This window comes from Antedon bifida, chromosome 3, assembly GCF_963402885.1.
Source record: "Antedon bifida chromosome 3, ecAntBifi1.1, whole genome shotgun sequence".
Taxonomy (NCBI): domain Eukaryota; kingdom Metazoa; phylum Echinodermata; class Crinoidea; order Comatulida; family Antedonidae; genus Antedon; species Antedon bifida.
The window spans coordinates 14780549-14852637 of NC_136228.1; the positions used below are offsets into that span (position 1 = coordinate 14780549).

The 72089-nt window shown below is 33.8% G+C and overlaps 2 protein-coding genes and 1 long non-coding RNA gene across 3 annotated transcripts; 1 reads left to right on the forward strand and 2 right to left on the reverse strand.

The window, feature by feature from the left end:
• Positions 1 to 2787: 2787 nt before the first annotated feature.
• On the reverse strand, positions 2788 to 3664 carry LOC144837946 (uncharacterized). Its single transcript, XR_013611578.1, has 3 exons — positions 3366 to 3664; positions 2930 to 3033; positions 2788 to 2806 (listed from the first exon to the last, which is right to left on the reverse strand). It is a non-coding gene; the product is annotated as an uncharacterized LOC144837946 (long non-coding RNA).
• Positions 3665 to 21832: 18168 nt separating this feature from the next.
• On the reverse strand, positions 21833 to 32377 carry LOC144837922 (uncharacterized). The gene is made up of 9 exons (XM_078693251.1): positions 32349 to 32377; positions 28623 to 28658; positions 28021 to 28083; positions 27500 to 27544; positions 27155 to 27217; positions 25933 to 25968; positions 25477 to 25521; positions 24038 to 24553; positions 21833 to 23236 (listed from the first exon to the last, which is right to left on the reverse strand). The coding sequence occupies exons 4-9, from the start codon at positions 27528 to 27530 to the stop codon at positions 23229 to 23231; spliced, it is 699 nt and encodes a 232-aa protein (XP_078549377.1). The 5' UTR covers positions 27531 to 27544; positions 28021 to 28083; positions 28623 to 28658; positions 32349 to 32377; the 3' UTR covers positions 21833 to 23228.
• A 22627-nt stretch (positions 32378 to 55004) lies between these two features.
• On the forward strand, positions 55005 to 57178 carry LOC144838166 (zinc finger protein 862-like). The gene is made up of 3 exons (XM_078693526.1): positions 55005 to 55019; positions 55372 to 55772; positions 55969 to 57178. The coding sequence occupies exons 1-3, from the start codon at positions 55005 to 55007 to the stop codon at positions 57176 to 57178; spliced, it is 1626 nt and encodes a 541-aa protein (XP_078549652.1).
• The last annotated feature ends 14911 nt before the right edge of the window (positions 57179 to 72089 follow it).

The following is a 72089-nucleotide window of genomic DNA, read 5'->3' on the forward strand; positions in this document are numbered from 1 at the left end:
AGACAGAAACCTTTGCATTAAATGCTACGTTACTGCATGAAGATGACCTGTATGCTAACATTACAGCATATCAAACTTTAGACTTTTAAACTGTTATTTGTTAAACAAATAAAGCCTATTGTGTACATTGTACGATTGTAAAATCTAAGTTTATCACCAAGTTGATATTAAACTGGCCATGGTCTTTAATAACTTGAAATATTAAATTACTTTGTTCATAATAATTGATCAACAACTGGAAACATTGTTTTGTGGATTCATTTTAAAAAATGGCAATGATGACTTTTCTTTAATTAATACTTAAAAAATGGCTGCCATTCAGTTCGAATGAATGAATGAATGAAATATTAATAGCATATATATATTGAATATATATTCAATAACGTTTCCTTCATTTGTCAATATACTGTAGCTGTAGTGGTAATGGTAATTAAGCCTTTGTACTCTATTTTCTTCTAAACTTGTGTCATTTGCATTGGGTCACCTTCTAATTCTCTAATTAAGTATTTTGACTATGTTAAATGTCAGTACAGTACAACATTTAATTAATTTATTTACACATTAATAATAATAATTTGCTTCCTTCCTGCTGTTAACTCTATGGTTCAATGTAGAATGGAATAATAACCCATTTGCTGCCTAAAGACTACACTGAATGTGTTTCATTACTCTTCATTATTAGTTATCCGCTTAGTAGTGGATAACTCCTTGTGATTGTATTGGATCAATATTTTTTTTTTTCCTGTATTGTTCTTATTTCTTTCTCGCTTTTTTGTGCATCGCGTTTCTCTAAAATGTGTAAACATAACATTTCATAACTTTGACAACATGTGGCCATTTACGTGAAGTTGTGCGCCTTTTTTTTTTAATGACGTCAGAGTTGCGCAACGTGACTTACGCGCGATTTTATGATTTTTAATGATTGATCATAGATTAAAAAAAAGGATTAAAAATGGCATGTTTCACAAGAAGTTACGCGTGCACGCGCATTTCAAATTTCAAAATGTGCAAAATTATGACATTTTGAGCATGTCAAAAATTCCCCCGCGCGCGAAAAATTTTACGCGCAAGGTGCGCACAGAGTATGAAAAACATATTTTTTTCTCTTGAATTATATTTTTCAAGCCTTTCCTAGTAATTTTGAAAACAATTTAGACCTTTTCCAGTTTAAATAACGCCATACGAACACGTTGAATTAGAAAAATTTGCGCGCGTTTTTTTTATGAAAAAGCTTAAAATGGATATGAAAGTATTTTAAAATTTCACGAAAATGACTTTGTATGAATCCTTTTAATGTTAATAAACAGCACACAAAAAATTAGATTCAAATACCTAGTAGAACTTGAGAAATAAACAAATTAAATTTTGGTATAAAACGTCCGCAAAATGGCCGACCAACTGGCACGCAATCTTAATTTTTATGAACGTTCTATACGCACGTACGAGATCATCAAATTTAGAGTTTGAAACACCCGGGGTTGTAGCCACGGCAGCAGTCGTTTTGTGATTGGTTAATGAATTTTAATACAGTCCAATCACCGCCTTGTCTCGTTCGCGGACTGTGTGGTGTAAACAAAATAAACAAACCCATCCTACACGAGACTCACGTGTTGCAAGCTCCCTGTTGCTGCAGTCATAGAAAATATCGATATTTCACAAATCAATAAAAAGTTATGTCTGCAAAGATTGTACGTGAAAAGAAGAAAGGGTGTATTTGTACATCTCACACTAAACCACTCACGCAGACTACAAAGTAGGCTAGGTCTAGTAGACTATAGTTTCTTCTGAATTCGCTAGTAGTAGTACTATACTAGGCTAGGCTAGTTACTCCATGGCCTACAGTACAAGAGAGTAGTAGTCGCCGGTCCACCGACGAACCTCCATGAAGTGGACAAGGCGCGGCGTAGACGTATGTAAAAGGCGACGTAAATAAAAAAGGTAAGCTTGTGTTGAACTTGTTTTTGGCTCTGACTTTTGTTATTGACTAATATAGTAATATAATAATACTAATAATTAAAGTAGAGCAGAGGTGAGGCAGAGAGGATTATTATAGTTTAGTTAGTACTGTAATTAAATAATAACCTCTTTCTGTTTGTTACCAAGTCATAAAATATAATACTATATAGGGCCTAGGTAGGATTGAATAAACATAATAGTACATTTCCATCCATTTATTGGTCTTATCTTTGCAGATTTATGGAATCAACAGTACATGAGATCGCTTTGAAGAACTGTAATAGTACTAGTAATAAAATTGTAAACATCAACAAATTATATGGCAGAAATAGTGTGTGGAATGAATTTTATTGAACAAATGTATCATAATGAGTTTGGAACAAGCAGGAATTTTCAAACGGGACATAAATTACTTTTGAGACCTGAGTGATACATTTTAATTCTATCAACACCAGCCAGCTCCATCATATTCAAGAGATGGATTCTTTCATAAATGTCCATTGTACATAGTATTTGGCTAAATAAATAAAAAAAGAAGTACAGTAGTGGTTGATTTGTTTATATACCCAGACCCATTTAGATGGTTAAAAACAAACACTATATGATGCACTGCTACTAGTGTACTGTCTGGTAGTACATTACCATAGTTACAGTATGACTGTAACCATAGCATTCACGTCTAAAGCATTCTATTATGCATATTTTACTATTCTTCATAAATGTTTAGTTCTGTAATTTTTATTGTCTGCGCTCATTCTATACTTGGTGTCTTAGTATACTGCATATGTATCGTGCAAGCATGATCCAAGTAGCATCTATTATAAAGTACGCTGAGCATCTTTCTATTCACCTGAAAAAAGGAAAATGAATAAGCACATGTTTATCTGCCCTCAAAACAAAATAATAATTTAGTATAATGTATTATGTAGGTTTGATCAACAGTTTAAAATAGCAATGCTCAGTATCCTGTTACCTTATATTATAATTTGACTCTAACATTTGCGCTTCCATTCCAATCAATAAATACATTTGCTTATCCCGTCCATCAATTATCATAGTTGCACTCCAATTATAGACCTGTAGGTAGGTAAAAATACTGTATTAATAATATATGATACAAGCTCAAATACCCCTAACTAGGCCTGGCCTGTTATACCCTTTATTACTACATTAGAGAAAATCCACCTCTATTCATTTTATTGGGAATCCTAATATTTAGTATTCAGTGTTGCCTAGCCTAGGGGGATTCGCCTAGGGCGGCATGTAATAACAAAAAAATATTTTAATATTATTATTAATGCCTTAGTCAGAAACGGACACTACAGCACACAAGTCACAACAATATTAATAAACGTACTTATAAATAATGTGTATATACATAATACAGTAACACAATTGTGCCTAACCACCATTAACACCCTCAACGATACATCAAGGAGCATACGCTCTCAGCTCACCTCTGGCCGGGCGACTAAACACCGTATCCAGCAGTCATCACTACTAAAAAGGCCTAGCTAGCTCCAGGCCATGGCATTGTCAAACACCATTTACTCGTCCAACGGTTTCTTCAAAACAATTTTAACACCCGTGTTAACAAGACGATGTGGACGAATTTCCATCAATTTCAGTTAATTACAACGAAATAATAATAAAATGAATGTTTCAATAATACGTGTATACTAAATAGCGAAATAAACATCGCTCGCGAGAGAGGCCAAGGTGATCGAATCTGTGATTCTCACGCATGCGCAAAATAACTCTGTGTACCCAGCAAGATAGGCATTTGGCTATGAATTTCGTGAAAGGTGGCCTTGAAAAACGAAATTAAAATCCGTTTAAAAAAAAACATGGTTGATAATATGAATTAATTTTATTCGATTAAGCTAACATACTTATCCAAGAACAAAAATATAAAAGCGATAAGTAATTACTACCATGCTTTTGCATCAATCAATGATTTACTCCTAAATTCCTATCTCTGTAATACAAAAATAACTTTTAGTGACGTCACAAAAAGTTTTTCACAGGTTTCCCAGGGGCGTTTTGAGGGCGTTGTCGTCCTCCAAAACATTAAGTATGACTATGGCAAGCTTAAAACTGATTGATCTACACGTTGAGCCAATAAAATGATATTGCTAGGAACTCTTTCATATCCATTTTAAAAAGTCGTCAAAATAATGTCTTTTTTTAAACAGTCATAGTTTCTAAAGTAAACCGTGAACCATTTATTTTTATTACAAAATCTAGAAGTTGATGAGTTGTAGATATCGGACCATGCATCAATAAGGCTAAAAAAACATTGTGACGTCATCGTATGGCCACACGAATGTAAAATATAGGATTTTTGTCTCTTTCGTTATTGCTCATCATATTCAATGAAGCGCATTACGCTTATCTGTATTCCTTTTTCTCCGAATATTGTCTAGGTCAATCAACTATCTTTCGCATGAGATAAAAATATTTTAATATTTATGACGTCATCATGCCTAAAAATTTAAATTACGTGGGTCATTAATTTCATCTTTACAGTAAATTTTAATCTGTAATAGCTCGTAAGAATAAAATGTGATAATCACGATTAAAACATTTTCTGGAAGCTATTGGATTGTAGATACGAATTCATGTGAACATATTGCCAATCGGATGTTGTGACGTCATCATAAGGCCACTTGACTTAAAAAAGTCGTATTTTCATCTTTTGCGTCATAGTTCATTACATTTAAAAGAGCATGCATCAATATTTCACGTTTTCAAATTTTTTCTACACGTTAATATTTTGTTGCTGAGATAAATTTCCTTCTGAAATTGCTACCTTCGCGTTTCATTTCGAAACCGTCAACATGTTAAAAATTGGAATAAATAGCGAGTCCCGTAATTTCACCTATTCTACACTGTATGTAATATGTATACAGATTATACTGTGTATACTATATGACACAAAATAACAGGATTCAGCACTAACAACATATTATATTCTTCAGTTCTTGTCATAATGCCATAATCTTTTTTCTGTGTGCAATATTCCAACGTATGACGTGCATGTGGCGTTTCTCGTGCGGATAACTAAAGTCAAAGTGACGAGTTTCATGTCTAGTTCATATTTACTTCTAATTTAAACCTGTGGTGTGTTTTTGTTTTCCTTCAATTGTATTATTGGGAGAGAGGAGAGGGGGAATTCATAATAATAACAATTCATAAATCTTTCATCCACTCCTGGTGTATTTCTACCAAAATGTGTGAGTGTGAAATATTATGCAGGTATTAGACAAACTCTGATTCAACAATTTTTCTGTAATGTGAAACACAAAAGCAAACTACAGAACTAAATATTAAAACCAAAAAATAGATGAAAATATCTGCTTGTTGTCTTTGTTCCACTACCGTACAATACCCCACACAAATACCCTGTCTAACAGCCCTGGGGAAGCAGTGCATTTTAGTCTATTAATAAATAGATCATAAAGTAAGGTAGTACAATACCCCCACACAAATACCCTGTCTAACAGCCCTGGGGAAGCAGTGCATTTTAGTCTATTAATAAATGGATCATAAAGTAAGGTAGTACAATACCCCACACAAGTACCCCACACAAATACCCTGTCTAACAGCCCTGGGGAAGCAGTGCATTTTAGTCTATTAATAAATGGATCATAAAGTAAGGTAGTACAACACCCCACACAAGTACCCCACACAAATACCCTGTCTAAATAACAGCCCTGGGGAAGCAGTGCATTTTAGTCTATTAATAAATGGATCATAAAGTAAGGTAGTACAATACCCCACATAAATACCCTGTCTAACAGCCCTGGGGAAGCAGTGCATTTTAGTCTATTAATAAATGGATCATAAAGTAAGGTAGTACAATACCCCACACAAGTACCCCACACAAATACCCTGACTAACAGCCCTGGGGAAGCAGTGCATTTTAGTCTATTAATAAATGGATCATAAAGTAAGGTAGTACAATACCCCACACAAGTACCCCACACAAATACCCTGACTAACAGCCCTGGGGAAGCAGTGCATTTAAGTCTATTAATAAATGGATCATAAAGTAAGGTAGTACAATACCCCACACAAATACCCTGACTAACAGCCCTGGGGAAGCAGTGCATTTTAGTCTATTAATAAATGGATCATAAAGTAAGGTAGTACAATACCCCACACATGATTTTTTAAAAGATAGGGAACAATTCGTCTGTTTTAATGATAATATTTCAGAAAAACTTATGTGCAATACTGGTGCACCACAAGGCTGTGTTTTATCTCCTATTTTATTTTCTTTATATACTAATGATTTTAAATGTTCAGATGATCTAGTTTTAACCAAATGCTATACTGTGAAATACGCTGATGACACCGGTCTAGTTGGCCTGATAAAACATGATGACCCTAAGTCATATTTTGATAATGTCAGTTATTTTTCTACTTGGTGTTCTAATAACTATCTAAAATTAAATGTTGACAAGACTAAAGAAATGATCATTGATTTTAGAAAAGGTAACAAAACACATGATAAGCTATGTATATTAAACGATGAAGTGGAAGTTGTTAGTCACTTTAAGTATCTAGGCACAGTAATCGATGATAAACTTAATTGGAAGGAAAACACTAAGTTAGTTACCACAAATTGTTATAAACGACTGTACTTTTTGAGAAGATTGAAGAAATTTCATGTGTGCAATAGGATCTTGACTTTATTTTATGAATCTGTTATTTTATCTGTTTTAACTTTTAATGCAATAGTTTGGTTCAACAATTTAAATCAGCAATGCATGAAAAAAGTACAAAGAATAAGTAAATCTGCCAAAAAGATAATAGGAAACGATATTAAGAAATCAGATGAAGTTGTTAACAACGCACTTACAAATAAACTTAAAGTTATTATGTCAGATGTTAGCCACCCCCTTAACCAGTACATTACGTTAAGCCGGTCTGGGCGCATTACATATCCTCGCTGGAACACTGAACGCCTACGTAGATCCTTTCTCCCATCTGCTATGAGGCATTTTAATTTAAGGTGGAAACGATAACTGCAACAAGTATTTTAAATCTGTATTTTTTAAACCTGCCATGAGGCATTTTATTTTAAGGTGGAAACGATAACTGCAATAAGTATTTTAAATCTGTATTTTTTAAATCTGTATTTTTAACTCAATTTGTACTTTTTGTGTCCTCTTTTAACTTTTTTATAACATCTTGTTCTCTGTTTATGTGATTTTATTCTTTTTTACTGTTTGTGCGACAATGTTTTTAGACAATTTTAATGTGTGTACTTTCAGCCAAAGTTTCAAGCCATTTATGAGTTTGACAATAAAGTTTAAAGTTTATTGAATTGAAAGTACCCCACACAAATACCCTGACTAACAGCCCTGGGGAAGCAGTGCATTTTAGTCTATTAATAAATGGATCATAAAGTAAGGTAGTACAATACCCCACACAAGTACCCCACACAAATACCCTGTCTAACAGCCCTGGGGAAGCAGTGCATTTTAGTCTATTAATAAATGGATCATAAAGTAAGGTAGTACAATATCCCCACACAAATACCCTGTCTAACAGCCCTGGGGAAGCAGTGCATTTTAGTCTATTAATAAATGGATCATAAAGTAAGGTAGTACAATACCCCACACAAGTACCCCACACAAATACCCTGTCTAACAGCCCTGGGGAAGCAGTGCATTTTAGTCTATTAATAAATGGATCATAAAGTAAGGTAGTACAATACCCCACACAAGTACCCCACACAAATACCCTGACTAACAGCCCTGGGGAAGCAGTGCATTTTAGTCTATTAATAAATGGATCATAAAGTAAGGTAGTACAATACCCCACACAAATACCCTGACTAACAGCCCTGGGGAAGCAGTGCATTTTAGTCTATTAATAAATGGATCATAAAGTAAGGTAGTACAATATCCCACACAAGTACCCCACACAAATACCCTGACTAACAGCCCTGGGGAAGCAGTGCATTTTAGTCTATTAATAAATGGATCATAAAGTAAGGTAGTACAATACCCCACACAAGTACCCCACACAAATACCCTGACTAACAGCCCTGGGGAAGCAGTGCATTTTAGTCTATTAATAAATGGATCATAAAGTAAGGTAGTACAATACCCCACACAAGTACCCCACACAAATACCTTGACTAACAGCCCTGGGGAAGCAGTGCATTTTAGTCTATTAATAAATGGATCATAAAGTAAGGTAGTACAATACCCCACACAAATACCCTGTCTAACAGCCCTGGGGAAGCAGTGCATTTTAGTCTATTAATAAATGGATCATAAAGTAATAACCAAACATTTCTATAACCTTTATACATGTTTCAAACAATCAGATGATTTTTACTTTATCTTTGTTTAAATACAAAGTTAATATTAAACTAATGATAATGATTTTGATAGGATTTGTTTGCCTGTATCTAGGGGAAACATGCAAACACAAAGCCAGTCATTAACAATAATCAGGCCCCTTGTTTTTCTCAATGTAAGCTTGTTGACAATCTGCATAACATTTTTCTACAAAAGTACAAAAACAACCCTGGCTAAAAAGATTCTGAAACACAATTCCTGATCAACTCCTACTGAACAATTAATTTCTTTCATAAGAAAAAATCTCTGACAAAAAACTGTTTTAATTTAGCTACGAAATTGTCAAAAATTGAGTATGTTTAATCTACAGCAAAATTAGTAAACACATAATTTATCCTCTTTTAGTTCTCTAGTTTCATATTTTTCTATTTCTTACTCAAAATGGGTTTGTTTCTACAATGAAGAAATTAAATTTATTTAAAGAAAATGTCATGAGGGTGTTTTTCGATGTAGCCATAGTGGCAAAGCCTTTGCACTTTAAAACTAAACCTCTGAAGTTTGCATTGGTTCACCTTCTAATTCCCCAAAAGTATTTAGGCTATAAAGATTTCCCATAACAATTTGGTTTTCTTAGTGTCCAAACATAATACCACACACTGTATTCTAAAAGAGACCTAATCTTTTACTTTGCTGTTGACTTAGCTAGATTTCTAAGGGCCTGTTTCTGCTGAGCAGAAATAATCGATTATTAACCGTTTATTTTTTTAATCGATTATTTTTAGGCAGCAGAAACGGCGCAAAATAAAATAACCGATTAAAAATAACCGATTAAAAACACTCAATTCATTGCGTGTTTTAATCGATTATTTCTTGTTTTAACCGATTATTGCGGAGCAGTTTTGAGCTGCAACACAAATAGCGATTATTGACCCCACTTTGACCTCTAGAGTATGGCAAACTCATTCACGTCACAAAGCATGCTGTTTATTTGCGCGATATCGACGACGATCAGCAAAACAACGATCGCGATGTAGACCGAATAACAATCAAATGTTAAACATTTGATTTTTATTATTTTGTGGGGGAGAATTATACCGAGAGACTCCAGGATTTTGTGTTACAAGTACACCCTTACATCCCACCAGTCCAGGCTAACGATGTTTTACATGTCCTTTTGTAGGCCTGTTGTCTGTTTCGGTAGAAATATATAGCCTATAGTAGGCCTAGCAGGCCGAAGGTAGAACCAACGAACGGCGAAACGAACTTTTCTCGCCGACGTGTCTTTATTAATATAACATCATTATTCTGTTGTATGTGGTACGGTAGTAGGCCTAGATGTTTTACAAATAATATAGCTTTACGTAAGAGTAATTTTTAATCCTACATGTGAGAGTTTAACGCAGCGATAGGATGTAAACAAACCAACTCTCATCGGCCTTTCATAACTTGAATGCGCTGTGGGGGGAATGATGACGTGATTTTAAAAACCGATTACCTGAATAACCGATTAAAGTCGTAGCAATTTTCAATTGCAACGCGATTATTTTTGTGGTTTGCGGTGACTGGAAAAAATCGATTATTTTGATTTTTTCAGCAGAAACAGACCCTAATTTATAAACAATTATATTTGTTAGCCAAATAACTCTGTAACTTTTATTTTTTCAAATTAATTTGTTTAAGTAGGTTTCCAGTCATATCATTAACTAATTGGTTTGAATGACATTTTATGCATTTGCTGCAATAAAAATAATCGATTTTTCCTAAATACCACAACCCACAGAATTGACCGTGTTGCAACTGAAAATGTTCTCCGACGTTAATCGGTTATCTGGTAATCGCTTTTTAAAAATCACGTCATCCATACCCACAACGCAGTTCAGGTTATGGAAGGCCGATGAGAGTTGGTTTGTTTACATCCTATCGCTGCCTAAAACTCTCTCATGTAGGATTAAAAATTGAAAATTGAATGTAAAGCTATATTATTTGTAAAATAAACATCTAGGCCTACTGTACTACTGTACCACATACAACAGAATAATGATGTATTAATAAGGGCACGTCGGCGAGAAAGTTTGTTTCGTCGTTGGTATTACTCTAGAGTAGGGCCTAGCTTGGCTATAATTTCTACCGAAAACAACAGGCCTAAAAAAGGACATGCAAAACATTGTGAGCCTGGACTGGGAGGGATGTAACGGTGTACTTGAAACGCAGAATCCTGGAGTCTCTCGGTACAATTCTCCCCCACAAAATAATAACAATCAAAATGTTATCTCATCGGTCCACATCATTGTTTTGCTGATCGTCGTCGATCGTGCAAATAAACAGCATGCTTTGTGAGTGAGGGTTCAGGGACGATTCGGCCCTGAGACGATTCGGCCCAGGACTATTCGGCCCACTTTTGGTGGGACGATTCGGCCCACTTTCGGGCCGAAACATCCCACTTTGTGGGCCCAAACGTCTCACCTCAGACCAAATTCATATTCATTTTTGTGGGTATTTATCAAGTTTTTAAAGGTGTTTAACAATCCGTATTTTATTGATATTGACATTTTGATATAATATATATAATAAATTACTAAAAAAAACGTAATTTTATAATGAATTTATTACTTCGAAAACCTTGTTGCAGAGGGCGTAACTTGTTTACATCGTTCGCGTGACTAAAAATTGATCATTTTCGACAATGTTTTCAAAATGTTTGCTTTATTGCATCTTTATCCCTAGTAGTACTACCCCATAGTCTCTCTGGAAATAAAGTTTGGGGAAAAAGCTTATTTTTGCTTATAAAATGCATATCAAAGCCGATAAATGTAAGTGTGCCGAATCGTCTCAGGGCCGAATCGTCCCGGGCCGAACAGTCCCGGGCCGAATCGTCCCAGGGCCGAATCGTCCCGGGCCGCATCGTCTCAGGGCCGAATCGTCCCGTTACCGTGAGTGAGGGTTGCCATAGGTCAAAGTGTGGTCAATAATCGCTATTTGTGTTGCAGCTCAAAACTGCTCCGCAATAATCGGTTAACAAGAAATAATCGGTAATTTCATTTTGCGCCGTTTCTGCTGCCCAAAAATAATCGATTAAAAAAATAATCGGTTAATAATCGATTATTTCTGCTCAAAGAAACAGGCCCTACATTTGTCAAAATTGGTCTTATTTGAAATTTTATTTTTGGTTAATCTTCTTTTGGGCTACAGGGACCTCTGATAAGTAATTTGTTATCTCACATTTGATCTGGTCTGGTTCAGGGGGCTATACACAGTCATAAGACTTCAGCAAACATTTATTATCTTTATAATCTAAATATATTTTTTATTTTTTGTAAATATTGCTCTGGACAGACAGTTTATATGATTTTTTATATTTTTTAATATTTGTATTATTTATACAGAAAACCAGGGTATAAATTGTTATTAATGATTTGTTTGTTTATTGAGTTCCTGTTATACAACTTGTTATAGATAATCTTTACCATAGATTTAATATTAAAGTGGAGCTCCACCCAGAAAATTGCTATTTTTCATACATTTCAACTATTCTTTAAAAATATCATCCCTCATACTTCATATTTTTTTGAAAATTTTTTCAATGAGTATGATTTTCTTGAAAATCACGCCTTTTTGCGTTTTGGGGGGATACCTTGTAATTTCCTATTCTTTTACATGCAAAAGGGGGGTATATTTGAATATTCCTAAAAAATTAATTTCTTCACTAAAAAAAAAATGTAAAATGTTTTTATATGTAATTTTTCCAGATCTTTTTATTTCTGGTATTGTTATTGCGTATACATTGCGCAATTTCGCGTAAATAGACACTTTTCCCCGTTGGGTCCAATTGGGTTTTTTACTTTGCTAGGGAGTATGATCACGTGACATTTCTCACGACATTTTTCACACTGCAGCTGGCGATCTGTTATTGTCGCGATGTTATTTTTGACGGGCGAAAAGTATATTAAAACATTCTGGATGTGACCCTATCATGTTTCACAGTGTAATAAGTGATTATGAGATTATTACTAAAATGTCAAATTTAACGAGATTTGAGAAAGACGTGGCTATATATTCAATAAAGCTAGGCCTAGGCCTACTAGAGTCTAGGTATGTAACGATGCTGCTTGGCCTCTAGCTGGCTGCCCGATAGCCTTACAGCAGTGAAGTTTGTTCTGGCACCCAATCTCGGCCTACCCATGGGCCATGATAGGGTGCCTGAATAGTTGCTTTTCAGTCAGACATAAGCTTCCACATCCGTTACTATTCTTTACTATTCTTAGCAATACCAGTCTTGTTTTGTAGAGAATTTTGTGTTTCACAATTCTTAATGTGCGAGAAAACCCAGGAACGATAAATGGGACGAAACGACCAAGCATTTTCGAACCCATGACTACAGTCCTACCTAGACATGAATTCAAGCCTAGCTAGCTAGGCTGAGTAGACGATTTAGCTAGGCCTAGCTTAAAATTAATAAGTAATTTGATTAAGATTATTATGCTGTTGTTGTTGTACAGTGCAAATCATGATGTTACATGTAAATTATGCTGACATTTTTATATTACTTGGGCCTAAACAAATCGTATTAATTGTGTGTATAAACAGGGAGTTGTAAAAATTATTTTACAACTCCCTGGTATAAAATTGATTCGCCATTTTCCAACACATAATTTACCAAAGGGGAGACATTTCACCAACGCGTTCACCGGCGACTAAAACGCGTCAGTCGCTAAGTGTAACGCGTTTTGCGACGTATTGTAAACTAATAACCCCTAAGTTACTGGAAAAGTGTAATGTAGTAAAAAAAAACCGATTTTTTAGAAATTAGTTTTTGGAAAATGTTGCCATATCTTCCCTGTTTTTTATATGTAATCACTTTCAATTAAACATACTTAAACATAATATAAGCTGAGAAAGTCTGAGTGTAGCTCCACTTTAACATTGTATTCTAATATTAAACAAAGATAATAAATAGAACACACAGCAGTTTATAACTCTCTGTACTATTACCATTTTGGTTATATTTACACAGAGTGATAATAAAATGAAATATGTCAATACTCTGTCATTGTACACTACTATTACCAAAGTGATAATGAATAGGATGAACTATAGTGAGTGGGATAACCATGGCACTGCCTAACCCTAGTTCAAAATGATCAAAAGCATGGCATAGCAGATAGATTGTAGCGCGCCATACAAATACCAAAATAAAAGGTGACTGATATCCTCTTAAACCAATATTTAGGCCTGATGATAGTGATTGTCATCAACTACCTGGTCCTGGATCTACCTTTAGAGACTTAAAGCATTAATGCTTATGTGGCCCAGTTGGTGAAACAGTTGTTACCAGCCGAACGTATAAAACAAAAATAAAAAGCGTTTTCAGGAGATTTGAGGACACCATGTTAATTAAAAAGTCATAATTCCTGAACGGAAGCTCCTATGAGAAAAAAAATACTGTAATAAAATGTTTTTAAAAAATTGGCCTATAACTGTATGATTAAAAAAATGTGGAACATTTTTTTCACCGCCTGACAGGCAACCATCCCATGCTACTACTAGGGTTATCAGACGATCGGGACCACGGACGATCGGGACCACGGACGATCGGGCCCAGAAACTTGTCTCATGCGTTGGCCCGATCGTCTCATGTGTTAGGAACCATTTTGGTCCTGATCGTCTCATTTGCTGGGCCCGATCGTCTTAGCGCAGGGCCCGATAGTCTTGTGTTTGATATTGTAAAATCGATCGCGTTTTATTTTGGTTCCGATAAAAATCAACATCTGGTATTCGGTATGGAGCGTCGGTGATACGCTTTTGCAGTTGTAATTGGTTCTGGTCAATATTTGTTACGTATAAGGGATGAATGTTTATTTAGGCCTAATGTATATAATGTTTGTTTTCAATTTATTTTACAGGTTGCAAGATGTTTGTGAATGTGTGCTAAAAATCATTGTACTGTAAAAAATGTTGTTTAAAAAAAAAATCAGAAATATTAGGTAAAATAGTTTATAATCAGTAATAGAGTACCGTATTTATTACCAATGGGGCGTTCTTTCTATGCCTACAATACAAGTGGAATACCAGAGTACATTTTTTTAACCCAATATTATAAAATAATACTGTTGATTGAGGAAAGACGAATCTACCGTAGCATATTGACACTATGGATATGAGAATACGATTTACCCACAAAAGTGTACATGCAGAAATTAACCAGATGTTAATTACAAACCATTATGTATACGGTAAGTTACAAGACACAGATTTTTTTATTTGCTTTTTATTTTACTGAACTTATAATGACAGAGAACCTTATTGAAAATATTATAAATTCAAACTGTTTCCACTTTTGGCAGGCAACTGTTAATGCTTTAAAGTTTATTCCGTAACACATACGCTACATTTTATTTTAAGGGGAATCTCCAGATTGTATCACTATCACTAGATACATTTTTAATGAAAACGCTAATTATGTTTTTAGTTAATTTTGAATATAGAATTTCTAATAATACTATTGACATTTTTTTAACCTCGATCGTTATTATTTTGTAAGTACAGTAAATATAAATATTTATCTCATTATTTTTAAATAATAATTTGTGTTTTCATTTTATCTTACAGGTGTCAATGAATTGTAACTTGTTCGTTTAGAAAATCGTTTTAAAAATGTTTTATTGAAAATGAATATTGTTTAAGTTTTTGAAAAGAGTGGCATGCCACTGTTTAAAGTTTTGAAAATGTTGAAATAATTTATAATAGTTAAACAAGTAGACGTGCCTATTGCATATTTTAAAATTACAGTTAATTACGAAACTCGTTCTATAACTGCAAATGGATACCAGCTCAATGAGGTTTATGCAATAAAGGAAGATGATGCATGACGATGATTTTTACGGCATATGGATGTGAGACACTGAGTTGTTCTTAATTATTTACATTAAATTGTTATTATAAATGAAGAAATAAAAGATATTCAAATTAAAAACTATAGTATCGCCGACGTATATACGTAAATTATATACATCGTTTCACAAAAACACCTATGCCTATAGATGTTTCAAACGTATGGTAATTAATAATACGTCATCTTTACCTGGCCATGGACAACGATCGTACGTGTTTTGTTCATGATTGTGATGATAGTGCATGTTTTTTTAAAAAGGGGAATCCCCGTTACTAAAATAACGTACTGTTAGAGGAAACGGCTGCACGATCATAGAAGGCGTATCTCCGATATGGCTTATTTGGGGGTTTATTTCAGTAACTCGCCTTTTAACGATCCGCTGTATAATAATCATTTTTACTAAAAACTATTTTAAACATTAGAAATAAAAATATACATGTGATCTGCCTCAACAATAATCATTATACACTTAATATTATCCTACATAACGGACATAAATAAAATAGAAATAAAAATAAGGTGATCGAATAGTAAGTTGTTAACGAGATGGATATGATATATCTGCCACAGTATGTATTAAAGTATAACAATTAAACAATGGATACGTTGGCTTTACGGGCTATACATTGTAACAATTAATTATTGTTTTTAAATAAATTGTTCTCTTTTAATTAATTGTTTGCATAATAAGACACAGACGTATATTCTCTCGTATCTGGATATTCACCCCCTGGACATTTACCCCCCGGAAAACTACCCCCCGGACAACCACCACCTGGACAACTACCCTCTTAGGACAACTACCCCTTTAGGACAACTACCCCCCGGACAAATACCCCCCGGACAACTACCCCCTTAGGACAACAACCCCCTTAGGACAACAACCCCCTTAGGACAACTACCCCCGGACAATTACCCCCTAGGAACAATTACCCCCGGACAATTACCCCCAACCAAGCCCCCCCCCCCCCCCCCACCGGGTAATTACCCCGCGGACAACTACCTCTGACACAATACTCCCCGTAGTACAACTACCTCCTGAACCTGGACAATACTCCGAGGGCAAATAATCTTTTAGGACAACTACCTCCGTAGGACAACTAACCCCTGGACAACTACCCCCCGGACACTGACAATTGTCCAGGGGGTAGTTGTCCGGGTGGTAAACATCCGGGGGGTAACTGTCTAGGGGGTAGGTGTCCTAGAACCATATTCTCTATATATAATATACTAATTACAGTACATATTATAAATAGAGGTAAATTATTATATGCCTAATATAATATTTAAACATGTTTAGAAATTGCCATTTTTAAAAGACACAGTCCTTCTCCGAGACCTGTTAAATAAAAAAAAATTAATGATTGATAATAAATATTTATTAACCAAATATAAAATACCCACATAAATATTCTAGTTCCTAAAAAATATCAATTAAATCTATTCTATATAAACAAAGAAAATGTATATCCTGCTAGCATGCATCTCGCGCCATACAAAAAATAGCGCGACTGATTTCAAACGCGACCGATATCATCAAATGTATAGCTCTAGTGGTGCGCGCCATACAAAATACCGGAAGTTGATTTTATCGCGACCGATTTCAAACACGACCGATTGAGGACGCGACCGATTTCATCGTAAACCGTTCTAACCTAGGCCTAGACTAGAGTAGTAGTAGTACAAGATACGCCGTGGTTAGGATTCTGGCACCGGAACTCAACTGCCCAGCGTTAGGGAATCCGACACGCTATTGCGCATGCCCAGAGCGAGTTAATCGGCAACTCTAAAAACTCGACTCTACACAGACTATACTAACAGCGATGGATCAATTAATAGCTGCGCCACGGCGAACTAGCCTAGCCCATTCGTATATAAACTTCATATAATTATGAATTATAATTACATGACTAGTTTTATGATTTTTCAAGTACAGAATAAAAGATTTAATATAACGCATTAAATAAAATTTCTTTTTGAACAACCAAAAAATATATAAGCGAACTTACAGAACGTTTCGAAACCTATCAGGTTTCATTCTCAACTGGCGTTTCATCGTCTAGCATTAATTCCATGACAACGATGAGTTGGTATAGCGCCACCAATAGGTCCAAAAGGACGTGCCCCCTTCTCCTTCTTCAATAGTTGATCATAAATGTGTGATAATTCGTGGGCTCCTTCATCTCTGTTCATGATTTTTCCATGTTTTCTGATGTTGATCGACTCTTTTATTTGCCTTTTTTGAGTGTTGCATTCTTTCTCAAGGATAGCAGCGTTCCAATCAATGAGGTGATTGTGTTGTAGTGCATGATCTGTTATTGCAGATTTATGTATGATTGAAGATGTAGACGATCTTTGAGCCCTAGTTAAAATCCCTTCCGTGTTGTTTTCTGTGTCTGTGCGATGTTCTTTTATGCGTGTTTTTAAAGCCCTCCCTGTTTCCCCTATGTAAGCTTGTGGACAGTTCAAACATTGTAGTTTGTAGATGCAACCGCATACTTGGTCTTTTTCGATGCGGTCTTTCGGATGAACGAGGTTTTGCCTGATCTTATTAGATGGGATGAAAAAGGTGTCAATTTGATGTTGGTTGAATACTCTTTTTATGCGTTCAGACAGACCTTTTGTGTATGGGATCCCGATGTTGCAACGTGATTTTTCTTTAGTAGATGTTGTCCCTTTGCTGCGATTTTGATCAAGCTGTCGTTGCTGTTTTTGGAGTCGTTGTTTTTCTACCTTCTTGAATGTCCAATCTGGGTAGTCGCATTTCTTCAAAGCCTGTCTGATGTGGTCCATTTCCTGTTTCTGTCCTTCAGGTGTTGAAACTATGTTTTCACATCTATCCACAAGCGTATTAATGACACTGAGTTTGTGTTGTAAAGGGTGATTTGACTTGAAATTTAAATACTGATCTGTGTGTGTCGGTTTTCTGTAGACTGAAGTAGTTAATGATCCGTTGCTTTGTAGTGTTATGAGAATGTCCAAAAAAGGAATGGTGTTGTTGGACATGCATTCGGTGGTGAATTTGATATTTTGGGTAGTGTCAATGTTGTTTAAGTGAGTATTAAGATCCGTAGCTGCATGCAAGGGAATGCTGGCAAGAATGTCATCGACATAGCGATACCATATGGTGGGTTTAAATTCCATTGGTGCTGTAGCAATCGCCTCCGTCTCTAACCATTCCATAAACAAATTTGCTATGATGGGGCTGATGGGACTACCCATCGCTAAACCTTCCTTTTGTTTGTATATTTTGCCTTGGAAACTGAAATAAGTGGCGTTGAGAGTCAGTGATAGCAACTCAATGATGTCAACCACTTCTAATTTTGTTCTTGTGTTGAGTTGCTTGTCCTGTTTTAGGCAATGTTCTACGGTCTTTATTGCTTCTTTTACTGGTGTTTTTGTGTACAAAGAAACAACATCAAATGATATTAGTGTTTCATTAGGAGGGATGTTTAAGTTCCTCATTTCCTTCGCTAGCTGTTTGGAGTTCTCAACATGATGTTTTGAGTTGCCTACTAGGGGTTTGAGGATTTCCTTAATGTAGCGTGACACTCCGTAGAAAATGGTGTTAATACTGTCAACAATTGGTCGGATGGGCCAATTTGGTTTGTGTACTTTGGGTAAGCAATAGAGGCGTGGTACATTTTCAGCTGTGGGAAACATGTCATTCTTTTCTTTTCTTGATATTTTCTTATCATTGAAATGCCTGTTCAAGATGTTGACAAGTTTTCTTTTGTGGTTTGCCGTTGGATCTTTCTTCAGCTGTTCATAGGTGTTACTATCGCTAAGCATGTCATTAACTTTGCTTACATAATCAATTGTGTCTAGAATAACAGTAGCTCGACCTTTGTCGGCTGGCAAGATTGTTATGTCGCTGTTTTTCTTTAAATTGAGTAAAGCTTTTCTTTCTTCGGATGATATGTTGGAGGGTGGGATTTTAGCAGTGTTGATGGTGTTAAAGATTTTGGCACGAATGATGTCTTTTTCAGTCCTTTTGGACCTATTGGTGGCGCTATACCAACTCATCGTTGTCATGGAATTAATGCTAGACGATGAAACGCCAGTTGAGAATGAAACCTGATAGGTTTCGAAACGTACTGTAAGTTCGCTTATATATTTTTTGGTTGTTCAAAAAGAAATTTTATTTAATACTTATTCCACAACCAGATGAAATTTTTCCAACATTTAATATAACGCATTATAATGTAATAACATGCACTCGTATACAGTTGATTTGTTGACGGCAGCCGCCGTGCGGGTGAAAAAAAACAAAACTGTTCGGGGAAGTCGGGGTCGCAACGCTACGCTATATTCACTTTCGTACATTTCTTGAAATACGCAAGAGTTACGACACTGGGCAGGCCTGTGTTTTTCTCCCGTTCCGAACTTCATACTTCCTCTGTCTAATAACATTTATTTCATTATTACGATTCTTAGATAGATACTGATTCTTATCAATATCATAATTATTATTTTAACGCGTACTTGGCGTAGTCGTATTTTAATTATTTAATTAGGCCAAGTTTCATCCATTGCTCTCTCCCCCAACGACTAGTAAATCCCTATAACAACGTCCGACTCTCGGTGGTGTGGTGTGCGCGGTCTGTGGCACTAGTGCAAGCTATAATTACTGGTATGCACAATAGCGTGTCGGATTCCCTACCGGTGGGCAGTTGAATTCCGGTGCCGGAATCCTAACCACGGCGTACAAGATAGGCCTAGCCCTAGGCTAGGCCTAGAGCCTATAGAGGCCTAGATCTAATTACCTACTACTAGCCTAGGCCTAGATAGGTTTAACCATGCTGATCAAAGAATATAATCTGCCATTCTAAAGAATTTCGTATAATATCGTTAAGTTAATAAATAAAGTAATAATAATGAAAAATACTTACTTTTTTTTCAGCACACTCACACGTGTTGTCAAAGATTATTTTGTTATGATTAGATGTTGTTGTTGAAATTAAACTTTATTGAGGGCGCAATCAATGTTTATCTCTCAGAGCCATATATTATCTCTAAAATCATGGACCTATAGCATTTTAATAAAAATCGGAGAGCATTGGCCACATCGCGGTAACATCAAACAACCTAATCAAAGGGAAACTCCGGGTTAATAGGATTATTTCTCCATGGTAAAATCGATACAAATATTATATTGCTATAAAATTTATAGCAAAATAATATTGTTATCCATTTCACCAATTACAATTTAATGTATATTTGTGTATTTAGTAAGTTGTAATCTTCTGAATTTGTATAGTCCTGTATATCTTTTTTACTCGGGGTACTCATTTAACATTTTCTCCTCCATCTGGACACTATTGAGTAAAAAGTGCGATTTATAAAGTACTACTCCTCCCTTATTCGTTGTAGTTGAGCTGGGATTTGGCATGAATATACTACAGGGACATGTCCTCAAAGCTATAGAGCCGGATTTTTTATTTGTTAATTAATTTGTTTAATTAAGAAGCCACAATGTGTGACACACACCACAGCGTTTTGTTTTATATGCGGCCTTTTTTTTAAAACTTCATGAAAGTACTGTATACGCAATATGATATACAGTATATCTTATTTTTATTATTTTTTTAAATACTTATTTTATGTAATCGGTAATTATCAATTTTACACATGTTTATTTTGCTTTGTGCTTATTACCATATTTATTTGTAATTTAAATGGATTAAAAAACTTTGTGTAACCCACATTTTTGGTGTAAGAGGTTTCGTAGTTTAGTGGTTATCAAGTCTGCTTAACACGCAGGAGGTCCCCGGTTCGAGCCCTGGCGAAACCTATTTTCTTAAACTTTATGGTGAAATATACTGTATACGTAATATATAGAGTATATCTCGTTTACTACTCGGGGTACCTGAGTCTAGGACTCTCTCATCTGTTCCTCTTCTTCTTCCATCTGGACACTATTGAGTAAAAAGTGCGATTTATAAAGTACTATTCCTCCCTTATTCGTTGTAGTATTGAGCTAGGATTTTGCATGAATATACTACAGGGACATGTCCTCAAAGCTGTAGATTTTTTAATTTCAAACCGGATGCATCTATATCACGTCTCGAAGATGGTACCGTATAGCCGTATTTGGTAGCGAGGTTATTGATGTGTATGTAACGTTACATCCGGTCTTATGACGTCATTACAGCTTCTTTTGCTGTACCCCGAGTATCGCACATTCGTGCTTGTTATATTTATACTTAAAATTTTGTATTGATTTGTTTTATATTTGTATTATGGGTAGATGAAACAAAAAGCAGCTTTAAGGCTGAACACTTTTAATTGCAAAATAAGAGAAAAAGACATTTTTATTCTAGACAAAACTGGTAACGTAACACCTATTATTAATTAAAGTAAGCCTCATTAAGAAGCCAGACACACTTGATCCAAGCTAAAAAGTATGATTTCTTAAAAGCATTTTATAAAAAAAGAGTTTTCATGAATGTTCTGGGTTGGGAGAGTTGACTGTATTTTACAGTTACAAATCAATGTAGCAGACAATGTAACACACACAAATAATCCTTTATATTGCTATACACACAAAACACAATGACTGATAAAATGAATCAAAATATATATTATTTATTATTACAATTTTCTTTATACAAAAATGAATCATCTTATTCACATTTTATATTATAATTTTCATCACTGTGTAAAGTACAAATGCATACAAAATAACAGAAAATCTCTATTTATCACAGCTTTATCACTTTATGCATAGAGATATTATAGTGAACTATTTATATATAGTTTTAATATCTCTATGCTTTATGTAATATGAAAATAATTAAAATAAACAAATCCCAATGATTGCTTGTATTAAGTCATTTTTTTTATTTTATAAAATTACATGATTAGCTTAAATTTTTCATTTTTAAAATTTTTGTTTTTTCAAAATTTGACTGCAACACTTTTAGCTTTGGTCACTTCTGCCGCACTAAAATCTCATAACAATAAACTATTATAAGAATCAAGAAGTCAAATTTTAAAGTTGTTAGAATAAAAATAATTTTGCATAACAAATTTGCCAGGGCTTTCAAAAAGATACATACATATATAGCTGAATTTCTTTAAAAACATACACATATAAAATGGATAAGAAAAAAGCAACCACTTACAAGCCAAGCTTAAATCTTGTGACAGTATTGGAATTATTACTATTACTATATATCATAAAAAAATTTGATGTGCCCATATATGGACACGATGATGTCATATCAACACCATATTTGGGAATATCACTACCATATTTGGGCATATCATTACTATATTTGGGCACATCACGTAGACAGAGCTTTAGAGAGAATTTCTTTAGTTGACAAATTTGCCTTCACTTGCTTTTATTTCCCATAGTTCAAAGCCTTTATATGTGAAACTCTATGGAAAGAATTGTGCTAATTAGTATTAACTTTCGACCTTATTATTAGCATCATCGTTAAAATCATTCGATATCTATCAATATTATGATTATCAGGATTATTTTATTTTATCTCTACATAGTGGAATATATACCTCTAATAATATATTTTAAATTTATCAAAACAAAACCTATGATCATGATTATTAGCATCCATTATCATTATCACGATTATTAGGCCAAAACTTTGTTTCATTTGTTTGCAGTCAACAACCGATGTATTTTTTTCCAAATGTATAAACAGTATGAAAATGATGTGATAAATATTCACTCCATCCCATTCCCACAAAAGGAGACAAGTCCTTTGGCAAGACGAAAAGAAAAATGCAACATTTTCTGCTTAAAAACAAGGGGAACTGGGTGTATATACAAACATCAACAAATCATCCTTTATTTCTGCCTTTGGACATGATACCAACCAGCTTGGTTTTGTACTTGTTCGATTATCTCACTTTGGTACTTGCTTGATTATCACACTAATTGGTATGGTATTCTCTTGATTATCTCACTTAAATGCCAGTCTTGGAACTTTAGTGCTAGTCAGGATGTTGATAATAATATAATAGGCAACTGGTAGGTACTCACTTGATTACCTCATTAGTATAGTTGGTATTCACTTGAATGGAAGTGTTTTTTCTCATTCATCTAAATACAAAAAAAAGGTCAGTAGCAATTGATATATTTAGTGATTATTTGCTAATGGAATATCCTATAGTGACAAAATAAGAAGCATGCAGCCTAGACATGAATCCATCTACTGCACTTCTTTTTAAAGGCATATGGTTCTATGCAGTGTGCATTAAGAGAATAATGTAATTGGATAATGATAATATGATAAGATTTTTTCTAGGAAATATTATTTATTTATTTTATTTTTATTTTATTTCAACCCCATCCAACAGCGAAAAATCGCCAATTACAGGATTAGATGCACAGGCACTTGCAGCAAATATTGTATCATTATTCTCAACATCATTCAGATTTATTGCTATAGATGATTATGTATGAATGTCATTTGAACAAATTTAAACCACATGATGATAAGAGTTAGCAATTTAATTTCTAGTTTTATCTTTTTAATTGAGTTTAATTAAATTACTGAAATGTAAATATATTATTAATATATGATATTAAAATATTTGTCATTGAGATAAATTAAAATACAAATAATATAAAAACAGCATTTGATTTTGGTTGTTGATTTGTCTGCTTATGCTAGACTTAGAATTTTTTAGCGCATATAAGAAATAATATAAATATAATATTACACAAAGCAAATGGTCCAACATTCATACTATGTTATATATAATTGATAAATATTACATTCCAATGCTGTGTGTGAGTGTGGTGATGCAAGTTAAGGTATTAGTATTTAATTGTGTATTTAAGAATACTGTGCATGTAAGAATTAACATGGATTTTGAAACATTATATACAAATACATACATAGTATTTTCTGTGGCTTTGGTCCAAGAAGCTCAGCAAACTTCTTTCTTTTTGATTCATCTTCTAATTGTTCTTTGCTTTCTAGCTCAAATAATATGTCCCAAATGGTTGGAAATTCCAACTTATAAAAAGCATTAACTCTATTTAACTCATTTGGATCAAACTCTGTCAATGATTTGCACAATCTCTTCCTGTATGAGGACAACCTATGTTGATCAGTATTTTGAACATTGTTGTCTCTCATGTACTGTTGCACAACATCTTCAGCTTCCTGAATTTCTGATAGCCTTGCAAGCTCCTGCAGGAGGTTGACGTCAGTAGGTTTAATCTTTGCTTTATCAGAGAGGTCATTGAAATAATCTTTTGCTTTGTAATGTTTATTGCCAAGGACCTGTAATTCAACATGCTCAAATAGACAACATCTCAAAAAAAGCAACTTTCTCTTATTTTTCATAAATACTTCACTGAGATCATGATTGAAATTGTTGAACTTGTCTTCCAATGGATTTCTTGTTTCTGTAACAAACAATTATATTATTAACCACCATATTTAACATAACCTATCATTATTATTGAGTCAAGAAAGTAATACCATCAACAAGTATGTTTAAAACAAATTTATAAAAAATTAACCGTGGTGATTTGGATTGTACATTTTAAGCCAGGTGATTTCTAGGGATACATCATGCAAAACTACATGAAACTTCAGGGGTACATCCTTTATTTTAAAATAGGGAATAGGGGTAGACACCAAAGCAAATTTTGGTAAATGACACCCCTAGATGGTCGGAAGTGTTACTGTCAAAAAATTCATGATACAATGACACCTCTCAATAGTCTAGTTGGCCCAGAAATGACATCCTACATAAAAACAATAAATAAAAAATCGCGAGCGGGCAGTGTACTTCCATGGTCCATAATGGAAATGGCGCTCAAAGTTGTATTCACAGAATAGGTTGAAGGAAGTCGAACGTATCATTTAAGATATCTGGATGTTAATAATTGAGGAGGCAAACAAGTGCGCGCCTTTCCTGCAGCATTGTATGGGGCAGCTACTGGTGTAGAGGTGTGTCTATTTTTTTTTTTTGTATCTTATTTTAGCTTTCAAATTAAACGAGGCCTACCGCAACAATCACCACTTTGTTTTCTGACCAAATCACCGCCTAGCCTAGCAAATCGATCGGTAATACTCTGCCATACAAATTACACGCAGTGGTGTTATGCTTTTTTGCTGGGCACTTTTTGCACTCCAGTGCATGATAGTGAAAAAATAAAGAGCGCACACGTGACTCATTTCAGCGCATCTGATTGGCTACTGTACATCCTTGAACCCATGTTATAATACTAGTTAATTATCATTGAGTCCATAAAAGTAAAATATTTACAATTTAAATTTTTTTTAAATAATCTATTTATCTGATATATAATATTTCAATCACCATGGTCTGGTTTTCTTCTTTTTCTTCCCGTTGCCCCAATTTCATCTGCAAATAAAATGAAAAATATTACACCAGTTGGGTCCAAAAAAGTATCTGCTTATATAGAAGTGCCTACTTATGACAGATTCAGCTGATAGTATCAATTGAGTGTTTGCTAAGGGAGGGGAGGAGCACTGCATACGATGTTTAACTATAATCACTTAAGACACAAAGATGAAATTGCCATGCGATTAATCTACAACAAGCGACAGCTCATCTGAGCTTATCCAATCCTTCACTTGGTCAAATTACTATTGTTGTGCCAATGTTCTTGTGTTGCATCCTAGAGATCCAAACACTCGCCATTGAGGGCAGCACAGCATTAACAAAGGCAAATACTTTATTATAATTAAATATCATTAAGTCAATAAAAGTACAACATTTTGCAAAACTTATCTACTTATTTCAATCAATTACCTTGATCTGAATTTCTTCTTTTTCTTTCAGTTTCATCTGCAAATAAAATAACAAATATTAGTTGACACCATTGGGTCCAGCAAAGTATCTCATGGATGCACACAAAGATCCAATGCACAGCTCATCTGAGCTTATTCACTTGTCAAATTAATTACAGTATGTTGTGCCTATATTCTTGTGTTGCATCCTAGACAGATACAAACCTAATAGCCAACATAAACTCTTCTCAAATAAAAAAAAATAAATATGTTTATAATATTTAACCTCCAACATTAACATTTTTTATTCTAAATATCTTGACCTTAGTAAATAGATTGTTAATATTTTATTTCATTATCTAAGTAGAGATTATCAATATTGATTCTGCTAGTACTACTACTGGTAAGAGGAATGAAGATATCACAGCTAATAACAGCATGTTGTAACAATGTATAGATTATCAATAATGATTCTGATAGTACTACTACTGGTAAGAGGAATGAAGATATCACAGCTAATAGCAGCATGTTGTAACAATGTATAGATTATCAATAATGATTTTGATAGTACTACTACTAATAAGAGGAATGAAGATATCACAGCTAATAGCAGCATGTTGTAACAATGTATAGATTATCAATAATGATTCTGATAGTACTACTACTGGTAAGAGGAATGAAGATATCACAGCTAATAACAGCATGTTGTAACAATGTATAGATTATCAATAATGATTCTGCTAGTACTACTACTGGTAAGAGGAATGAAGATATCACAGCCAATAGCAGCATTTTGTAACAATGTATAGATTATCTAGCGTTGAACGTTAGAGTTAAAACGCTGTCGTAACGTGAAAAAATGAATAGAGGACTCCCCTGCCTCTACTACTAGTACTAGTAGGCTCACACTGTAGCAGACGTGGGACTAGGCATACTACTATCTCTATACTGATGGTTTTTCATTCTCAGTAGGCCTATCCTAGTCCAATCAGCATTTTGGACTAGGCTGAAGACTTAGACCTACCTAATATCCCCGTGCCTACTTTCCGGAACATCATTTTATATTCACTTTGGCAAGGCTAAGCCTAGCTTTGACCATGCCGCGATGCAACAAAAATAGAGTGCAAATAAACACTAGTAAAAGTCAGGTTAGGGGTATATACCATGTGTTTCCATAAAGGAAGTAAAGTTGTAAGGTTGAGAATCTCTTTTCGTATCATAATATTTATCTACTAGTAACTTACCTTCTCTTTGTTGAGATTGGTGACTGGATGATGTGCCTTTATTTTGGTCCTCATCACTACTGTCTAAAAAAGACCAAAATAAGATGTATATTTTCAAATTAGGAAAATATTTATAGTACACAATGCCTTTTTACAGTTGTCTGTGCTGTTGAATTATGTCGACAGCGAGTTCTGTTGTTGCCTTTAGAACATTGATAAATTATCATTTGCTAAAATAAAATGCACTAATTCATTGGCATTAACAAACTTGATTACTAGTTTATTATGTTACGATAAGTAAAACATAGGTATAATTATATTTTTAAATATCTATTTAGCTTAAATATACTAATTTCAATTAATCACCTTGACCGGTTTTCCTTCTTTTTTTTCCCATTGGCCCAATTTCATCTGCAAATAAAATAAAAAATATTACAGTTGAACCTTCTGTAAGTGGACACCTTTGGGTCCAGAAAAATTATTTTATAGAGGGGTTTGCTTATGACAAATTCAGCTGATAGTATAGGGGGAGGGGGGACTTACAAGAGGTATCCACTGCATACAATGTTTAACTATAATCACTTGAGACACAAAGATAAAATTACTATGCGAGTAATTTACAACAAGCGACAGCTCATCTGAGGTTATCCAATCCTTCACTTGTCATTGGTCAAATTACTTATGTTGTGCCTACGCTCTTGTGTTGCATACTAGAGACTATAATATATGATTATATTGTTTAAAGGTTTTTATTATTATATTATATATTGTTCGAAGGTGTGCAGAGTGCAAATAAATACTAGTAAATTCAGGTTACCAGTACACCATGTGTTTCCATAGATTGAGAGACTTTTTCATATCATAATTTTTATCCACTAGTAACTTACCTTCTCTTGGTTGAGATTGGTGACTCAATGATGTGCCTTCATTTTGGTCCTCATAACTACTGCCTAAAAAGGATCAAATGAGATGTACATTTACGAATTAGGAAAATGTTTATAGTACACAATGCCTTTTTACAGTTGTCTGTGCTGTTGAATTATGTCGACAGCGAGTTCTGTTGTTGCCTTTAGAACTAAAATAAAATGCACTAATTCATTGGCATTAACAAAGGCAAATACTTGATTACTAGTTTATTATGGAGGTGTCTGCTTATGATGGATTCAGCTGATAGTATAGCGGGAAGGGGGAATTTACAAGCGGTATCCACTGCATACGATGTTTAACTATAAGCACAAAGATGAAATTGCCATGCGAGTAATCTACAACAAGCGACAGCTCATGTGGGCTTATCCAATCCTTCACTTGTCATTGGTCAAATTACTATTGTTGTGCCAATGTTCTTGTGTTGCATCCTAGAGATCCAAACACTCGCCATTGAGGGCAGCACAGCATTAACAAAGGCAAATACTTTATTATAATTAAATATCATTAAGTCAATAAAAGTACAACATTTTGCAAAACTTATCTACTTATTTCAATCAATTACCTTGATCTGAATTTCTTCTTTTTCTTTCAGTTTCATCTGCAAATAAAATAAAAAATATTAGTTGACACCATTGGGTTCAGCAAAGTATCTCATGGATGCACACAAAGATCCAATGCACAGCTCATCTGAGCTTATTCACTTGTCAAATTAATTACAGTATGTTGTGCCTATATTCTTGTGTTGCATCCTAGACAGATACAAACCTAATAGCCAACATAAACTCTTCTCAAATAAAAAAAAATAAATATGTTTATAATATTGAACCTCCAACATTAACATTTTTTATTCTAAATATCTTGACCTTAGTAAATAGATAGTTAATATTTTATTTCATTATCTAAGTAGAGATTGTCAATATTGATTCTGCTAGTACTACTACTGGTAAGAGGAATGAAGATATCACAGCTAATAACAACATGTTGTAACAATGTATAGATTATCAATAATGATTCTGATAGTACTACTACTGGTATTAGAGGAATGAAGATATCACAGCTAATAGCAGCATGTTGTAACAATGTATAGATTATCAATAATGATTCTGATAGTACTACTACTGGTAAGAGGAATGAAGATATCACAGCTAATAGCAGCATGTTGTAACAATGTATAGATTATCAATAATGATTCTGATAGTACTACTACTGGTAAGAGGAATGAAGATATCACAGCTAATAGCAGCATGTTGTAACAATGTATAGATTATCAATAATGATTCTGATTGTACTACTACTGGTAAGAGGAATGAAGATATCACAGCCAATAGCAGCATGTTGTAACAATGTATAGATTATCAATAATGATTCTGATAGTACTACTACTGGTAAGAGGAATGAAGATATCACAGCTAATAGCAGCATGTTGTAACAATGTATAGATTATCAATAATGATTCTGATAGTACTACTACTGGTAAGAGGAATGAAGATATCACAGCTAATAGCAACATGTTGTAACAATGTATATATTATCAATAATGATTCTTCTTGTAAGGAAAGTATCTTTTATAATGAACAATAAGAACTGGGATTCGCCTGTATTTGAGATGAATTATTCAGAAACAAGATTTCAGTGCTTATTGTTCATTATAAAAGATACTTTCCTTACAATTCAAATTGTCAGGCAAATCCCTAGCATAAGCCTACTGTCATACTTTCGACCCATCAAAATACACTCATTTAGTAACTAAACATATATTAAACTGGTACTGGTTAGCATTCATAAACTTTAGTATTCACTGGTTAACGTTTATTAACTTTCGTTTCTTTTCAGTCCTTTCCAAACTACTACAATATTCATGCACGTTCAACATCCGGGATAGCAACTGACATAATTCCTGGGTGCGCGCTACAACTCGGATTTGCTATAAATTCTCCTATAAATTCCCCCAGCAATGAGGAAATCTCATTAAAAAATAAATTAATAATGCAAATTTAACTTAAACAATGCAAACTCAACACGTTATCATAAACGTATTATAACTCACTTAAACTACATTGATCATACTTATAAACCTTCTCGTCTACTTTTACATCTACTACTCTCACTCATTACTGGGGTAAGCCTTTACTATCTTCCCTACAAGCCAATCTTTTTCTCATTCTCACAGATTTCCACATCGTTGTCATTTCAAATTAATTAATTAAATTTCAATATATCACTGGGCGGTTTAAAATTAATTTCTACTAGCAGTAACCCGTTTTTCCTGCCTTAATATGTGGTTACTGTATATACTTTGCATGGGCAAGTATAATAACAGTGCACTTTGATAAAAGTACTTTGACAAATTATTAAAATAAAACAAATTGTATCACGAATAAAATTTGGAACTACTGTATTTACGGCCATTGGTTTGTTATACACTATTCCTTCACTTCAATATGTAGGCTAAAAAATTAAAGCAATAGTACAGTGGATATAGAACTCTGACTTTAGTTTTGACTGGAAAATAAAAGACGCTAAAGAAAAATTGTGCTGTGTAAATTAGATGATGCGCGCAAACACTAACGAAAGTATAAAAATGCCAAACTATATTATTTTGGGTGTTTTTTGTGGTGTATTAAATTATTTGATACGTAGAGATAAAAAAGTGGACAAAAATCGAATGAAAAACACATTGCTGCGGAAACACGAATTGTTAAATTTATTTATTTACATTTTATTTTTATTTCACTGGTTTTGATATTTTGCAATGTGTTTGTATGGGAGATTTGTTACGTACTTGCTACTTTTGTAATTAAATTGTGGTCTACCTTAATAATAATAATTCGCATGGCATGATTATTAAGTATATTAAATGCTTACTTTTCCCGGCCACGATATTTCCTTTCGTACATAAGTTGGGGACCCCTCATGAGACGTCACAAAATAAACATGAATATTCATTAATCACGTCCATAAGCTACGTTAGAAATGAGCTAACAATTCGCTAATACAAAGGTTTTCTGTCGAGCCGTCTGTGTAGTCGAGTGGATTAGGCTAAGGACTTTACATGTCGATGTATGGGGTTCGAATCCGATGAGCAAGTGCTTTTTACTTTATAGTGAGAGAGATTATTTAGAGGGTTAGGTTTAGTTATATTTAGGAACTTAACTATCTTTCACATAAGGGGTCCGAACTTCTGTACGAAATAAAAAATCGCTTCCTGGTCAGACAAATTGTTTTTTTTAAAACAAACAAACTGTCAACAATACAATTCGGAACTACTTACAGCCATTGATTTTGTTGTACACGGAGTATTCCTTTACTTTGAAATATCTGCAAGCTACAAAATGAAAGCAATACTGGATTTGGGGTGCGCCCCAGAAAGTGCATGAGCGGGACAGACTTCTTTCAATCAGTCGGCAGAGATTAAAACATTTTAATGATAAAATATGAATTGGTAAGTTATCGAATTAAGATTATGATTACGGACTCAACACAAAAAGTAGTCGAAATTATATGATGCGCTCGCGGACACAAACATTTTGGGTGTATTTTTCGTTGATATTTGATATTTAGCAGAAAAATGACACTCATTTGGATTCGTTTTATTAATGTGTGTGTTTCTTTTTTTTTTTTTTTTCATTTACATTTTTTTGTGTGTATTTTTTCGTATCTTTTTTGCTAGTTTTGTAATTACATTGTGGTTTAGTTTTGATTTTTAGCTTTAAACGGTGATACTTAATTATTACACATGTCGCGGATTGAACTCGAACATACTAAGCATTGATATCAATGGTCACGGCGATTTGCTCACTGAGCCAAACCGTGATTTACAAAACACATTCTGTTCCAAGGATAGGTGTAATTAATTAAAACTTCAACGGCGCGATCATTCGATACGGTTGACTAAAGACTGTTTATTTAGCGGCCCAGCATGGTGTTTGTAGAGGAGGTTGCGTAGTTTATACAGTGACGTAACATAGTCGCTGAGATGTCAAATTACTGCTATTTTTGGCCTTTTTTTAGTGTTTATCCTTAAAATTCAGGAAAGTGACATAGCCTATCGTGTGCGGCCCCTCAATAAACATCAGTGTGCCAAATGTGAGAACATACCTTTCTGTGGTTTTGGAGGAGATACATAAAATTACGCGAAAAATTTAGTAGCATTAATATATAGATGCCTGTTAATCTGACATTTTAGAGAGAAATATTACAATTCTAAAGTCATCACTATCAGTATTCTAACTTCATCATCATCATTTGGACAATAATCATATTATTATATTATCTACTAGTAACTTACCTTCACTTGGATGACATTGGTTACTCAATGATGCTCCTTCATTTATGTCTTTACTACTGCCTATAAATAATCAATAAAGAAATTTTAAATAAGGCATGGCTTTTCTTATTTATAGGTACAGGTAGCACTAAATAAGTACATTTTTGTAGTACAGAATGCCAGTTTTCTGTGCTGTGGAATGGAACATTATAACAATGTATAGATTAGTACAAGAGAATGAATAAATAACATACCCAAGGTTTGTTTTGATGTATTAACAACACCTGTAACAAATAAAATAATTATTTCAATATAAAACAAACACAGATTATTTGTATATATTTGCAACCAAAGACACTTACTGTGTTTTATGAACACATCATATTCGGTTTTTTTACCAAAGAATTTCAAATACTTACAATTCACAAGTACTTCTCCATTTCAACCTACCATAGTGATGCTGTATAATATCTATAATTTGTATAATAATGTATATAGTATTACATTTTTATTCAACACATGTTTTTACCTGTGGTTTTTTAGAGGCCTCTTGAATTTTCCATTTATTGTCTAATACTTCAACAGTAATGTTCATGTCATTATACATAGAGAGTATTTCTACAGGTGATCTTAACATCTGCTCACCACTTCGCATGTGTTCTTGTTCTATTGCCTGTACAAACAACGCATTTAATATGTTATTTTTATTGGTACATTGTTTCTTGATAATTATTCGAAGGAAGAGCAGGCTAGACAATGCAATCATGTTTACATCTTGACAGTGTAGTTAATTATTACATAAAATTATAATAATTTTAAATGTAGGTGCCTGTGAACACCCAGATCTGGAGTTAGGTGTATCACAATGCATTTTTTTTCTTGCACTTTTCATTTTTAAAATAAATAAAAATGACAATTTAATTTAATTAATTCAATGTTTTCTCTAGCTACAGCATTATTGATAAAATACAAGATCTATCCTTTCTAGAATAAATTGTGACAAAGCAACTACTGTATTTAATAGTTAATGTCTATATTTTAAACAGTAAAATAAGATATATACATTATTCAAATGCAGTTTAACAAATAGTAATTACCTGATTATCTGACGGCTTACAAAGTATTGTTTCAAGTTGATATTCAACACCAAGCATCTTTCCAAAAACTAATAATGACATTGTTTTTATACCACGACATAATTTTTCTAGACCCCTTAGTGTAAAAAAAGTGAAATGATTTAACGTTATACAACATAGACCTTTGCTTAAAGTAAACTGTACATCCTTTTTATCACTTTTCAATGCTATTTGTTTCCATTCATCTTGAATGCGATCTTTAACAAGTAGAGTGAATTCCCAAAACTCTTCATTTATAGCATCGTGTGGAAATGACAGTAAACAGGGCTTGTTGAAGATGGTGCCTTCTGGTCCACATTTAACAATAGGTGATATAATGGTTTCATGAGGATGAAGTAGAGGCATGTCTGTTTCCTCAAAACAATGTTCTAGTGATACTTTAACTTTCTTCCCTTCAATTGCTCCAGCATATATCTGCAACTTGATGTCTGCCTCCTTAAGATGAAGTGTTCCACCAGTAGAGCCCACAATTACCTCCATAATTTTATCTGCAGAATAGAAATCTACTGTAAGATATTACTTTAATGGTATTTGATAAATAGCCATTGCCACAATTGTCTTCATTACACAATGCAAATTCTTTTATTTCAAACTGATGTATCATACACATGTGTTTATTTATATCATGCAGAAATTATTTATATATTATAGTTATATTTATAGCAAAGTTACATAACAAAAAAGCTTTTCATGGTTTTTTTTTATTGTGGCCAGTTTCTGTTGTTGATCAACATTACACTAGCTTATTCATAACTATATGAACAGTATATACAATACTCAATTCTATTGTAGATATTTACACTGTGTTTTTAAATTATGTTTAGACTTTTTACTTTCTAGATATGATGAACGTTAAATATATATTTCATAAGATTGATAAATTGATTAAATAGAACTTATGACTCTCCACATGACTGAATTACTTTTCATTAATTATATTTATTAACAAACTAGTTTTATTTTAAAATATTTTGGAAATGAATTGAAACAATCTTTATTCCTATTATTTCATTGCATGTTTTCTGCAATCACATCTATGCATATAACACACTGTAATGGTTAATTGTCTACATTGACATATGTGTCATAGTATCCTAACAGAACAATTACATACAGTATAATAGGGAGGTTTCGCAACCTTACGAATACGATAACGAAAACGAATTCGTCACACATTTGTGAAACTTTTGAGCTGATCCCCATTTCATATTCGTAAAGCGTATTCGTGTTGACGAATTTTATTTTATTTTATTTTATTTTATTCAATTTCCAGGTAACAAAAATCATAAACATCATTCAACAAAACAGAACAAAAGTACTATCAGCACCTGCGGGTAACCAAAAGTGGATCAGTTCAAAAGAACTGCACTGTCGAGTGGCTTTCCCAACTAATAGTACGAAAAACGCAAAAGACATAAAAACACAGTGATAGTCTAGATGAATTCGATATCAGTAATACATTTTTTCAAATCCCTTCTAAACCCCCCAAAGTTAAACAGGACTTTGTTACGAACTTCATGCGGGATACATTCCCATATTCGAGGGAAATTAACAAACAGGGAGTATTTAAATGCAATATGACGGAGTGGAGCTGTGGCTTGGTGGTTATGATGCTTGGCTACCAATCTAAGGGTCCTGGGTTCAAGTCCTGTCATATGTCAGGGTTTTTTTCTCATGACAATTTACAACTCCACTCCCAAAGACTTAATAATAAGTCTTTGTCTATGTAGAGCATCTTGTGTATATGTTTGTCTTATATGTTCTAGTGCAGTATATGGAGAGCCATCTCGATAGTGCTTTGCACTCATGGCAATCCTCAGGGTGCTGCACCGCTGTGTTGTCATGTATGTGTGCCTGAAAATTGAATAAAATAAAATAAAATAAAAATTTATATCACCAGTCATATTCGTAACTACAAAACGAGTATAGTTTTTGATCTATTTTGCATTTGAATCAGGAATGATTCATGATTATAATATAATTATACTTTTATTGAAAGTAATTTACTAAAGTAATTTACTAAAATCCCAGGTCAATTTTGATAAATAGCAGTTTTTAAAGTCCTCACTCGCTTTGATGTTACGCTAGGCCTAGGCAGTTAAGCACCAAGCAACACGTACCTGCGCTTCGCTCAAGTTTACCGCAGTCATATTTTGGACGGCACCCTCAATATTTCGTTGCCATGCGAAACAGATTTTTACTGGCTTACGAAAAACGAATACGTGTGCGTGACGTATCCGTTTTCGTAAGGCCCTAATAATAAATTATTATTACCTCCACCAAGGAGGTTATGTTTTCACCCCTGTATGTTGTGTGTGTGTGTCTGTGAACAGCCTGGAGGCCACAGTTTTCATCCGATTCTCACCAAATTTGGCCACAATGATGCCCCAAAAGCTTGGACGATTTCGATTGTGAGGGGAAAGGTCACAACTAACAAAAAACTATTTTACTTCCTAGAGACCACAGTTTTTATTCGATTCTCACCAAACTTAGCCACAATGATCAATGACTCATCATATAATTATGTTTAAATTTTAAAGGGTCAGGGTCAAAGATCAAGGTCCACAAAAAAAAAAGAAAAAAAAAAAAACTAAAAAAAAAAAAACTTGACTTGAACCAGCAATCTCAACTGTGAGAGGCTGGATACATAACCATTACACCAGACTCTCATTCTCAACTTTGTAGTGTGCAGTTAGCCTATTTACACTTAGAACTAATTTCCGGGGACATTTTATGTAGGGGAATTTTACAGTAGGCGGAGGTTTGTACTCTCGGAGTACCCTCTAGTTGTACATACATTAAATATGCTCTATGTGTATTGTTTTGTTTGTGTTTTTCTGCCAAGAAAACAATTAACATTGTACTATGTATGAATGACTTAATAAATCAAATCTGAATATGTTCAAATTTATGTACAGCACAATACACAATTTTAAAATTGTCAACTTATGTCGCAATTACTGTGGAATGCCTCTTTTATAAAATAAAAATAGTGTGTTAAAAATACTCAAAATCAATTTCGCATTTTGAGCATAACAAAATTGTTTGCACTTTTGTGCACATAGCGTACATAGCATAGAAATACTATTTTTGCAATTAATTTCAATTGAGTGTTGGTGTCCTTCACATGTTAGGACCTAACCTAAAATGGCCGAGCCAAATCCAACAGGTTGTGGGCCCAGCATCACAAGCTCTAAGCGACTTTATTTTGACGGGGAAGCAGAACATTATGGTCCACTCATTTTCTACTAGCCCATCTGGCTGGAATGAAATTGACAGACACAATAACTGGCAAGGCAACACCATCAGACGATGCGCCCAACTTGAAAGCGTACTCAGAAATTTGTAATCCACGATGATCGTGACATGCGTAACACTCCAGATAAAGGTAAAGAGTCATGGGAAATACTTAAGGAACACTATGCTAGTACAATCATCAGCTGTATATATTAAACTTACCTTGTTATATGAAGTGTATGATGAATCAATTACAGAATATAGTTTAAGAGTGGAACGATATGCAACAGTACTGCAACGCCTTAGGAGACAGCTTACTAATATCCTATCTTTAACAGTCATTTTCATGCGGCCTATCTACAATTTTCAACCCTCCCTTTGCTAGAATGTCCCCTCTGTTTTTTTAAAGTTCTATATTGATATTCATCAATATTTTCATAATCAATAAGTTCTCAACTTAGACATAAATAAAAAAAATTGGTTATATATCAGAATATCATAGTAATTAGAGGGGGTTCGTTTTTTTAGGGCCTATCTAAAATTGTCAACCCCACTTTGCTAGAATGTCGTAGAAATTAGAGGGGGGGGGGGGGTGGGTTCGTTTTCACGGCCTACCTAAAATTTTCAACCACAACCAATGTCTATGATATTCTGATATAACACAAAATTTATTTGTATTGAGATGTCTAGAACTGATCATGAAAACAATTATGTATATCATAAAATTAAGAAAAATGGAAAAGATATGTATGAATTGAGTTGGAATGAAATTTGAAAATTAGATAATTTTATTTTTAACTCCCTGCATTATTTAATTTCTTGTATACGAAAAAATGTATAAATGGAAAATTACCATTTTGAACGATGTAATATTGAAGATGAGTATGAAAATATCTTTACGTTGTAAAGATGTTCAAAACTGTTGGACTAAATGTAAAAATATGTATAAGGAAATATCATTACTGTACTTGTATTGTATAGGAATCTAAAGAAAATAGATATGTTGTTGCAAACTGTAACATACACTATTTTCAAATTTAGAAATATATTTATGAGTATCCAGATTTATCCAAGATGTTTTGTAATAAGATTTACTGGTATACATGTTCCTTTGATGAATCGAAAATGTAATCCGTGGTCTTATAAAGTGGTTTTTATATTTTATTTAAAAAATCATATTTATGAATAAGTTCATCATGATTGTGAATGAATTCATAGTAATATGAATAGGTTTAAGTCTGTGAATAGGCTCATATGTACAGAATAAGTTCATGCTTTAAAATATTCAACCTCACCGAATAGTACAGGAGTAATGCCATTCACACTAAATTGAAGAAGAATTGAAGAACCGCAACAAAAAGATTTAGTAAGGAAAATGTATTGTCTGATAACATTATGATGCTGACAAGAGCAAAACCAAACTTAATAAATAATATACTTTTCCTGCGGAGGCAGTGGACATAAAGTGAATGCATGTCTTTACTTTTGTAAAATAATAATAATAAAAAAAATTTAAATAATCCATCAGCCTAGAATGTACAATGTGTCATAATTGCTCTAAATGTATTTATTGATTAAAATGCAATTAACACTCTGCATGCTTGTATAATATAAATATTTTGTAAAATATACACTTTATACACTTGGTAGAGCTTAGTTATACTTTGTGGGACTTGGAAGGGCTTGGTGTTTAAAACCCCACCCAATGTACTGAATATACAGTACAATTAGTTATTAGCAGTACAGCCAAGGAATATTTTTTTTTCTATTGAAACAGTGGTTCAGCTGGTGCTAAATTTGAAAACAAAATAAATATTTGGTAAGCCTAGCCATGGAGGGTTCCTCCATGGCCTAGCCTAGTATTTAATATAGGGGCATTTCTCTAATTCCAATTCTTGGCAAAATATTTTTAAACATCCTTAACACTAGAATAACTAACCATACTGAAAACAATAACATTATTTATCAAGAACAATCAGGTTTTTCGCAAGGGATTCCGCATATATTTAATTCTTAACAGCATAATTCAAAAATATCTAAATAAAAAAAGGCGTAGAATATTGTGTTGCTTCGTTGATCTCAAACATGCCTTTGACAGCATAAATCATAATTTTCTATTATTAAAATTAAGAAGAATAGGTGTAAATAATAATATATATGACGTCATATATTCGATGTACAACCAATTATCAGCGCATGTAAAAATAGGAAACTCAGTAACTCATTTGACTGTTCAATTGGAATATTTTTCATGTTTTTTTAAAAAAACTAATTTAACATCATGTAAAATTTTAAAACAAATGAAAGATGTGAATAGTTACATTACAATTACCTTCGAATTCTGTAACAACATTATACTCCAACAGTATTTTTCTTGCTTTTCCTCCAAGACGATCTGCAAATATTTGTATTTTGCCTGGATCATCTGCTAATTCTTCCTCTTTCTCCAGATGGAGAACTGCATCCCATACATTGGAGAAGTTATATCTTCTCAAGGCATAGTAAGAAGTAACATTACGTAATGCATCTGGGTCAAGTCGTTTCAAGGTCTTAAACAGTTGCTTTCTGTAAGGCGACAACTTGGATTTTTTACCTGTATTTTTATTCTCAACCTTGTTGTCTGTCATATACTTTGATACAAGATCTTTGGCCTGTGCTATTTCAGATGTTTTTGTAATCTCTAACAGCAAGTTAACATTAGTTGGTGAGATTAAACCTTTGTCTTCAAGTGAATTGAGTAAGTCATGTCCATTGAAATCTATATTTGTAATTTCATTGACATCAAACATATCAAATAGTAGGAACCTTAGCCAACGGTATCTTTCACCGACAAAGCAGTTACCAAAATTAGCTTTTAGATTTCGGAAATTGTTGTAAGTTTTAGAATCTGCAAATAAAATTACTGGCCATTATTTTGATTAAACCTTCGTGTTCAAGGTGATTGAGTAAGTCATGTCCATTGAAATTTATATTTGTAATTTCACTGACATCCAACTTATCAAATAGTAGGAACCTTAGCAAACGGTATCTTTCATAGACAAAGCATTTACCAAGATTAGCTTTTAGAATTCGGAAATTGTTGTAAGTTTTAGAATCTGCAAATAAAATTACTGGCCATTATTTTGACAATGATTATTTTCACTGATTCCAATCAAAATGAGTTTGATTTAAAATATATATTGTGCAAAACTATGACAGCACTGACAATGATAAAAAAAATCTTCTATCAACTAAAACTCTAAATAAAGGCCCATTTACACTAGGACGATAACACTCGACGATAATTAAACATAAAACAAAGGAAATCTAAAAAGGATATACTATAGGATAACCACATATGCTGCATTTAATGAAAATAACATTTTCACATGTGCAATCAAATGACGTCATAGTCAGTAAGAGCAATAATATCGTGACAATACAACGATGTTATTGTTTTTATTGACCATGACAATTCCAGTCTATGAGTAGAATAGTAGGGAATAGTAGGTCACATATTCAAGACATTTCCGGTGAAAATGTTGCATTGTATCTGTATTAAAAAAGCATACATTTATTATATATATTTTCTAAATGTAAGTACTAAAGAGTATTATTACCTTGCCTAATACTTCGGATCCATGCACCTGCACCAGAAGACACACCTGTACCAGAAGACACACCTGCACCAGAAGACACACCTGTACCAGAAGACACACCTGTACCGGCATGGGATGAAACAAATTAGCTAAAAATTACAGTAAATATATTTGCTATAAAGTATCATGGTTTAAAAGTCTTTTTCTCATAGCGTGCTAGCAAAGTGTAGTTATAGATGCCTGCAACTTGACCGGAACTTACCATAAAACTTTTCATATTGGCCGGAATATAACCTATATTATATTAATTAAATTCTAAAAATTGTAGTCTGTTTATGTTTGTTCACTACATGTAATATGGCCTTGTCACGTTGAAACACTGGTTTTCTTGTCTGATCACCAAAGTTAAGCAATGTTGGACCTGGTTGTAGCTTGGATGGGAGACCATCTAGGAATATCAGTGCTGTATATATGAAGCTAGGGTTCCATCAGGCATTTGAAATCAACACAGGGGCTGACCCTTATGGTAGCAGCTGCATCTAGTATCTGCCTCAGATGTATTGGCTCATGCCATTCCTCTGGTCAAGGTGAAAACGTACTTAATCTACATCATTACCATAATTAATAATAATAACATACCTAGATTTGGTCTTGATGTCTCAACATAGCCTATAACAAATAAATTATATAATCATTATTTCAATAAAAAAAGAAACCAGATTTATATATATATATATGTATAGAAAAACTCGACCAGTGATATTATCCTGGAAATTAAATAATACAAAAACAAAAATTAAGATGAGGAAATCTGTGAGAATGAGAAAAAAAACCACCCAAGCGATATTCGAAATAAGAATTATCTGCTTGATATGTGGAGGAATTAAGGTGTTTTAGGAACTAGAAATGTAACTAAAGTGTATTGTAGTGCTAGATAAAAAACAAGCCAACACCTACATTGTTTCCACCACAACAATGGTACAGTCAATAATGGCTAGTTATTGTCATGGATGGTTAATGTCTGATTACCGTTTTTTGAATACTACATTTCTTTATTACATCATACATTTAGACTTGTTGTTGCATTTTAAATACTTACAATTCACTTCCACTGGATCAATATCATTTGACTCTTGTGACAGTGATACTGTTGCCTTTAGGACTTTTGTTGATGAATTACCTCTTTTTAAAAGAAAATTCTTCAATGGTGCTCCACGCCATAGGTATTCAGCAGTGACAGTCTAGGAAAAAAAGAGGAGCCATACTCAGATAAAAAGTTACAGCTCAAAGGCACTGTAGTTAAATTGATTGCTTTGGTGAATACATTTTTTTTAATAATTTTTGTTTATACTGGTAATGTTTTCATTCAACTCAAAGAGTTTTTTGTCTCAATGAGAAATATAAAAATGGCTATACCCTTTGCAAAAAAGCCGTATACGAACGTATACGATTTACATACGTTTCTTATATGTTTCGTATAGGAAGTCCATTTCGTATACGAAACGTATACGCCAATTCGGAAGTTCCTGCCCACATAATAAACATATACGAACCGTATATGATCATTTATAAACAATTTCCTAATTATACGATCCGTATACGATACGACGTGTGTATACATCATATTACCAAGCGAAAAGGGACTGTCCCTCTTTTTACAAGACGACGATAGCATTGGTGCTGTATTTTACAAGACGTTATTTTTCTATCAAGCATAAAAACCCACCCAGGCTGTTCCGTCTTGTTTATCCCCTCTGCTATTTCTTTACCTTTGGTACGTTCCATTAATAAGTGAATCATACAAAATGTGCTGTTATTAATTTGAAAGTGCTTTAATTAATAATAATGTACTTGGAAATAAATAAATAAATATTAAATTGGGCCTGCAGTATATTAAATTTAAAACGAGTACGTAAAATCCATAAATTACGATGTAATAAAAATGTAGAATACATGTGGCTCCCTATTATATATATGGAATGATCCAAATACATTCGCCCAAAACGTGCCTGTGTTGTGTGTGCTGCATGCATGCATCACATGGATGGATCAGATTTCATTCATTTTCAATCATGTGTTGTTGTCCAACAGGATTTTTTTGCTACGGGTTTTAACTCGCCATAAAAAAAATAAAAAATGGGGTGTATGCCTAGTTACAGTGGGCCAAAGTAGATAGTAAATTCGATGACTTCTAGCTAGCTAGGCTATAGGCATATTGTAATTGTATAGATCGAACATGCAGTAACTAGCTACTGCAGCAGCTCTAGTAAACTAAGAGTAACTAGGCCTGGGAAAAATACGCCAAGGAAAAGAGTCTGTGGTACACTCATTGTGAAAATAAGCTAGCTAGCTTTCCCCTATATATTAGATTTGGTTATATTGTATTATTTTAATAACCTACTCTAGCTAGTAGTAAATCAACAACGGTGAAATGGAAATACGATGCATTATGGATATCATCGTTGCAAAGTTAGGGGGTGCCTACAAAACATTCAACAGCCAAAAATACAAAAAAAGAAGCTCTGACGTTTTAAAGCATTTTACTATTTTAGGCATCAGAACTAATTGCTGTGAATTTCCTAGAATTGTCACTGATGAATACAATTTAACATAACCTACATGTAACTTCAAAATCCAAATGATAAATTGTACGCGAACGTAGTAAAACCAGGTAAATGTTAAATACTTATTTTACATCTCCCTGGTAAACGCTGACAGGCCAAGCGGTATTTAATTATATTTTTATTTAATTAATTCGTAAATTTAAAAAAAAATCGTTAATATAAATATGTGAACCTTTGTAACTTTTTGTTGTATATGCGCGGGCGCGAGATACTATTTAATAAGATAGGCTTTATTCATATCATATGTTGGAGTGGTAAACAACTATGAGCCTAGTTGCGAGGATACCGCCTTGTAACTACGTATTGACGTATAGACGTTTTACTATAATATTGAATATGTGTTACATGTAATAAATTGTGTACAATATTAGTAGCTAATAGTTTTTTTGTACACACGGCTGCTGGATATTTGTTTATCATTTTAATGAATGTAGTACGAGTCTAACTCCAAATAAAGATATAACTAGAACACATTTTGAGAATTCGAAGTTTTGATCTTTTTCAAGAATCTGATAAACATGACTCATCTTTTTACATAATATACAGCATCAGCATGTACAATCTAATTTAATTGTCACACAATTGAATTAACAAAGGACAAGGATTTCAAATAAACTGTTACAAATAAACAATTATGAATGAAATAGTTGGGTAATTGTTGGGTCCATGGGAAATCAACAATGTTTAGTAGACTTATTTAATTTGTTATTTACAGTTGAGGGTGGTTATTTTTTAAAGACATGTTTTATGATTTCTTAATCACCAAGCAGAAATACCGCTGAGATAAATGAAAGCAATTCAATCTGTTCGCTTAACCGGGAAACAATTGAAATTCGATATAATTGTATTTACTATAACTAATTTTGTTTTTTAATTTTTTTCTACGGAAGTGATCAACTTCATATTCAAAATCCGATTGTATTCATCGTTAAATAATAATTATTATTATTATATTTTTTTTTTTTACTTTCTTTCCCTTTTTATTAATTCAATGTATATTGGCCTTTGGCCCTAATACAAACAAATAAAAAATAACTATAACTTAAGATAATGGTTTCTTCTTTCAAAAGCAAAGTAGACGTATTTTCCTAAATTATAAGTAAAATTTGTGTTGGAAAGTAATAAACATAGCTTATTAATAGATGGAAAAACACGAATAAATCTTGGAATAAAACTTTTTCTTAAATCATTGTAAAATGTGCATTGCAAAATAAAATGATATTCATCCTCAATAATGTTCTTTTTACATAATTTACACGTTCTCTTATACCTTTCTACACCCTCCCATCTGCCCTTTTCAATTTCTACCTCCAATATCCCTAAACGTAACTTAGTTAATAATCTTCTTTGTTTAAAGCCCCCTTCCCTACGTTTTTTAGATCTAATTTAAGATCACAAACTATATTTAATGTAAAAATAATACTATATGGTCCTATTGCGATAACTTTTTTCGTCTTTAAACGGTTAAAAATGTGAAAAATAAGTCGATTCTAATAATTATAGCGGCCCGCTATAAATCCCAAAATGCATTGCGCGCGGATTGATATTTTTGTTTTTCACCTGTAATTCGCCCACCTTTCGATCGATCGTGAGGCCAAAACAAATGGAAGACTCCTAACTTTTCAGCGAAAATACCGGGTTTTCCCCAATTTGTATCAACGGAGTCTGGCAAAAATAGAAAGACAATTAATGCAGCAACTATACAACATCAGGCTAGGTATATAGCTAGCGTACGATGTTCGGGCGATGTTTGTACGTTACCGATGTTTACCAGCTAGGCCTACAAAACTAAGCCTAGCTAGGCTAGGCCTAAGACCGTCCACGAGAGGTCGATCGCCGCGAGCTACTTAGGTAGTGCATTGTTTCTCACTTTTTATCATAATTTACCATAAAACGTACATTTAAGACAAGGAATGACATGGTTTAATGTTTTGAAAGTGATATATATGTATTATTTTCCAAAAAACGTCCAAAATTGCAGGTAAGGGGTCTTTAAAATTAATGATGTTGGTCAAGTGATAACTTAAACATATTTCTTTTTTATAAAGAGAAAAGAGCCTTAACTTATTATGTAAACTAAATTTTTGAATGCATTTTTGTTTTTCAATATCACATAAGCGCAACTTAAATTCTCTCAAAAATAAACCTTTACTATTAACATATTGTTGTAACCATATATAACCAAAACCAGTAGAAAAAAGTAAGTGTTTGACCTGTTGTGCCCAACAATTCTCATTACGGTTAACTTTTCTGAGTTGAAACTCATAACACTTAAAAATGAATCTGTCATGATCTAAAGTAATAATATGTAACCAAAATCTTATAACTGTAACTAAACAATCCAAAGAAAGTGGTAATCTACCTAACTCAGAAGTAACAGCGGCATTTGGTGCATTTTTCCCAACTTGCAATAAATATCCACAAAATTTAGTATGTGTTTTTTCAATAATGTTTGTGCTATCTGACATTCCCCAGATTTCGCTTCCATACGTTAAAATAGGAAGTATTTTCACATCAAAAATATGGTTCCATGTATTAATTGGAAGAAAAGATAAGTTACGATAAATAAATGATTTTAAGCAGAATAAACTTTGATTTGCTTTTTGTTGATTATGTTGCATTGAGTTGTTCCATGCACCATTTGAACTAAAAATAACACCAAGATAATTATACGAATTAACAATTTTTAATTGAATATTTTTATACTTCCATTTTTCAATGTTCCTTAAATTGCGGCCATTTTTAAAAACCATAATTTTGGATTTTGTAGTGTTTACAGTAAGTTTCCAAGTATCACAATAAAGTTCAAGTTTATTTATTCATTTTTGGAGACCTTTCACTGTATCACTAACAAGCACTAAGTCATCTGCATAAGAAGATGATTCATATGACAATCTCCAATTTGAATGAAATCGTTTACCTGATTAAGTATACCACTCAAATCATTAATGTAAATATTAAAGAGTAAAGACGACAACGGAGAACATATAATAATGTTAATGTACATATCAACACATCCCACTTTTGTTTTGGATCATGGTTTTCCTCTTCGGCATTATTTGCCAAATTATTGTTACTCCATCTCCATGCTATACTACAACACATGTCGCGGAATAATATCGCTTAACATAAACGATGTAATTTGACCACCCAAAGCTCGCATGTGGTGTGACGAATTGAGAAGATCAAACGACGCGACGTACCTGATGATATGCATGATTGGCCACCAGAGAGCCGAGTCGACCACGAGTTGCAACTGTAGGCAACCGAGCGACGCTCGGTCGTCGTCGGCGGCTGAACTTACTGACCTCTGTCATATTTTATAAAGGAAAACTACAAACAACATCGTGAAAATGGCCCCTTGTCTTGTCCTTTCTAGGCCTACCTAGTAGTAGTATACCTGTTTAGCGTATTTTATTGACTTGCGAAAAACGTTGTTTGAATTTTATTGGTAGCCTAGGCTATCTAATAAATAGAAATAAATATGGTCTTATGTCCTAGCTCCTACTACTACTATACTAATAATAATACTAATAGACTAGTGGCTGGTGCTAGCTAGATATTCTTATCATGAATAAACAACGTATACGTTACGTATGCTAAACGTATACGACGGCAACTCTTTGTGGAGCAACAGAGTGGAAATAATGTAAACAGTGAAGTCGTATACGATCCGTATACGTCGTATACGTTTTCAGCGTATACGGATCGTATACGGCTTTTTTGCAAAGGGTACTGCAAATAAAAGTGTGCATCCTCAACAACATTATTTGTTTTATAACACACCTAATGTTCTACAGTTCTTTTATTCAACTAATCCACTATTTCTATCTTGAACCAAATATCGAAGATGGCGCTTGGATTTTGTTCGATGAGTAGTTATAGATGGCACATAGCCTACTACAATGCACAGTATTCTTCAAAAAAATTCTCAAAATGTTTACGAAAAGCTAATTCATTTACATTAAAAAAATAATACACAGCATTGTGATACAAAATCGTCAAATAAAATAATATACACTGTGTTTATAGTATGCTTTGGATAGCAATGGAGTTTTAATATAATTATATTCATCACCATTTCAACCTACCACAGCATTATATAATGTCTATAATTTGTATAATAGTGTGTACAGTCATACATTTTTATTCAACAAATGTTTTTACCTGTGATATTTCAGATCTTCCCTGGATTTTCCATTGCTGGTCTAATACTCTAACAGTAATTTCCATGTCCTTATACATACAGAGTATTTGTGTAGGTGGTTCTAACATCTGCTCACCATGATTTCCGTATTCTTCATATATCATCTGAAATATACATGTAATACTGTACAAACAACATATTTTAAATAATATGTTATTTATTGGTCATGTTTACATCTTGACAGTGTAATTAAAGTCCCATTCCCTACATTTTTTTAGATCTAATTTATGGTCACAAACTACATTTAATGTAAAAATAAATATTATATGGTTAAATAATAAGTTGATTCTAATAATTTAAGTGGTCCGCTATAAATCCCAACATGCATTGAGCGCGGACTGATATTTTTTATCTTCTGTAATTTACCCACTTTTCGATCGATCGTGGGCCAAAAACAAATGGAAGACTTCTAACTCCCAATTTTTATCAACAGATTCTGGCAAAAACAGAAAGAACTAGAGGGTACTCCGAGAGTACAAATCTCCACCTACTGTAATGCATTGTTTCTCTTTTTTTATCCTAATTTACCATAAAACGTACATTTAACACAAGGAATGACCTGGTTTAATGTTTTTTTAGGGAATGGGTCTTTAATTATGTACAGTACACAATTACTACAAATTTTAACTGTAACAGAAGCAAACTTTAGAACCATGATGCTAAAAGTTTCAGCAAATATACTATTTTCTGTCTTCAATATTAATTTTAATTTTAAATTTAGTGCCTGTGAATACTCGGGTCTGAAGTTGGAATGGGTTTATCACAATGCATTTTTTCCACTTGATCGTGCCCTTTTCATACTGCACCATTTTAAAATTGATAAAAATAAGAGAAAGCATTATGCCAATTTAATTCAGTGTTTGCTCTAAGCTACAGTATTATCGATCAAATACAAGATCAACTCAGTAACAAATATCCTTTATTGAAGAAATTGGGAAAAAAGCAACTACTGTATTGAATAGTTATTATATCTATAAACAGCTGTAAGTAAATAAAAACTACATTATTCAAATACAGTTTAACAACAAATAGTAATTAACCTTTTTATCTGTCGGCTTACAAAATCTTGTTGTAAGTTGATATTCATCATTTGCAAGCATCTTTCCAGAAACTAATAATAACATTCTTTTCTTACCACGAATGACATTTCTTACACGATCCATTAGTGAACTGAAATGATTAAAGTTAAATACAACATTGATCATTGTTTAAAATGAAATGTACTGTATTGTGTCTAATTTTTCCAAAAAGGGGGTCATTTATAAGAGGTAAATTTTAACACCCAATAACTAACAAACTGCTTTAAAGCATGCAATAAGTTCTTTATATGTTGAGGAAAAAGGTAATGTGCAAGTTATCTCTAGCCTGCCTCCTTTTTTCAACAGCAATAATTCAATATTCTATCGCACTGGTCCATGCACACGTTTATCACTGCTGTAATATCAATAGACACTAGATTTGAACTCGTCACTACGGACGAGTTAGGTTATCCGCAGCGCAAACGCCACGTGCACGTCATACGTTAGAATATTGCGCGCAGTATAACGATTATGCCATTGAAAAAATGTTAGTGTGCTCTCTATTTTTTGTCACTTCTAAGTATATACAGTATACACTATATACTGTATACGTACTACATACAGTGCAAAATAGGAGAAAATAAGTGACCAAAGTTATTGACGCTTTTGAACATGATGACGTCATCACAATTTTAAAAATGGTAAATCATGCGAAAGATAATTGATTGACCTAGAAAATATAAACAATTGGGGGAAATGGAATACGGATAAGTGGAGATGCGCTCTATTAAATGTGATGAGCTAAGACGAAAAAGACAAAAATCATATATTTTATTTTCGAGTGGCCATATGATGACGTCACAATGTCCGGTTAGCCATATTGATGCATGATTCGATATCTACAACTCATTTACTTCCAGAATCTGTAATTTTAAAAATTTTCACAACGTAGTTTGAAATCTATGACTTTTTAAAAAAAGGCATAATTTGACGAATTTTTTAACTTTTTCATCAAAAACACGCGCAAATTGTTCAATTTTACGTGCTCGTATGACGTGATTTTAAGTCGAAATTGTTTGAAAGTTGGTAAAATTACTAGAAAAGGTTGAAAAAACAAAAATCAAGCAAAAAAAAAAGAATTTTGAGCTACGTGCGCACACGCGTGTAAAAAAATTGCGCACACGTGGGAATTTTTTTAATGCTCAAAATGACATGAAACGCGTAGAAAGTTGATTAGAAATTGATTTTGCGCATTTTGAAATTTTAAACGCGTGTGCGCCCGTAACTTTTTGTAAAACATGCCATTTTTAATCCATAGAAAGTTTGCGCATGGTATGACTTAAATTTTCACAAAGTTTCAATACAAAATGACTTTTGGTTTTTAATCTATGATCAATCATTGAAAATCATAAAATCGCGCGTAACTTGCGCTGCGCGACTCGAAATTCATAAAACAAAGTTTCTTGCACATTTACAGCTACAGGTCAATCTTATGACAAAGTTATACAATCTAATGTTAGCCAGAATTAGAGATATGCGTGCAACAAAATTCGTGGAAAGAAAGAAGAATATAGAAAAACTAGATTTGAACTCGTCACTTTGACGAGTTCGGGTTATCCGCGCAAACGCAACATGCACATACGTTTAAAATATATGAACGTCGACAATTATTATGCCATCCTATGACATGAATTAAATATGTTTACAGTGCTGAATTGTACCTATTTTGTAGCATACAGCATATTACAGTATTTACAGAATACACTGTATTATGTTATATACAGTGTAGCAGCATAGACGAAATTACGAGACCCATCTTTTAAATCCAATTATTAACATGATGACATCATCAAATTGACATATAAAGAAAACTATTTTAGAAGACAATTATCTAAATAATTACATTAATACAAATATGAAGAATTTTGAGCACGTAAAAGTGAGATGCGCTCTCGTTTAAACGCAATGAACTTTTACGCAAGAGATGAAAATATGACTTTTTGAATTCAACTGGCCATATGATGACATCACAACATCTGATTGGCAAAATATTCACATACATTCGTATCTACAATCCAATAGCTTCCAGAAAACATTTTAATCATGATTATCACTTTTTATTCTAACGAGCTATAACAGATTGAAATTTACTGTAAAGATGAAAATAGGGGACCCACGTTATTTACTTTTTTATACATGATGACGTCATAAAAATTAAAATATTTTTAACTCATGCGAAAGATAGTTGATTGACCTAGAGAGTATTAAAATATCTGTGGAAATGGAATACGTATAAGCGAGATGCGCTCTATTTAATGTGATGAGCAATAACGAAAGAGTAAAAAATCCTATATTTTACATTCGTGTGGCCATACGATGACGTCATAACATCCGAGGGGTAAAGATTCTGCATGAATTCATATCTACAACATATCTGCTTACATATTAAATAAAAAAAATTGGGGGTCATGGATGAACCGGAGGAGCTATAATAGATTCAAAATAGGCATAATTTTGACAATATGTTGTCACTTTTGCAACTAAAACGCGCGCAAATGGTCTAAATCAACGTGTTCGTATGACGTCATTTTAATTTGAAATGATGTCAATCTTTTTTAAACTGACTAGGAAAGGCTGTAAAATTACAATTCAAGAGAAAAACACATGATTTTCATGCTCCGCGCGCACCTTACGCGTACATTTTTTCGCGCGCGTGGGAATTTTTGACATGCTCAAAATGTCATGATCAGCGTAAAAAGTTGATTAGAAATTAATTTTGCGCATTTTGAAATTTTAAATGCGTGTGCGCGTATAACTTCTTGTGAAACATGCCATTTTTAATCCATAGAAAGTTGACCCATGATATGAATTATAATTTTATTAAGTTTCATGAAAAAATATTTGTTGGTTCTAAAGTTATGATCAGTTATAGAAATTCATAAAATCGCGCGTAACTTACGCAACGCGGATCTGACATCATCAAAAAGCTTGGCTGCACATCTACACTTCAATGTCAATCTTTTTACCAAGTTATACAAAGTTATGTTCACAAGCAATAGGGGATATGCTGTAGACAAAAATCCGGGAAAGAAAGAAGAATAACAAAGAAGATGAAAAAAAAAGACATTTACAATCACATAGGTTATCCGCAACTAAGTTGCGAATAACCAACTAGATTTGAACTCGTCACTTTGACGAGTTCGGGTTATCCGCGCAAACGCAACATGCACATACTTTAAACTATATGAACCTCGACAATTATTAGGCCATCATAAGACATGAATTAAGTATGTTTACAGTGCTGAATTGTACTATTTTGTAGCATACAGCATATTACAGTATTTACAGAATACATTGTATGTTATATACAGTGTAGCATAGACGAAATTACGAGACCCATGTTTTAAATCCAATTATTAACACGATGACGTCATCAAATTGACATATAAAGATAACTATTTTAGAAGATAATTATCTAAATAATTACATTAATACAAATTTGAAGAATTTTGGGCACGTAAAAGTGAGATGCGCTCTCGTTTAAACGCAATGAACTTTTACCCAAGAGATGCAAATATGACTTTTTGAATTCAACTGGTCATATGATGACGTCATGACATCAGATATACAAAATTTGAATATGAATTCATATCTACAATTCAACAACTTCTATAATAAGTTTTAATCAAGAGCGTCACTTTTTATTCTGACGAGCTATAACAGATTAAAATTTACTGTAAAAATGAAAATAAGTGAACCACGTTATTTACATTTTTAAACATGATGACGTCATAAAAATTAAAATATTTTTAACTCATGCGAAAAACAGTTGATTGACGTAGACAATATTAAAATCTCGGGGGAAATGGAATACGTATAAGCGAGATGCGCTCTGCTAAATGTAATGAGCAATAACGAAAGAGAAAAAAATCCTATATTTTACATTCGTGTGGCCATACGATGACGTCATAATATCCGAGAGGTAAAAATTCTGCATGAATTCATATCTACAGTATATCTTCTAACATAATAAGTTAAAGAAATTGGGGGTCACCTTCGATCCTGAAGAGCTATAATAGATTCAAAATTGGCATCATTTTGACAATATTTTATAACTTTTTCAACTAAAACGCACGCAAATTGTCTAAATCAACGTGTTCGTATGACGTCATTTCAACTTTAAATGATGGCAATCTTTTTTAAAATGACTACGATAGGCTGTAAAATCATAATTCAAGAGAAAAACACATGATTTACATGCTCCGAATTTTTTCGCGCGCGTGGGAATTTTTGACATGCTTAAAATGTCATGATCAGCGTAAAAAGTTGATTAGAAATTAATTTTGCGCATTTTGAAATTTTAAATGCGCGTGTGCGCGTAACTTCTTGTGAAACATGCCATTTTTAATCCATAGAAAGTTTGCCCTTGATATGACTTAAATTTTCACTAAGGTTCATGAAAGAATATTTGTTGGTTCTACAGTTATGATCAGTTATAGAAAATCATAAAATCGCGCGTAACTTACGCAACGCGGCTCTGACATCGTCGAAAAGCTTGGCTGCACATCTACACTTCAATGTCAATCTTTTTACCAAGTTATACAAAGTTAAGTTCACAAGCAATAGGGGATATGTTGTAGACAAAAATCCGGGAAAGAAAGAAGAACTAGACATGAAACTCGTCACTTTGCCGAGTTAGTTATCCGCACCACGACAAACGCCACGTGCACGTCATACGTTGGAATATTGTACACAGATAAAGATTATGGAATTATGACAAGAACTGAAGAATATGATATGCTGTTAGTGCTGAATTCTGTCAATTTTGTGTCATATGCAAACAGTATAATCTGTATACATATTACATACAGTGTAGAATAGGTGAAATTACGGGACCCGCCATTTATTCCAATTTTTAACATGGTGATGGTATCAAAATGAAACACTAATATAGCAATTTCTGAAGGAAATTATCTCAGCAACAACATATTAACGTGTAGAAGAAATTTGAATACGTAAAATATAGATGCGCACTCTTTTAAATGTGATGAACTATGACGCAAAATATGAAAATACGACTTTTTGTATTCAACTGGCCATATGATGACCCCACAACATCCGATTAGCAAAATATTCACCTGAATTCGTATCTACAATCCAATAGCTTCCAGAAAACGTTTTAATCATGATTATCACTTTTTATTCGGACGAGCTATAACAGATTGAAATTTACTGTAAAGATGAAAATAGGGATCCCACGTTATTTACATTTTTATACATGATGACGTCATAAAAATTAAAATATTTTTAACTCATGCGAAAGATAGTTGATTGATGTAGACAATATTAAAATCTCGGGGAAAATGGAATACGTATAAGCGAGATGCGCTCTGTTGAATGTGATGAGCAATAACGAAAGAGACAAGAATCCTATATTTTACATTCGTGTAGCCATACGATGACGTCATAACATGCGAGAGGTAAAAATTCTGCATGAATTCATATCTACAATTTATCTGCTTACATATTCAATTAAAAAAATTGGGGGTCACCTTTGATCCTGAAGAGCTATAATAGATTCAAAATTGGCATTATTTTGACAATATTTTATAATTTTTCAACTAAAACGCGCGCAAATGGTCTAAATCAACCTGTTCGTATGACGTCATTTTAATTTGAAATGATGTCAATCTTTTTCAAAATGACTAGGAAAGACTGTAAAATTATAATTCAAGAGAAAAACACATGATTTTTATGCTCCGTGCGCACCTTATGGGTAATTTTTTTCGCGCGCGTGGGAAATTTTGACATGCTCAAAATGTCATGATCAGCGTAGAAAGTTGATTAGAAATTAATTTTGCGCATTTTAAAATTTTAAATGCGCGTGTGCGCGTAACTTCTTGTGAAACGTGTCATTTTTAATCCATAGAAAGTTTGCCCTTGATATGACTTAAATTTTCACCAAGTGTCAATACAAAATGACTTTTGGTTTATAATCTATGATCAATCATTAAAATTCATAAAATCGCACGTAACTTACGCTGCGCGGCTCTAACGTCATATAACGAAATTTCTTGCACATCTACAGCTACAGGTCAATCTTATGACAAAGTTATGCAATCTTATGTTGACCATAATTAGAGATACGCTGCGAACAAAATTCCGGGAAAGAAAGAAGAATAACAAAGATGATGAAGATGAAAAAAAAGATATTTACAATACAAGGGTTATCCGCAACTAAGTTGCGGATAACCAAAAAAAAAAATAGATTTGAACTCGTCACTTTGACGAGTTCGGGTTATCCGCGCAAACGCAACATGCACATACTTAACTATATGAACCTTGACAATTATTATGCCATCCTATGAGATGAAATAAATATGTTTACAGTGCTGAATTGTACCTATTATGTAGTATACAGCATATTACAGTATTTACAGAATAAACTGTATATGTTATATACAGTGTAGAATAGACGAAATTACAAGACCCATCTTTTAAATCCAATTATTAACACGATGACGTCATCAAATAGGCATATAAAGATAACAATTTAGAAGATAATTATCTAAATAATTACATTAATACAAATTTGAAGAATTTTGGGCACGTAAAAGAGAGATGCGCTTTCGTTTAAATGTAATGAACTTTTGTCACTTGCACTCATTGCAATATTGAAAAAAAATCTCAGAGGGGACATTTATTAGGGAGGGGGAATTTATTAGACACAATACAGTATGTCCTTTTCATCAATCTTCAATGCTATTTGTTTCAATTCATAAAGACAAACAATTGTGTTGGCCACATTTTGTGTAACTTTTTATAAATGGATGGGTAAATAGGTAGTTGATATGTTAAACCACCAAGCTAATTAGGATGCAAGTCTTAAATGTTAGTATTGCATTGATATTTATAAACATTGATTCATTGTTGACGGGGCATGCATCGTTCATTGCCACCATCAAATAAGAATAATAAATCAAATTACGCCGTAACAAATGACCATTAGCGCCATTTCCAATAATAAGCGCCACACCAAATTGCTTTTTCCCCGGCCGGCTAAGCACCGCTCTCAAATGGACGCCGCCGGTGCTTATAATATAAAGTCTATCGGTACTTGGTTATCGTTTGAATAAGCATTGCAGCGGGACACCATATTCACTTATTAGCAACGTATCATTAAATAAACTTGAGTTTTCTTAACATGAGGCGGAAATTATTATCTTTTTTGTTTTGTCTACAGGGTGCTAACAGCTTACATCCATTTCGTCGTGGTGTCAATCATTACCAGCATCATGACTCCATAAAGGACATTTACTGTGCCCTCTCTAGTGTTGTGAGAACAGAGTTAGAAGATGCCAGGAAATGCAGCCCGTACCCCTTCTATTCGATTGAGTTGGACGAAGCTACGGACTCCTCAAATGCGTCGGTTCTTGTTGCTTTTCTACGCTTCGTCGATAGCAATGGTCTTCTGTCTACTAAATTCCTGTCTGTAAAAGAATTAATGATGACGGACGCCAACACCATTTACAATACAGCTAAGGCGATATTGGTAGAACATCATTTGGATGAGAAGAACATGATTGGTCTTGCCACAGACGGGGCCAGTGTAATGACAGGCATTCACACTGGAGTGTCAACGAGGTACGTTACCACCGTTATTACTTATTGGTTTTCCAATGTCGTTTAACAATTGCATTGACGTAATAACGAGTGTTTCCATTCAATAGCTACTGTACGCTGTGGCCCCCGCGCGTCGCCGACAGAGTGAGCAACTGCGTGGCGATTTATTTTGGAAAATTAGGCATAATGCTATACAATATTTGTCTGTTTTTTTTAGGTTCAAGGAATGTGTTCCTCAATTGGTAACTACTCATTGTATGGCACATCGTCTACAACTCGTAAGTGAGAAGGCAGCCAATAAGGTACCATATATTGTAAAATATATTGGAGTGCTAAATCAATTTGCAAAAGCGCTTAAATTTTCACCAAAGATGAAGAGAGCCCTTACCGCATCAAAAGAGCTACACGGTGAAAAGGCTAAACGAATTAAGCAAGTGTTTTTTTCGCGATGGCTATCATTCAATGACAGTGTCAAAGCTCTCGCTGGATGTATCGGAGGTGTGATTTCATGCTTGCACTCAGTGGCTGTGGATCGAAACACAGAAGGAAGAGCTGTTTTACATGGAATTGCCAATCAGATCGGAACCGTAAAGTTTGTATTAATGACGCATTTTCTCGCAGACGCAGTGGGCATACTTGGCTTTCTGTCTTTGTCTCTGCAGCGCGAGAAAACATCATACGATCGCATCAAGCCGCATGTTGATGGTGCTATTACAGCACTGAAATCCCTACTGACGTCACCAGGACCCTACTTGGAAGAAGTTAATAAAATAATTCCATCCACCTATGACCCTTCCAATCTATACGTCCCATACAAAACGCACGACCTGAAAGACTCTGAGACCCAGCGTACAACGTTCAAGAAAGCTTCCGAGGAATTTATCGATGAACTTGTTACACGGTTGTCGATAGCGTTCCCAGACAACAACATCATGAGCGACTTCCGGGTTCTCAGTCCACGGGATCAAAAGCTGATGGAGCTGGAAGAACAAAAGAAGAAATTAACATCAATAAGCAAACAATACAAAGATATAGTGTGCTTAGAGGAGACACTCAATGAGTGGGAGCTGTTGCGGTTCATAATGGAACAGGAGAGGTTTGCCGATAGCGACTTGCAAGATTTCATGACAATGTTCCTACATGAAAACCAATCAACGTTTCCCAATATTTCCAAATTATCAGCTATCGGGATAACAATACCAACGACATCGGTCGACTGCGAACGTGGCATTTCAGCATACAATGCCATAAAAACCGACGCGCGTAGCATGCTGAATGTATCATTAATGGATGAGTTGATGGTGTTGTATTTAGAATCGAAGGAGATCGAACAATTCAATTATGATGAGGCATTCAAAGTTTGGATTAACGCAAAAGATAGAAGAGGATTCTCTGCGATGATAAGTGAGGAAAGCAGATCATCATAAAATCATCAGTTTGCCAATTCGACTCCGTGACCGATCTTGAAACCCATGCAGTCCTCCCGATTAAGATTACAACATCTATCGAAATGAATTACCGTTTTGATTGAAAATAAGTTCTTTTGAGACTGAAATGCAAGTCGTTCATTGTTATGATGCGTTTCAATTTGCTTTCTATTTTCTATTTAATTTAATTGTATCCAAGTTGTATAAGCCCATCGTTTTTGGAACATTATACACACAACGTACCAGTAGTTAAGTTCGTTTTGTTTTTTCTTTTTAACGATAGAAACGTTCAGGATTAACACCGAGTGAGTGAGTGACCGACCGAGCTAGAGAGATGCGTATAGTGTAGAAAGGTACCGTACCGCATCTAAAACTAGCCGGAACGCAACTCACTCCGTTCGGATTCGGTGCTTATCTTTGGAATTGCCTATTCTCAATGAGATAAATGATAGCAGTAGTAGGCCTATAGTTATAGAGAGACAGTCTCAGGGAATTAAACTACGATTATCTCTATTTATACTTTTGTAAAAAATTTGACTAAAGGTCGAAAGTGTAAGTTAACAATTTAATTTCATTACAGTTCATTTCGTTTTCTAATTAATTTAGTTGTTTCAAGTTTTATGAAAAAAATAATAACTGAGCCCCAAGTATGTATATATGAATATCGCACCACTCTAGGGTGACATATTATGCTACAGTTTACAACGTGTTACAGTATTACGTTTTGTTTTTCTTTCTCGAAAAATAGGCCTACATTCACCGTAAGTCGGTACTACGGTAACTTGTAATACTTTCGTAAAATAAATCGTGGCTAAAGGTCAACATTTAAGTTAACAATTTAATTTCAATACAGTTCATTTCGTTGTCTAATACATTTAATTGTATTCAAGTTTTATAATAGCCTTTAGTTGTGTCTATTACGCCATTTTATTGGAATAGTAGAATAGAAAAAGAAGTGTATTTTGATTTTTCATAGTTTTGTAACGGAACGAGTTTCAACTGGCACGGGCCCTTTATCGTTCAGTTTTCAATTCATTTTTGTTCCCGCGTCCCTGCTAAGAAAGCACAATGTAAAGTATAAGTCAGTATTACTATTACTTAAACGGTTTATAGCGAGTGAAAATGATGTATTTTTTAATTTAACTGAGTATGAGTCACGATTCGACAAATTCTTTGATAATTTGCATGTTTATACAATTGTGACGTTGTGCGAAAAATAAAGTTTTGTCATTACAATAATGTTATCCCAACGTTATTTATTTTTTAGTTCTACATAACATCTTAATAATTAATCATAGACCTACATATTATTAATTGAAACTAATTAGAAATAACTTTACAATAACATTTATGACACTAAACAACATGAAGATCGACGTTTCTGAACCATCTTGGAACCATTTTTAAGATCAAGTGATCGAATTATAGGCCTACAAAATAATATTAAATAACACTAATTATAAATCATATTTAGTAACACTTTAATACTAATAGCCTAGGGCTAAATTTAATTACATAAGGGGAAATAAAACGTGATACTTACTGTTGTAAATGTTCCTTCCCGAGCGACAAAAATAATTATGTGAAGATGAAAGTTCAAAAAACAGTTGTCCGTTTACGGTATGTCCACGAGCCTCTTGGATGCAAAAAAAAGGAAATTCTCATTCCAACGTCTTCTGGGCGAGTTGACGCGCAGGCGCGGGGAATTGACCGAACGCATGGCCCCGGTCGTCGGCCGGCCGGATGTGTGTGAGTGTTTCCCATTTTGATTTGTAAACATAGGCCTAGTGCCTATAATTGATATTTATAATTAACTTCGCTAGTAGGGTTGTACAATAACATTATTGTCATTCGGTAGGAGGATGTTTAATTTTATTTACAAAGTGAATTATTACCATTTGATTGGTTAATAATAATATTCATGTTCAAGTATCGCCGACGCTGGTGCCGCCAGCGGGCACTACGCGCGACGGCATATCTAGGCCTAGCTAGGCCTTAACCGGCCGAGTAGTAGTACCTTATTTATTTTCTTTCTTACAAGAGTTATATTTTTGTTCCGACAGTTTATATGAATGTAAAAGAAGTAAAATAACAAACAAATACATGCATTATTTATTTAATAAACATTTTTGCGAATTTTTATGGTTTTTTAAATTTGGCTAAAGGATTTTCAATTTGGCTAATGTTTTTCAAAACCTTTCGCCATTTTGACGAACGAAAATTTGACCTTAGCGCGAGCGTAGTGGGGGAAATACATTATATGGCTCTTGTCAATTGATAAATATTATAAAAATACTGTACTGTATATCTTTTTCAATACCTCATTGTGTTAGTTTTCAGAAGATCTGGTTGTGTCCTACAAATTTGCTCAATTGTTTGTAAATCATTTCTGTTGAAAGCTTATTCCTAATTGTAATAATGCATCACTACCTGTGTATTTATGAAAATAACCATTGATAAAAAATTATATTCATGATTTTCATTATCTTTTATATAAGTTATTTAATCATTCTTAAAGGGTGCAGGTCAAGTCGGCCCTAAACCGTCTCGGCCAAAGTCAAGTCGCCCCCACGTCAAGTCGGCCTCACGTCAACTCGGCCAAAAACTAATCGGTCAACTCGGCCCCAATAAAGTATGGAACGCAAAAGTGCTGTCTATATTATTTAATACTATTACGATTATGACTATCCACACTTGGATGAAGAAATAAGCAATACTCATAAAAAAATGATCTCATTGCCGTATGTGCAGGTACCGCATTTTAGTAAATCGAAGACGTTCCACCATTTGGACATTGGAAAAATGATCGTACATATTGTTTTTGATTTGAGAATAAAACAGCGAAAAAACATAGGAGTTGTAGATATCAAAACAGCTGCCAAAGGCGCAGCTACGAATTGGTTTCAGATGCCTAATGCATACACTGAAGAAATCTACGCGTGAAATCCACGTACAATGTGTTCCTATTTATTATCCAAAGGTTCATTGTAATACTAACATTAATAATAGTATGAAAGCTTATAAATAAATTGTTTGTTATGCGCAATTTGAACAATTTGAAATTTTATTAAACGTAATAAAGGAAAGTTGGTGAAATCATTTTTTTTTTTTTTTCAGAATTATTCATAGGTAAAAAAATGTGAAGAACATTATTTTATCAATCCTCTTCCTTTGCACTTCTTGCATTCCATACTTTAACAGGGTCGAGTTGACATGAGGCCGAGTTGACTTGAGGCTGACTTGACTTGGGGCCGACTTGATTTGGGGCCGACTTGACTTTGGGGCCGATTTGACTTGTAGGCTACTGCATTTAATCAATAAATATGGAAAACTTGAACAAAAATGTAAGCAAAGGTTTTTTGGTTTTAATTGAATGGCCATGTTGTCCTGATTAACACAGAAAATCAACCCATTGAAATTCGATGCCTTCATATTATGCAAATTAGCATAAATATGCAAATTAGGTATAAAATTTATATTTCCGCTATAACTCCTAAACTAATTACTCATTTGTGATGGGGTTTGTTTCTAAATGCATGTTTTACACACAGGATAGCCATACAAACATAAAAATTATCATAAACTGTTCATAACAGGTGAATATGTAAATTATGACATGCTTAATATGCAAATTAGGTGCAAAATGTTGGTTTTTCATTTATTTATATTAGTTATTTATATTATTACAATAATATTTTTCATGATTATAATTAATGCATTCATTTAAACTGATGTATCTTGAACAGTCCAACTAATCTCTATGAATGAATATGCATATATTAATGTCATAAAAGGTGTTGTAGTGAGCTCTCTAAAAAGTTGATATTGCTTGAAAATGACCGGAAGTGTGGTTATTGACCTTTGACATAATTGAATAAGGTTATTCTATATTATAACATAAAATAATACATTTTTGTCGTAGGGAGCCAATTTTGGTGTCAAATTGTTCACAATATATATGTTTATACTTGCCATAATGCAAAATTTTTTTCAAAAAGTGACTGAAACACCTATTTTTCTGTAATTTTAACCTTTGACCTGTTTTTCTCATCTAAATAACGACATGGCATAGAGATTTCTAATGGCAAATTGTTTATAATAGATATTTTTATTCAATCTAATAGATTATACTGTTCGAAAAATACAAGTGTGATTATTGCTTTGAAGTCCTGTACATAAGAGCCTATCAGGGTGAATTTAATTCAAAGAGGTGTGGAAGGGGAATACTACTGTACAATATGTCTTTCAGAAAAATTTGAGCAATTTCATTCAGGTATCCATGTATCTCTAATTAAACGGAATGTACGGCTCATAGAGAATCCAGAAGTTACCCTTGGTTCATTTTGGCAAATTGAGGGTGCACAGACAGGCTTTTCCCATGGCTTAATCTTGGAACCCACAGTTTTAGTTACCAAATATATTTCTAACACAGTGCCTTATGTAGTCAAATGCATTGATCCGATACAGGGGCCAAATGTAGAACTGAACATACAGTAGAGAACTTCAGAAGGGTCTAAATAGTAATAATAATAATGTTTCATTTTATGCAAAATCCATATGGGTTCCTTAAGAATAGAGAGTGCACAGGCAGCTTTATTCCATATGCCTGTCTATATAAACCCTCATTGTCACCCCTTATATTTCCATTATGGGGCTTAATGTCCATGGAGGACCGGCCCTTGGGTTAATTTGGGCAAATCCATAAATGTTCCTTAAGGATCGAGAGTTCACAGGCAGCTTTATTCCATGGGCCCCGCCTGTCTATATGAACCCACAGTGTCACCCATTATATTTCCATTATGGGGCTTAATGTCCATCCATGGAGGACCGGCCGGCCCGCGAAATTTTTTTTACTCGTCAAATATGGCAGATTCAGCAGAAATCAATAGAGGGCGCGCTCCATCGCTCATGAATATTTAAATTACAACAGCCAGGCTGCTGCTGCACGCTGAGACAGTCAGCGGTCATGCAAGCAGAGCAGGGAATTGCTTTCCCAATTTTTACTCACTGTCATGTCAGCTACCTACTACTACTGTAATGTTCTTTTTTGACTGCTGATAAATAGGCCTATAATGAAAGCAATTCATGCAATAATTACATTTAATTAATACTCAAATAGGTATATGGTGGTATAATAAAATAATATTTATGATGATACTGTAACACCCAAAAAGGTTTTCGCTCTTTTACCAAGGAGGTTTTAACATTGATTTTACCCTTTTACAGTAGGCCTACATCATACCAATCTGTACATTTTAGTTAAGCATTTGGACATTTCTTCTTTCGGCACAACAAGAATGTCTTCAACTAATCCATTATTTAACAATTTGAAACTGTATTGTAATCACGCCTTCTCTGATATTTTCGGTCCATGATGACTGTCGTCTGCGGATGCAGTATTTCTTTAAAGGGGTGCAATATGCCTCAGTCCCACCATGGTCGTGGCATATTAGTTATATTTCCGGGTGTTTTTTCTTTCTTCTATAATTAAAAATTAGGGGGGGGGGAAGGGGTGGGGGTGCGATCGCACCCTTGCACTAATTCTGCCTAATTCTCTAGCTGTTAAACTGAAAATAAATGTATATCTTGGGAACAATTTGCTCCTATTTTTAATTCTCTCCGACCTGCCGTTACTTAGATATAGCGAAAAGAGGTCAAAGGTCAAAATTGCTAAAAATGGGATTTCCAGTCAATTTTACAAAGAAATTTCTGTTAGAGCTAATATAAATGTATACATTGCGAACAATTTGACACCAGAATTATTTCACTACGTCCAGTATTTCCAGAGATATAGCATGTTTTATAAAAAATAGTGGCCATTTTGTTTATGCTAATTATGCAAATTGCTCAATGCTTTTATATTATGAAATTGTATTATCATAAATGATGAGTAAATAAATGTGAATTGAATTAAAATTGGAAATATAAATATGCATGCTCTGAGTAATTTAAGACCAACCATGACTTTACTGTATATGACCTGCCTTTTACCGAGATATGAATTCGGTCAAGATGATGGGTCAAAGGTCAAAATAATGGTCATTTTTGGTCAAATGTTTCCATAATAGTGAATATGAATATGGGTCTTCTGAGTAGTTTAAAACTAAAATTGCTGAAATAGGCCTAGTAGTAGATAGGATGTTTGCACCTAATTTGCATATTTATGCTAATGCTAATTTGCATATGAAGGCATAAGATTTCAGAGGGTTGATTTTCTGTGTGTGACCAGGACCATATGTACACTCATTTAAAACCAAAAAACCTTTGCTTACATTTATGTTCAAGTTTTATGCTATATTCAGTAGACTATTGGGGCCGACTTGACTTTGGATAAGACGGTTTAGGGCCGACTTGGATCGAAATTTTTTCAAAATAGATTTTCACTTTTATTAAATTTTAAGATCTTGCTAAAAAATTTGAATTTTTGAAATAGTTATCTCTATACCAAATAATATTTGAAAATAATAAAAAAACCACATACCTATCCATTAAATAAAATACAGCATCTTCATATAGCAATCATTCATGTCGATAGTGTAAAGCCAAATTAGATTTCCCTTCTGAAATATAAAAAAGGTAAACTTGTTTAAATATTAATTTCTCCTGATAACTATTAGTCTTTAAATTTATTAAAATTAGGAATTTTTGATTGTTTTCAATTTTAAGTTATACTATAATGGATGTTAAAATATTTGTTTAAACTTTATAATTGCGTCTATATCTCATCTGATAGTTTAAAATTTTCATACAGTTCCATAATACAAATAGTATTTTTTTAATAAACTTGGTTTGTCTTCAACATTATGGTGCTGTACTCGAGCTGTTTGACCGGTTTTCAGCTTTAAAAAACATTTTTTGTAGAAGGAGATAAGTACATGCGAAGCATCCTCGTATTATTGTGTGCGGGTATTTTTCAGCATTGACATCCATTAGACAGTGTATACCATGATCAGAAAACACCCTTTAATTTGGGGCAAATCGTTGAAACTAAATTCATTTAAATCTTCAATAACTAATTATCTAACTAAACATAATTAATAAACAAGGTTATGTTAGGTGGTTAAAATCAGTACCGAACGTATGAACCAACTTTATATACCATCGAGTAAAATTCTAGAAGTAACGCGCGATTTACTGAATTTTGCCCTTGCGTAAATTTATATATAGATACTGTAAAGTAGACTTTTTCTCCAATAAACAAGTGTTTCTGACATTTGCATGTAAAAAATCGTTTTAAAGTCCTTTTTCACCTCGTGGGTAAGGTGGGCACCGCCCGAATCTATTGACACAATTGTGACATATCAATACAACAATACAATGTCACATGTGTGATTGGCTTGTCAGTTGATAGATAGCTGTTAATTCGTGAAAACAAATGCCTAAGAAATGCTTTTGATTAAATACTTTGCGTCATTATAAACAGTACCAAGAGTGTTAATAGTGAAATAACATGTTTGTCTTGGGAAAATGTTTAATTTCAGTTATTTTATATGAAAAATCTCTAGGCTAGGCCTTAGCTAGCTTAGGTCGAAATCGACCAGATTTCAGGGGGAAATAACCAATTTTCGGGGAGGCGGGGATCTGCATTAAAAGTCGGTTTTCTGGGAACTTGGGACCTCTGATCAGCATAGCACCACCACTGACAGTAAAACGTGAAAAGTAAACCCCTTTTTATAAATAGAAATTCTCACAAAGTACGTACACAGTCAGTAGAAGAAGCAAGATCGAGTGAACTCAAAACGTTCAGTCTGTCAATGAAAGGACACAACAACAAGGTCATCAATACACTGCCTGTACAACGTTCAGATCATATTACAAAGTTTACCTAGATTTTTTGGGTCACATGTCATGAAACACAATACCACCTTCTCACATTAACATCTTGCATGTTTTTTTTATTTCACTCCATTGGATTGCGTAGCCCGGTCAGTCTCACCAGCAACGGATTCAGGCTGACAGAAGATCGTATAGAACAAAGTACATACAATCAATTAATATTCTTTTCCCTTTTATTAATTTTTCTGTAAAACTATGACTGAACCCAATCGGTGCTAATGTATTTTTTTTCACTATGCCTACCACTGTATTTATTACAGCGATATCAACGGACGACCAACTAATTGAGTTGTAGATATCGGATCATACATTAATATGGCTAACCGGACATTGTGACGTCATCGTATGGCCACGCGAATATAAAATTTAATATTTTTATATCTTTCGTCATAGCTCATCACATTTAATAGAGCCTATCTCCACTTATCCGTTTTTCATTTTCACCCTGATTTTGATATTGTCTAGGTCAATCAACTATCTTTCGCATGAGTTAAAAATATTTTAATTTTTATGACGTCATCATGCCTAAAAATTAAAATTACGTGTAGCATTAATTTCATCTTTACAGTAAATTTTAATCTTTTATAGCTCGTAAGAATAAAATGTGATAATCACGATTAAAACGTTTTCTGGAAGCTATTGGATTGTAGATACAAAATCATGTGAAAATTTTGCCAATCGGATGTTGTGACGTCATCATATGGCCAGTTAAATAAAAAATGTCGTATTTTTATCTTTTGCGTCATAATTCATTACATTTAAAAGAGCGCGCATCAATATTTCACGTATTCAAATTTCTTCTACACGTTAATATGTTGTTGCTGTGATAATTTCCTTCCGAAATTGCTACCTTCGCGTTTCATTTTAAAACTGCCAACATGTTCAAAATTGCAATAAATGGCAGGTCCCATAATTTCACTTATTCTACACTGTATGTAATATGTATACATATTATACTATATACTATATGACACAAAATTGACAGAATTCAGCACTAACAACATATCATATTCTTCAGTTCAGGTCATAATGCCATAATCTTTTTCTGTGTGCAATATTCCAACGTATGACGTGCACATGGCGTTTGTCGTGCGGATAACTAACTCGTCAAAGTGACGAGTTACATGTCTAGTTCAATGTTGTAACTCTTTATATTTAAAGGACACCTTGCACGTTGAGTAGGTAAATGTAAAGTAATTCTATAAGAAATAGGATAACATGTAGAATTACAACTGTAAAATAAAGATCCACAAATTATCAATAATAATGTTAGCTTTATAAAAAAAAAGGTGCAAATTAATATTTTGGGCTTAGGATAATAATGTGTATTTTGAAGGAATTGTTTAGGTATAAAAAACAATTTTCACTAAAGGCTAATTAGGGGACTCTGTTTGGTTAGTAGAGGTCTACTATGCCATTTTATGTTGTGGTAATAGTATTGATAATATTATTTATTGGCCTATATACTGGTTAATTATTGGTAAGGTATATCAAGAAGGAAAAAAGATATCCAATCCTACTTCACATCACATTAATTTTATTTTTTTTATTTATCATTGCATAATGAAACAAAAACTACTATCTATCTCACTATTTTAGTTGTGAGCAGCTACATCATCTTATTGCCTTACTTAATTTTTATCAGTTTTCTTCCAATTTTCCATATGTTATTACTCAAACAAGTATCTTTCAGAATTTATTTTTCATTTTGAAAAAGACATCATATTCAAATATTTGAATAAACGCAAGTTGCGTAAAACAAAAACTAACCATCAACTACTGTTTACAATGTAATACGGTCAAATGTTTGTTGAACGGTAGAAATAGCCCCTTTGATCGACTGAAATGCATATGACTTGATTAGGCATATGGCTATGATGTTTGTACAATTGTTGTAGTGCAGCCTACTATAGATGAAGCTTAATATAATAGCATGTGTGTGTTAAAATGCATTGTGCAATAGCCTAACTCATTACCATGACAAGTTCAAATCTAGTTTACCTCCGCCAAGGAGGTATATGTAATCGATCGCGCGTGTTTGTTTGTCTGTCTGTCTGTTTGTTTGTTTGTTAGCAGGATTACTCAAAAAGTAATTACAAGATCTTTACCAAAATGAATATACAGATAGATGTGGTCAAGGACCATTCCATTAAATTTTGGGACCATTTGGGACCATGGTTCCAATTCTAAACCACTTTTTAGTATACTTTTTCAGACCTGCTAGTGTTAAAAGATAGAACAGAATTTTTCAAAAGCCGGCGAGCAGTCTTAAAGTAATTTAAGTAAACTGAAATTGCATTTTCTCGAGAACTACTTGTCCAAAAAACTTTATTTTTGTACAGGAGGCAAGAGTTATAATTGGTGATTTGTAATTTTAAAACATAATTTGATTTAATGTGCACCTTTTTTGATGCGAGTAGTTAGTTAATTTCTTTTCAAATTCACTCGTTTGATTTTCGCGTTGCTGTTCTATTGTTAGTCAACTGAAGCTATTGTTAATTGAAAGGCTTGTTACAACCATTACACCAAACTCGCATACACATGCTTGTAGTGAAATTAGCCTAAATCACAAACAGCATTAAGACACACACAAATATATATATTTTTTTCCGGGGAAATCTTATGTAGGAGAATTTTACAGTAGGCGGAGGTATGCACTCTCGGAGTGGCTTTCTAGTTTTTATTATAAATAATTGCTATAAAATGCTTAAAAAATCATTCTGCAGTTTTTATTTTTCTAAATTAATCTGTCTACTGTAAGTAAGTATTGCCACACAGTATGACCAATTTTTTTCACAATGAGAAAATCAAATTGTAAAAATGTAAACCATATAATAAAATACTTTGATTGTTAAGTTTAAAAATCATTCTTTACAAATTGTATAATTATTGCAAACTACCAACCATTTTTTTCCTAATTAAACATCTTGGTCTGTGGAGGAAAAAACTATTTAAATGTTTCCTCTATGACTGATCCGAAACATCCCTGATTCTAATAATTACATAAATAATATTGTTTGTTACAGTAGGTAAGATAGTCTTGATATAAACATGGCAATCAAAAGCTAATTTAAAGACAGCAAGTAACAATTAAAAAGAATTAATAAGACATTTAAAATAGCATTTATTCTCACACAACATATTTTTGCTGGATTTATAAACCAAAATATGTTTTGGCTACTGTTTGTTGTATGAACCATTGTATTGTATTATTACTACTAGCTCTAGGTCATGGAGCTATTATTTATAGCTCCATGTTTAAACCTTCATACAAAGAGCTCTACTAGCTTAAAAATCATATTTTACTATAATGAAATGAAAAAAAATATATACAACTCACACTAATGATTTCATAAATAATTGTTGGTAACAATAAAATTATACTTTGGATTACATCATTTGTCTGGAAATGAATCCTGCATCCACTGGTCCAGCAATGGGGTTGTACAGCTCTACATCAATGGACGCTACCAGCCTACAAGGTGTTTATTGTTCACCCTCTTTGCCGCGTTCTGTATGTCACATGACTTCCTAATCAGTCTTGCATGTCTGCCTATTCAATGGAAATAAAAGATTTTATATTAACAGAGAGCAAACTCACAAACGCAGTTTTTGATTTTTATGATATGGTCTATTGGAAATTAATAATCACTTGCAAGTTTAAACCTGAAAGACAACACTGACTGTAAATTGCCCTGGCAGTGGGGTTTTACAGCCAAGGTGAAAGTGCACAGTAAACAAAGGCTGGGCAAACACACATCATCACATTACTTTTTTCTGTGTAATTTACCTTATTATATATAATAAATTATTTCATTTATTAAAACCATAAAATGTTTGTCAACTGTCATTGCATGTTACCATTTGTTAATCGAATGAACCTTATACATCCAAATCTCCATTAGTATGAAGAGTGCTCTAGTCTAAGCCATGAAAAAATGTTTTACTGACTAATTAAGATAAAATAATTGCATAATGAAATTAAATTTTATTTTGTGAGGTAACAATGCACATGCCTTTGTGAACAATCTAACACACAAAAACAACACAATCCTTTGTAGTATACTGTAGATTAGAATATTCTTTTAAACTAATTAAACTTTTCAGGCACAATAAATTAATGTCAATAAAAACAAAAAAGAAAAAGTATTTTTGACGGTGTAACTGGAAACTGAATTCAGATTTACAGTAGCCATAGTACAGCACCTACAATTATCCTACTTGACATATAAAATGTGTATTTATGTTGTTCATAACTTTATGTTCCTTCCAAAGGATGAGGTAATCATAAGACAGCATCTAGTTGACAATTTTACCACACAATTGATATCTGATAATAGATGACAGATACTTGTCAGTACCATGGAGTAAATGTCAGTACACATAATGCATTATCACATATCACAAATCTGATAATGTAATAACAGTTAATGCACACAATTGTGACAAATACTGTATCATAAATGTATAGTGGCATTCATCCTCTGAGTTGAGGAAATTCAGATATGTACTGTACTCACAGCAGCCACAGTGCATGGTCTACAGTACCAAGTCAATAAACACACTGTGAGATTGTACACAGCAGCCACAGTGCATGGTGTACAGTACCAAGTCAATCTACACACTGTGAGACTGTACACAGCAGCCACAGTGCATGGTGTACAGTACCAAGTCAATAAACACACTGTGAGATTGTACACAGCAGCCACAGTGCATGGTGTACAGTACCAAGTCAATAAACACACTGTGAGATTGTACACAGCAGCCACAGTGCATGGTGTACAGTACCAAGTCAATCAACACACTGTGAGATTGTACACAGCAGCCACAGTGCATGGTGTACAGTACCAAGTCAATCAACCCACTGTGAGATTGTACACAGCAGCCACAGTGCATGGCGTACAATACCAAGTCAATCAACACACTGTGAGATTGTACACAGCAGCCACAGTGCATGGTCTACAGTACCAAGTCAATCAACCCACTGTGAGATTGTACACAGCAGCCACAGTGCATGGTCTACAGTACCAAGTCAATCAACACACTGTGAGATTGTACACAGCATCCACAGTGCATGGTGTACAGTACCAAGTCAATCAACACACTGTGAGATTGTACAAAGCAGCCACAGTGCATGGTCTACAGTACCAAGTCAATCAACACACTGTGAGATTGTACACAGCATCCACAGTGCATGGTGTACAGTACCAAGGCAATCAACACACTGTGAGATTGTACACAGCAGCCACAGTGCATGGTCTACAGTACCAAGTCAATCAACACACTGTGAGATGATCCCTTATTACACTTTTTAAATAGTGTACCAATTTCTTTATCACACCATGGACCTATAAATAAGATAGGTCCATCATCATACTCTATGTGCATTGCAAGTTCTCAAATTGTTAAAATAAATTTCAGTATTAAATAGAAAAGTTCAGTAGTTTTTTATGCATCACGTCAAACTTTACAGTGCATTGTAGTTATTTGATGTATCATGAAAATGAAAGACCACAACGCTGTGTTTTCTGAAAACAAAAGACCACAACACTGTGTTTTCTGAAAATGAAAGACCACAACGCTGTGTTTTCTGAAAATGAAAGACCACCACACTGTGTTTTCTGAAAATGAAAGACCACAACACTGTGTTTTTTTAAAATGAAAGACCACAACGCTGTGTTTGAATGCTTGTTGTGAGATCAGAGAAGCCCCATGGAAGGCATGTTTGTTATGTGGTGACACAAGTATAGAAACGTCACTCAGTTCTGATTGGTTGGTTAAAAAGCTTATATTTTTTCTCCATTCATACAAAGTAAAACCTGATTCGACCAACGAGATGGATGGCTCGGTGTATTGATGAGGGTATAGCCCCTGAGGCAGTGGCTGCAGGGTCGACGCTTGTCAATTTTTTGTTCTACTTTTTTTGTGGGTTTTAAAAAAAATGTTAAGCCTGATCTCCTCAATGAGTCGAGCATGAACGTTAAAACATCTTCATCATCCATGTGTTTACGTTCGTCTGAGGACCCAAGTCCGTAGCCGGGATTTTTACAGGGGGGTTCTTTTTTCCAAAAAAAAAAGGCACTTCTCCCCCTTATAGGAATTACCCTACGGTTTAACCTCCCCCACCCATTGAAGATTTAATATCAAACGTATATCAAAACACCAATGCTGTTGGTCACCAGCCATAAGAGCAACCGCATCCTCTAAGAGTTTTCTGGCCCAGGACCTGGGCCCCACCATGGTTGCGGCTGAGGTAAGAAAAATTGAAAAGATAGGGCGCTAGATGCTTGGAAATTAGTGTTATACTTTGAAAACATCAGGCTATGTTTGGTAGAAAATATTGTATATTATACATCGCACCAAAACCAACTGTTATACATCGCATCAAAGCCAACATCGCACCAAAGCCAACAAGCTTGCATGTTTCAGTCCCTCACGTAAGGAAAAGACAAAAAAGCACTAATTTGCTCTCCTTGTGTTTTCAAGGAAATAATGCCCCCCCTGGGGGGTTGGTATCCTGCAGGATACAGTCCAACAGTCGTTTTGGAGTGGAGTTGTGGCTTGGTGGTTATGATGCTTGGCTACCACTCCAAGGGTCCTGGGTTCAAGTCCCGTCACATGTCAGGATTTTTTCTAAGGACAAAATTACAACTCCACTTCCAAAGACTTGTAATAAGACTTTGTTTATGTAGAACATCTTGTGTATATGTTTGTCTTGTGAACCTCTGAGGGTCCCTAATGATCAGCAATTGCTGGATGGATCACCCTCTTTAAATATGGTAAAAAAAAAAAAACGTACTACAGACACAGTCATACAAAACAAGAAATAAGGCCATGTCCCAACTTGGCTGAGAGTCATTGGCCAACCTACTTAACCTGGCTGGGCTAGTCTACTATTTTAGGTCTAGGCTTAGCCTAACTAGCTAGAGTAGGAGGGGCCAGCCTAGCCTAAAGCTAGGAAAAAAAAAATCGGACAGAAAATGTGGAGTTGTTTACCTATATTTCACTAATACAAATCTAACAAGCAATAGCCAACAAAATATTGATAATAAGTTACAAAGTATCATTTTAAAGT

Bases quoted from the DNA above. Each gene is read 5' to 3' on its own strand.
- LOC144837922 (XM_078693251.1), bottom strand. From the start codon at position 27,530: ATGGGAAAAAAAAGAAGGAAAACCGGTCAAG. The intron at 25,969-27,154 runs GTAAGTTACTAG...TTTTATTTGCAG, and splicing joins CCAATCTCAACAAAGAGAAG to ATGAAACTGAAAGAAAAAGA. The intron at 25,522-25,932 runs GTAATTGATTGA...TTTTATTTGCAG, and splicing joins AAGAAGAAATTCAGATCAAG to ATGAAATTGGGGCAACGGGA.
- LOC144838166 (XM_078693526.1), top strand. The intron at 55,773-55,968 runs GTACGTTACCAC...TGTTTTTTTTAG, and splicing joins CACACTGGAGTGTCAACGAG to GTTCAAGGAATGTGTTCCTC.